The sequence below is a fragment of the Bubalus kerabau genome, chromosome 21 (assembly GCF_029407905.1).
Source record: "Bubalus kerabau isolate K-KA32 ecotype Philippines breed swamp buffalo chromosome 21, PCC_UOA_SB_1v2, whole genome shotgun sequence".
In the NCBI taxonomy this organism is placed as follows: domain Eukaryota; kingdom Metazoa; phylum Chordata; class Mammalia; order Artiodactyla; family Bovidae; genus Bubalus; species Bubalus kerabau.
This window is the reverse complement of record NC_073644.1, coordinates 29564462-29636550: the sequence shown is the minus strand read 5'-3', so window position 1 is coordinate 29636550 and position 72089 is coordinate 29564462. Positions and strand designations below refer to the sequence as shown.

The window sequence follows — 72089 nt, the reverse complement described above, 5'->3', positions numbered from 1 at the left end:
AAAAGCAAAGGAGAAAAAGAAAGATATAAACATCTGAATGCAGAGTTCCAAAGAATAGCAAGAAGCGATATGAAAGCCTTCTTCAGTGATCAATGCAAAAAATAGAGGAAAACAATAGAATAGGAAAGACTAGGGATCTCTTCAAGAAAATCAGAGATACCAAAGGAACATTTCATGCAAAGATGGGCTCAATAAAGGACAGAAATGGTATGGACCTAACAGAAGCAGAAGATATTAAGAAGAGATGGCAAGAATACACAGAAGAACTGTACAAAAAAGATCTTCACGACCCAGATAATCATGATGGTGTGATCACTGACCTAGAGCCAGACGTCCTGGAATGTGAAGTCAAGTGGGCCTTAGAAAGCATCACTACGAACAAAGCTAGTGGAGGTGATGGAATTCCAGTTGAGCTATTCCAAATCCTGACGGATGATGCTGTGAAAGTGCTGCACTCAATATGCCAGCAAATTTGGAAAACTCAGCAGTGGCCACAGGACTGGAAAAGGTCAGTTTTCATTCCAATCCCAAAGAAAGGCAATGCCAAAGAATGCTCAAACTACCACACAATTGCACTCATCTCACACGCTACTAAAGTAATGCTCAAAATTCTCCAAGCCAGCCTTCAGCAATATGTGAACCGTGAACTTCCTGATGTTCAAGCTGGCTTTAGAAAAGGCAGAGGAACTAGAGATCAAATTGCCAACATCCGCTGGATCATGGAAAAAGCAAGAGAGTTCCAGAAAAACATCTATTTCTGCTTTCTTGACTATGCTAAACCTTTGACTGTGTGTATCACAATAAACTGTGGAAAATTCTTCAAGAGATGGGAATACCAGACCACCTGATCTGCCTCTTGAGAAATTTGTATGCAGGTCAGGAAGCAACAGTTAGAACTGGACATGGAACAACAGACTGGTTCCAAATAGGAAAAGGAGTTCGTCAAGGCTGTATATTGTCACCCTGTTTATTTAACTTCTATGCAGAGTACATCATGAGAAACGCTGGACTGGAAGAAACACAAGCTGGAATCAAGATTGCCGGGAGAAATATCAATAACCTCAGATATGCAGATGACACCACCCTTATGGCAGAAAGTGAAGAGGAACTCAAAGGCCTCTTGATGAAAGTGAAAGAAGAGAGTGAAAAAGTTGGCTTAAAGCTCAACATTCAGAAAACAAAGATCATGGCATCCGGTCCCATCACTTCATGGGAAATAGATGGGGAAACAGTGGAAACAGTGTCAGACTTTATTTTTCTGGGCTCCAAAATCACTGCAGATGGTGACTGCAGCCATGAAATTAAAAGATGCTTACTCCTTGGAAGGAAAGTTATGACCAACCTAGATAGCATATTGAAAAGCAGAGACATTACTTTGCCAACAAAGGTTCATCTAGTCAAGGCTATGGTTTTTCCTGTGGTCATGTATGGATGTGAGAGTTGGACTGTGAAGAAGGCTGAGTGCCGAAGAATTGATGCTTTTGAACTGTGGTGTTGGAGAAGACTCTTGAGAGTCCCTTGGACTGCAAGGAGATCCAATCAGTCTATTCTGAAGAAGATCAGCCCTGGGATTTCTTTGGAAGGAATGATGCTAAAGCTGAAACTCCAGTACTTTGGCCACCTCATGCGAAGAGTTGACTCATTGGAAAAGACTCTGATGTTGGGAGGGATTGGGGGCAAGAGGAGAAGGGGATGGCAGAGGATGAGATGGCTGGATAGCATTACTGACTCAATGGAAGTGAGTCTGAGTGAACTCCAGGAGTTGGTGACGGACAGGGAGGCCTGGCGTGCTGTGATTCATGGGGTCGCAAAGAGTCGGACACAAATGAGCAACTGATCTGATCTGATCTGATGGGACCAGATGCCATAATCTTAGTTTTCTGAATGTTGAGCTTTAAGCCAGCTTTTTCACTCTCTTCTTTCACTTTCATCAAGAGGCTCTTTAGTTCTTCTTTGCTTTCTGCCATAAGGGTGATGTCACCTGCATATCTACGATTATTGATATTTCTCTCCTGGCAATCTTGGTTCTAGTTTGTGCTTCATCCATCCCAGTGTTTCTCATGATGTATTCTACATATAAGTTAAATAAGCAGGGTGACAATATACAGCCCTGATGTACTCCTTTTCTGATTTGGAACCAGTCTGTTGTTACATGTCCAGTTTTAAATGTTTCTTCCTGACCTGCATACAGATTTCTCAGGAGGCAGGTCAGGTGGTATGGTATTCCCATCTCTTTCTGAATTTTCCACAGTTTCTTGTGACCCATACAGTCAAAGGCTTTGGTATAGTCAAGAAAGCAGAAATAGATGTTTTCCTGGAACTCACTTGCTTTTTCAATGATCCAACGGATGTTGGCAACTTGATCTCTGGTTCCTCTGTCTTTTATAAATCCAGCTTGAACATCTGGAAGTTCACAGTTCACATACTATTGAAGACTGCTTAAAGGATTTTGAGCGTTACTTTGCTAGCATGTGAAATGAGTGCAATTGTGCGGTAGTTTGAGCATTCTTTGGCATTGCCTTTCTTTGGGATGGGAATGAAAACTGACCTTTTCCAGTCCTGTGGCCACTGCTGAGTTTTTCAAGTTTGCTGTCATATTGAGTGCAGCACTTTCACAGAATCATCTTTTTAGGATTTGAAATAGCTCAACTGGAATTCCATCACCTCCACTAGCTTTGTGCATAGTGATGTTTCTAAGGCCCACTTGACTTCGCATTCCAGGATGTCTGGCTCTAGGAGAGTGATCACACCATTGTGATTATCTGGTACGTGAAGATCTTTTTTTGTAGTACTTCTTTGCATTCATGCCACCTCTTAATATCTTCTGCTTCTGTTAGGCCCATACCACTTCTGTCCTTTATTGTGCCCAACTTTGCATGAAATATTCCCTTGGTATCTCTAATTTTCTTGAAGAGATCTCTAGTCTTTCCCATTCTATTGTTTTCCTCTATTTCTTTGCACTGATCACTGAGGAAGGCTTTCATATCTCTATTTGCTATTCTTTGGAACTGTGCATTCAACCGTGTATATCTTTCCTTTTCTCTTTTGCTTTTCACTTCTCTTCTTTTCACAGCTATTTGTAAGGCCTCCTCAGACAGCCATTTTGCATTTTTGCGTTTCTTTTTCTTGGGGATGGTCTTGATCTCCTGTACAATGTCATGAACCTCCATCCATAGTTCTTCAGGCACCCTGTCTATCAGATCTAATCCCTTGACTCTATTTCTCACTTCCACTTTATACTCGTAAGGAATTTAATTTAGCTAGATCTGAATAGTCTAGTGGTTTTCCCTACTTTCTTCAATTTAGGTCTGAATTTGACATTAAGGAGTTCATGATCTCAGCCACAGTCTGCTCCCGGTCTTGTTTTTGCTGACTGTATAGAGCTTCTCCAACTTTGGCTGCAAAGAATATAATCAATCTGATTTCAGTGTTGGCCATCTGGTGATGTCCCTGTGTAGAGTTCTCTTGTGTTGCTGGAAGAGGGTGTTTGCTATGACCAGTGTATTCTCTTGGCAAAACTCTATTAGCCTTTGCCCTGCTTCATTCTGTACTCCAAGGTCAAATTTGCCTGTTACTCCAGGTATTTCTTGACTTCCTACTTTTGCATTCCAGTCCCATATGATGAAAAGGACATCTTTTTGGTGTGTTAGTTCTAGAAGGTCTTGTAGGTCTTCATAGGATCGTTCAACTTCAGCTTCTTCAGCAGTACTGGTCCAGCCATAGACTTGGATTACTCTGATATTGAACGGTTTGCCTTGGAAACGAACAGAGATCATTCTGTCGTTTTTGAGATTGCATCCAAGTACTGCATTTTGGACTCTTTTGTTGACTTCAATGACTACTCCATTTCTTCTAAGGGATTCTCACCCACATTAGTGGATATAATGGTCATCTGATTTAAATTCACCCATTCCAGTCCATTTTAGTTCACTGATTCCTAAAATGGGGTGCCATCTCTTGTTTAACCACTTTCAAATTGCTTTGATTCATGGACCAAACATTCCAGGTTCCTATGCAATATTGTTCTTTACAACATTGGACTTTACTTCCATCACCAGTCACATACACAACTGGGTGTTCTTGCTTTGGCTCCGTCTCTTCATTCTTTCTTGAGTTATTTCTCAACTGATCTCCAGTAGTATACTGGGCACCTACTGACCTGGGGGGTTCAGTGTCCTATCTTTTTGCCTTTTCATGCTGTTCGTGGGGTTCTCAAGGCAAGAATACTGAAGTAGTTTGCCATTTCCTTCTCTTCTGGAGAATTTTCTCACTTACTCATGGTTTAACTGCTCACTTAAATTTTCTCTAAATTGCTCCATAAAATATGGAAAGCAACACCTATTTCATAGCTCATATTGATTAAATAAGGTACTCATAATGTAAAATAGTCTTCCTTTTCATTATTATAATGTACTGTCCTCCTTTACATACTCACTGTTTAAGTATATAATCTTTTGAAGAATTCTGGAATATTTTCTCCTTTATAATTTGACTTTTAAAATGCATATGTTGCTATAAGGTTTGATGCATAAAGCAATCTATAATGTAATATAATACCCACTTATTTCCATTGAAATATAATTTTTCAAATGACTGCAAAATTAACCACACTTTTACATTTTCAGTACTTTACAATGTTGGTAGAATATGAAAATCAAATGCTTTAAAATATTTTTCTCCTTGGAGTCTCCAGATATACAAATTTTCAAATCATTTCTGTCTTTGAAATCTATTTTTCTACAAATGATTTAACATATCCAACTCTGAACAGTTTTCCTGTCTTTGGGAATTCTTATTTGCCTCAAGTCTGCATCACTCCACATCTTCTCTGTCACACAAAACAAACATGTAACCAGTAAAAATTCTGTATACTCTATGTAAATGCAATTTCAAGACTAGTTTTCCAGATCTAGAGTGACCACATAACTCATTTTGCCTGGAATATTCCCCATTTATATCTGTTGTCCAGGGGTTATTACTAATAGTCTAACTACTATTGAATCTCCCAGTTAGAATAATATAATTATAAGGTTACCTTCCCCATTTCTCCTTCTTACTAATTTTCTGGTGGCAAACTTACTGTTTCACTAAAGTGAAATTGCTCGTTTATTCTGTGTTCTTTACACAGATTTAAGCAGCTTCCTCTTGCTACATGAAATAAATCTGAAGTAATAGATTTTAATTATATGTTTCAATACATTAAGAAATAGTTAAGTTCTTCAAATATTTTATAAGATAGGTCAGCAGGTTTTATTAGTTTCCATTATCCAGGTTAAAAAATGAGTGACCGATTAACTGAGTGACTGTTGCCCTAGTTCAAGACAGAAAATAGAAAAACTAAAATCTCATTTTCTGATTTTTGGTTCATTGCTCTTTCTACTAAAGATCAAGCAGCAAATATAACGTTTGTATATAATTGACTCAATGAATAGGCATTATGCAGACTTACAGGGAAAGCTACTCTTAAAGAGAAAAGAAAAAAGAGTTCTCACCTAGTTGCATCAATTATATTTGGTAAAATGAGCAGAAATATCAGTACTTTTCTTTATTTTTAGAGTTTTTTTATATGTTAACATTAGAAGATTGACAAAGATTTAACCACATGAGCCACTCTAAAAGAAGATTGCATTCTCCCATGATAAGGGTAATGAACATACTTTATGATGCAATAGAATATTTGATTAAGCAAAGGTAGTTTTTCCACCAAATTAATTCATCAATAACACTTATTTACTCACATGCTGCCTCCTGTGTGGTAGTACCAGTCTTGGCTATGTCTACAGCTACTTGCTCCAAGGTTCTGCCTTCCTATATCCCAAGGCATATTTCTTTAATTTTCATGCAACTTAATTTGTTACTATTATGATCTGTCTGAAAATGTTCACCTTCTCATCTCCTCATGTTTCCTTTCCTCTTATCTTTCATTCTTTACAATTGGTTTTTCGCCAAAGAAGGTAGAAGGTTTCACTTCCACACTTTGCTGGTGATAGGAAGGTTCTGCTCCTATGAACTAATTGGATTATATGACTCTTGAAAGTTACTCCTGCATGCTTTATTGGGGATGGGCACATATTATAAGAAAGATGAAAAATACAGAAGTAAAGTATATAATTGACAGATAAAATGTAGAATGCATAGTTAACCTTAGTTGTTGATAAATAACAAAAATTTTTTTAGTGCAAATTCTGAATATTACATGGGGCATATTTATGTAAAAAATAATTTTTTTGTTTATCTTGACTTCAAATTTAACCTAGTGCTCTGTATTTTTTTTTAATTTTATTTTATTTTTAAATTTTACATAATTGTATTAGTTTTGCCAAATATCAAAATGAATCCGCCACAGGTATACATGTGTTCCCCATCCTGAGTCTGGCAACCCCCAAAATGAGGAAGGTGGTTAGAGGGCTCATATCGTTACCCTGATTTCTGGAAAAGAATACAACATAAAAATTAGAATAGTGGAGATAGCCAATTATCCTTTTTGTACCTTTTCTTCTTTCTGCTGTTTACTTTTTCTCTTCCTCCTTTTCCTTCCACTTTCCATCTCTCTTAAGGAGCACTAATAGTGGTAATATTAGTCGTAGTAATAGTGATGGGAGTACTGGTGGCAGTAATGGTACTAGCAGTACTAATAATATTACTCTTTGTATAATGCTTTCACATGCATCGTCTTACTTGATCTTTAGTGACTTAAGTATTTTCCCATGTAGATACTGAGAATGGGGAAGAAGGAAAAAAATCACAGAGATCCATTTAATATATTTCTCTCCTTAGACATATTCTTACTGTGAAAGTAGTACCTTTCTAAGTAGGGCAGGTAAAATGAAATTGAAACATAATCCAGATTAATTCAAAGCCCAAAGCTTCTGACTACTGAGTAAAGTTGTACTGGGGCTTCACTTTTAGGTGAGTTGCTATATTGACTTTGTTCATTGAATGAAAGGATTTTAATTAAATGTATTTACCTTGGCAAAATCTAGAGGAAATTAAGCAGACTATTCTGACAACTCTGTATTAATGAACTGAAGGAGAAAAGTGAGGCAAAAGTTATAATGTTACAGTACTTTTCCACTTGTTGGTCTTTTAATTTTAGTGATACAGGTTATAGTATATGTTGAATAGTGAAGTGGGTTGCCATTTTCTTACCCAGGGATCTTCCCAACCCAGGGAATGAATCCATATTTCCTGTGTCTCCTGCATTGCAGGCAGATTCTTTACAGCTGAGCCATTGGGGAAGCCCAATAGAGTAGTAGTTTTAAACATTTGGTCTTAAGTAATATTTCTAGAACATAAAAGTGATTGAGAACCATCATGTGAAACATCTTATTGGATACTGTGCCATAGTGACTTTTTTAAATGTGATATAGCATTTTGTTTTTGTAATAATTTGTATTGTCTAGTAATCTATCATCCTATAGTTAATTTTTTATGCAAAATTTATGTTCAGCATTGTAATAGATGGCTAACAAAAATTTCATTTTTATCTTCCAATATACCTCAAAGGAAGATATCACCCTTAATTTATGAAGAAAGGTTGATCTTATAGTGTATTAGTAAGTGGCTGAAAGTCACTCATCTGTATAGTTGTAAAGCAAGTATTTGGACATACATTTTTTTTTACCATTGAGTATAATGACATACAATAAGCTTTCCATCTTTAAAGGGTACAATTAACTTTTGACAAATGTATATACCCATGGGAAAAAATCACTGCAATCAAGATAATGTACATATTCATCATCCTTGAACATTTCCTTTTGCCCCTTTTAATCTACTCCTCCACCCTTTCTAGTCACTCTTCTTGTCCCCAGGAAATTGCTGATTTGTTTCATGTTACTAGAGATTAATTTGCATTTGCTAGAATTTCATAAAAATGGAATCATACAAAATATGCAATATCTTTTTCTGGCTTCTTTCACTCAGAAGAATTATTTTAAGATATATCCATTATATTTTAAGACATAATTGTTCTTATCGATGATTTTTGCTTCATATTGCTAAGCTGTATTGCACCATATCAATATACCACAAATGTTTACCCAGAATCAGTTACTATGTATTTGTATTATTTCCGGTTTGATGGCTATTACAAATAAACGGCTAAGAACATTTGAGTATGTCTTTTAATTGGGACTTCCCTAGTGGCTCAGATGGTAAAGCGTCTACCTACGATGCGGGAGACACGGGTTCATTCCCTGGGTCGGGAAGATCTCCTGGAGAAGGAAATGGCAACTCACTCCAGTATTCTTGCCTGGAGAATCCCATGGACGGAGGAGCCTGGTAGCTACAGTCCGTGGGGTCACAAAGAGTCGGACGCGACTGAGCGACCTCACTTTCACTTTGTGTTTAGATCTCAGGTGGCTCAGACGGTAGAGCGTCTGCCTACAATGCAGGAGACCCAGGTTCAATCCCTGGGTCGGGAAGATCCCCTGGAAAAGGAAATGGCAACCACTCCAGTACTCTTGCATAGAGAATCCTATGGATGGAGGAGCCTGGTGGGCTACAGTCCATGGGGTTGCAAAGAGTCGGACATGACTGAGCGACTTTACTTTTTAATGATCACTATTTTCAGTTTTCTTGGACGAGTACATAAGAATGAAGTGACTAGATCATAGATTACTGTTATCACTCAGTTGTGTCCGACTCTCCAGCCCTATGGACTGTAGCCCACCAGGCTCCTCTGTCCATGGGATTCTCTAGGCAAGAATACTAGAGTGAGTTGCCATGCCCTCCTTCAGGGGATCTTTCCAACCCAGTGATGGAACTCACATCTCTAACATCTCCTGCATTGGCCGGTAGATTCTTTACCACTGGCACCACCTGGGTATGAATTGTATAGTTACTATTTTATTTTATTTATTTTCTTCATTCATGAGCTACAGCTCTTTTTTGAGCTTTATTAGTGGTTTCTTTAGGATTTATGGTACACATTTTTAACATATCACAATATATCTTCACCTTATACCATACTGTTTCATGTATAGTAAACAAAACATAACAGTGTATTTCTTCTCAGACTTTGTGCTGTTATTTTTCTACATTTTATTTCTATCTGTACTATAAACTCCAAAATATATTGCTATTACTTTTGCTTTAAACAATTGACTCTTTTTAAATACTTTTAAAAACAAGAAAAGTTCTTTATATTTGCCATTTCCAGTTCTGTTTTTCCTATTGTGTAAGCCCAGGTTTCCACCTGCAATCATTTCCTTTTTACCTGAAGAATTTCTCTTAAAGTACAGGTCTACTGATAATACTCAATTATTTCAATTATGTGTATTTCAAAAAAGTCTTTATTTTTGATAGGTGTTTTTGGGAGACAAATATATCAAGATTGTAAATTATTTTGCTTAAAATTTAAAAATCTTTTCATCTATGTTCTAGCTTGTGTTGTTTCTAATAACAACAACAAAAAAACTAGTTTCACCTTTATCCTTGTTCATTCGTATGCCATATTTCTCATTTTTCTTGGAGTTTAATACTTTCTCTTTCTCTCTGGAGGTAAGTAGTTTTATTTTGATGTGCTCTGATGTATTCTTTGTGCTGGGGTCATTTTAAATTTCTGAATCTTTGAACTAATAGTTGTCATCAAGTTCAGGAAAAAACGTCAATCCTTACTTCTTCAAGTAATTTTTTCATTTCTCCTTCAGGTACTTCAATCTAATCTATATTTAACTCTTGAATTTGTCCCATAGTTCACTAAAGTGCTGTTCTTTTTTTTTAATCTCTGTTTTATTTTGAGTAAACTCTATTACTGTAGCTCCAAGTTCGCTACACATGTTTCTGCAGGGTTTAATTTAGTACTAATTATATCCAGGGCTCTTTCATTTTAAATATTATATTCGCATTTTTAGAAGTTAAATTTGACTCTTCTTTATACCTTCCATGTCTCTAATTTATGGGATTCCCAGGTGGTGTTAGTGGTAAAGAAAGTGAAGTGAAAGTCGGTCAGTCGTGTCAGACTCTTTGCAACCCCACAGACTATACAGTCCATGGAATTCTCCAGGTCAGAATATTAGAGTGGGTAGCCTTTCTCTTCTCCAAGGGATCTTCCCAACCCAGGGATCAAACCCAGGTCTTCTGTGTTGCAGGAGGATTCTTTACCAGCTAAGCCAAAAGGGAAGCTCAAGAATACTGGAGTAGGTATCCTATCCCTTCTCCAGAAGATCTTCCCGACCCAGGAATTGAACCGGGGTCTCCTGCAATGCAGGGGGATTCCTTACCAACTGAGCTATCAGGAAAGCCCCAATGGTAAAGAACCCACCTGCTAATGCAGGAGTTGTAAGAGATGGGAGTTTGATCCCTGGGACAGGAAGATTTCCTGGAGAAGGAAGTGGCAACCCACTCCAGTATTTTTGCCTGAAGAATCCCATGGACAGAGGAGCCTGGCAGACTATAGTCCACAGGGTCACAGAATCGGACACAACTAACTGAAATGACTTAGCACAGCACACATTTCTCTACTTTATACAGTCAATTTTTTCATTACATTCTCAAACATACAGAAGATAGACATATTCACTATTTTAATATATTTTGTACTGATTATATCATCTTAACCATTGTTGATTCAGTTTAGATGAATATTTCCCCTTATTATGGATAGCATTTTCCTATTTCTTTGCATGCTTGGTAATATTTGTTTGACTGAATAACACTGTGAATGTTAGATATGAGAACTTTTTGTATTATTAAAAATATCATTAAAATGTTCTAGGAAAAAGTTAAGTTACTTGAAGTCTGCTCCTTTCAGATTTTGCCTATAAGTTTTGTTATGTAGAATCAAAGAAATATTTAGACCTTCGTTGATATACTAGAGTTGGACTGTGAAGAAAGCTGAGCGCCAAAGAATTGATGCTTTTGAACTGTGGAGTTGGAGAAGATTCTTGAGAGTCCCTTGGACTGCAAGGAGATCCAACCAATCCATTCTGAAGGAGATCAGCCCTGGGATTTCTTTGGAAGGAATGATGCTAAAGCTGAAACTCTAGTACTTTGGCCACCTCATGCAAAGAGTTGACTCATTGGAAAAGACCCTGATGCTGGGAGGGATTGGGGGCAGGAGGAGAAGGGGACGACAGAGGATGAGATGGCTGGATGGCATCACTGACTCGATGGACGTGAGTCTGAGTGAACTCCGGGAGTTGGTGATGGACAGGGAGGCCTGGCATGCTGCGATTCATGGGGTCGCAAAGAGTCGGACACAACTGAGTGACTGAATTGAACTGAACTGAACTGATATACTAAATGATGGTTCATAAATGATCAAACTTTCTACTCTGTTTGGAACAGGCAATATCTCCTGTACTTTTGATGTCCCAATGTCAATGGCATCCCACTCCAGTACTCTTGCCTGAAAAATCCCATGGACGGAGGAGCCTAGTAGGCTGCAGTCCATGGGGTCGCTAAGAGTCGGACACGACTGAAGTGACTTAGCAGCAGTACTTTTCATTTAATTCTTTCTTTCTTTTCCTGAGTATTTTCCTTATATGTATAAGTTGGTCTATACTCAACTGAATACCTCAGGTGGATCCTCTGAAGATCTCTGGGTTTCTCTTCCTCTATTACAGTCCTCTCTTTGTAGTTACTCTCTGCTGCAAATTCTATTCACTTTGATTTCCTCTGAATCTTAACTCAGAAAGACATTGTCCTTTGATTGGGTATTCCAAGGACCACAGCCTGGAAAATTCCTCCGGTATAAGACATAGGTCTCACCCCATTTGTTTTTCATATTTTAAAGATTACTCTCCTTTGTTGTATGATGTAAATATCCTGAGAGCCTTTTATATATAGAGAGAGAGAGAAAGAGAGAATTGCCTTGTTTTTTAGTTTCTTCATGCAAAGAAGTAAATGAATCCTTATTACTCCATGTTGTATAGAAGTTGAATTCTTTGAGAGGCCAACTTTAAGTCTTCATATTAGAATAAATTGAGCAATTTATTTGAGAAGATGTAGCATTGTTGTGGGGCTTCCCAGATGGCACTAGTGGTAAAGAATCCACGTGCAATGCAGGAGACCAGGGTTCCATCCCTGGGTCCATAAGATCTCCTGGAGAAGGGAGTGGTTACCCAGTCCAGCATTCTTGCCTGGAGAATCCCATGAAGAGAGGAACCTGGTGGGCTATAGTCTATAGTGTCCCAAAGAGTCGGACAAATCTGAAGTTACTTAGCATGCACAGCATTGTTGTGTGAAAAGGAAACAATTCAAGATAAAGCATATACTTATTGTGGGCATATATTTTGTGTTTTAATTTTAGTAAAATATCTTGTACTTTATTTTTATATTTAAGAGAGTTTTCTGGATTCTAACTTGTTTTCCTCAACAAAGAATAAATCGAGATAAATCTTTTCCTACATTGACCCTGTATTTTATATTTATAGTGACTCTGTGCCATGGCAAATTATAACTTCCTTTATAATTTTCCAAATCTTTATCAGTGCTATAATAGCACAAATAGCACCTTAGTGAAAGGAAAATGTGTCACCATGCTTATGAAAATAGTTTAGAAAATGTAGTTTTATATTATTTTTATATTAGCTATTATAATTTATGACATACTTTGAGTCTAAGACTTCAGTTTCAACAGTAAACAGATATTTAATAAATGATTAATTATACTAAACTCTCCCGTGTCTTTTAAAGGTGAGAGGAAAAATTGAAACAATCATTTGCATAATTCAAGTTAAAAACAAATAAGCAAAGACAATAAAACTATTATTTGAAATCCTTTCAAATACAACAAGGGTGCAAATTGTTAATGCAATTCCCCACACAAATCGATTCAGAAATAAACTGTGGTTTCAAATATCTTGGATATTGTCCACATATACTTTACTTGCATCTCCACACATTCAAAGGGTTTAAGGGAATTAAGACAAGTATCTGCATAATTCAGAAAAGAATTATAAACCATGTTAACAATTCTTTATCAAGAGTTACACATGGAACTTATCAAGTAAAAAGCCCACTGCAGACTAAAGTGGGATTACAGAGTAATTACTGTAGTTTTCATAATTAGGAAAGTGATTTTTTTTTAATTACTTAAGCTTCCCTTTATAGGGAAACTAATGTACTTAAAACTAACAGAGGGCAATTTCTTTATTGAGCTTAACTTAGCTATAGTATATAATCAAAATATCGTTTTTGGATTCTCCAGTGGGTTGCCATTTCCTTCTCCAATGCATGAAAGTGAAAAGTGAAAGTGAAGTCGCTCGTCGTGTCCAACTCTTAGCAACCCCATGGACTGCAGCCTACCAGGCTCCTCCATCCATGGTATTTTCCAGGAGTACTGGAGTGGGGTGCCATTGCCTTCTCCATTAGCCTCAAAAGTACTCCTTAATTAGCACTTTCCACTCACTTCTGAATTGATGCTTTTGAACCGTGGTGTTGGAGAAGACTCTTGAGAGTCCCTTGGACTGCAAGGAGATCCAACCAGTCCATTCTAAAGGAGATCAGCCCTGGGTGTTCTTTGGAAGGAATGATGCTAAAGCTGAAACTCCAGTACTTTGGCCACCTCGTGCGAAGAATTGACTCATTGAAAAAGACTCTGATGCTGGGAGGGATTGGGGGCAGGAGGAAAAGGGGACGACAGAGGATGAGATGGCTGGATGGCATCACTGACCCGATGGACATGAGTTTGAGTGAACTCCGGGAGTTGGTGATGGACAGGGAGGCCTGGCGTGCTGCAATTCATGGGGTCGCAAAGAGTCAGACACGACTGAGCGACTGAACTGAACTGAACTGAACTCACTTCTGTGTTGACACATAGTTACTAATGAAAGTATGTTTGCTTTGCAGTCCAAATGTGCATGTGCTAAGTCACTTCAGTTGTGTCTGCCTCTTTGTAGTGCACCAGGCTCCCGTTGCCAGGCCCTCCTCTGGGGCCTCTTCCCAACCCAGGGATCAAACCCAAGTCTCTTATGTATTCTGCTTTGGCAAGCGACTTCAGTTGGCAAGCACTGGACTGCTAGGTAATCCAAACAGTAGGCCATAAAGATGGAGCCTTAGAACTAACTGAAGCATGCCCTACCCAGTTCTCAGTGAAAAAACCATCACTGGTAATTGTGAAATAATTTAATGGTAATTGTGACATAAGTTTTAAAACTTTTACTGATGGTGAATTGGCATCAAATCCTGATGGTTAATTACACTCTGAGTGTGATATATCTATTTTGAAAAGTATGAAGGAAATAGTAATTATAAAAATAATGGAATTGTATGGCTGGAGCTAAACTCCATTGATATATGCTGGCTTAAGAAAAGTAAAACAAAGATAACAAAAAGCTAAGTGTTTAGCAGGCAGTGGAAGCCAGGTATGAAATCTCTAGGACCTTCTTGGTAGCATAACCTCCAGGGGAGGAGCAGAGTAAGCTACTACCAGTGCCAGTCTGGATGTCTCAAGACTATATTACAGTTCAGAATATACTATGACAGAGTTGGGAGAGAAAATGTTTAATATTGTCTGTTCTTTGTAAGCACAAATTTTCATATGTGTGCCACATCAGCAAAAATTTTATTCGTTAAGGTCTTGCCAGAATCCCATTTGGAGCAACATACAGTCGATTGAATCTTGTACCTCACACCATGATGAAAGAAGCATATGCATCTTTGGGTTCCAGAGTTGATATATGCCACACCTGGAAATACTGCACTCATCAGTAAGACTACCAGCTTTAAATAGGCCTTAGAGAAGACACTGGTTAGAGACTGTGTTCGGCTGTTGCTTAGCAACCTCTTCAGGAACTCCTGGGTAAAATCTGATCAACTGAGACCTGGGCTGGAGGACTCCCCTTACTCTGGTTTACTGAACCCCCTCCTTTCCCTGCTTCCAAGATCTATAAATAATACACATTGTGACTCAGCTTCCTTTGTGTGGATGTATTGAAACCGCACCTTCATTCAAATCAACCCCATGGGTTTATTTTCCTAAAGTGGGAGCTTAAATGCTGAGGGAGCTACCTGTGGACTCTAAGCAAGTGCCTTCTGCCCCCTCATTCATTCTGCAGGTCATTATCTGAATATTCTTAAGTCAATATACCAGCTCCAGCGTCTCAGAACAATTAGCTTACTATGTGGATTCAAGCAAAAAAGTGGACACTAGCTGCCCTATAACACATGGGTGGCCTTAAAATTAAGTTGTGAAGAAAAATCCTCTCCAACAGTAGTAACTGATAGCCATTTTGTGTGGCAAGAGATAGGCAGTGAGGAATGCCTGATCAGAAGCTGAGTAGGAAACAAATTGGAAAAATAAAGACAAGAAGGTCTCCGGTAGAGAAACACAGAAGGACATATGGAAATGGGAGAAGAGTGTGAAGATCTTCGTACCAGCCTACCAGAAGTTAATGCCAGCCTACCAGAAGTAATTTTTCATGGAAGGGTCACTAAAACAGGCGAACAATTCAATCATTTGAAGTCACTCAGCCTCTGTCATTGGTCACCCTATTGTTGTGTAAATGGACATATGAACAGAGGGATCACAGTGCCAGAGATGGAGATTTTGCATGGACCTGTAGCCATGGAGTCTTACTTACCAAGGCTGATGTAGCTACCATGGACAGCAAAGGTCCACCAACAAAGACCAGTGAAGGTCCCTGTAAAGAAATGGAGCTGGGTAGCACAAGTCATGAATTACAGTGGATGCAGAAATACTTCATCCGGTTTATCTTTCAAGAAGGGATTTATCACCCTGAATGCATGGGATCCTATCAAAAACTTCAGGAATTATTTCATTTGCAGGAAACAACTTTCTTCATTACCCCACAGTTAAAAACACCAAATCCTCTATCTCTTCACACTCTGAGGGACCAGATATGATAGATGTGGTTATAAAGATTCAGCTATTTCTACCTAAAATGGGGCAATTCTAGTAGTCCATTTTAGCTCCAGAGTTCCCCAAGATCATGGCCAAAATTATTGTTGGGTTTGCATTATAGGTTCTACATGTACTCCTGCTTTTTTCCCATTCTTTTCACAAATGTTGACCCCAAAGGCACTCCTTAATAAACCTTAAAAACTAAACTCCATCTAAGAATCTGCTTTCAGGATACCAATATACTGCAATGATATAATGGAAAGATCAAATAATCTGAAGACCTATAGAACTGCATTTGCAATTCACCAGCTCCATATGGTGAACAAGTTATTTAACACTTCTACCCTGGTTTCCACATATAACCCTCTCTACCATACAGTTTTTCCTGAAACAAAACAGCAGCTTTATTCTCTGCACTGTGGTCTTCCCTGGTGGCTCAGGCCTCCTGCAATATGGGAGACCCAGGTTTGATCCCTGGATTGGGAAGATCCCCTGGAGAAGGGAATGGCAACACACTCCAGTGTTCTTCCCTGGGAAATCCCATGAACAGAGGAGCCTGGCAGGGTATTGTAGTATAGCAGGAATTATCTGGGTTATATCAAATTTTGGATTAAATCTCAAGTATTGCACTTATGTTCAAATATATGTATGTATCAGATCAGATCAGATCAGTCGCTCAGTCGTGTCCGACTCTATGTGACCTCATGAATTGCACGCAGCACGCCAGGCCTCCCTGTCCATCACCAACTCCCGGAGTTCACTCAAACTCACGTCCATCGAGTCAGTGATGCCATCCAGCCATCTCATCCTCTGTTGTCCCCTTCTCCTCCTGCCCCCAATCCCTCCCAGCATCAGGGTCTTTTCCAATGAGTCAACTCTTTGCATGAGGTGGCCAAAGTACTGGAGTTTCAGCTTTAGCATCATTCCCTCCAAAGAAATCCCAGGGCTGATCTCCTTTAGAATGGACTGGTTGGATCTCCTTGCAGTCCAATGGACTCTCAAGAGTCTTCTCCAACACCACAGTTCAAAAGCATCAATTCTTCGGCGCACAGCCTTCCTCACAGTCCAACTCTTACATCCATACATGACCACAGGAAAAACCATAGCCTTGACTAGACGAAACTTTGCTGGCAAAGTAATGTCTCTGCTTTTGAATATGCTATCTAGGTTGGTCATAACTTTCCTTCCATGGCTGTCTTTTAATTTCATGGCTGCAGTCACCATATGCAGTGATTTTGGAGCCCAGAAAAATAAAGTCTGACACTGTTTCCACTGTTTCCCCATCTATTTCCCATGAAGTGGTGGGACCGGATGCCATGATCTTCATTTTCTGAATGTTGAGCTTTAAGCCAACTTTTTCACTCTCTTCTTTCACTTTCATCAAGAGGCTTTTGAGTTCCTCTTCACTTTCTGCCATAAGGGTGGTGTCATCTGCATATCTGAGGTTATTGATATTTCTCCCAGCAATCTTGATTCCAGCTTGTGTTTCTTCCAGTCCAGCGTTTCTCATGGCATACTCTGCATAGAAGTTAAATAAACAGGGTGACAATATACAGCCTTGACAAACTCTTTTTCCTATTTGGAACCAGTCTGTTGTTCCATGTCCAGTTCTAACTGTTGCTTCCTGACCTGCATACAAATTTCTCAAGAGGCAGAACAGGTGGTCTGGTATTCCCATCTCTTGAAGAATTTTCCACAGTTTATTGTGATCCACACAGTCAAAGGCTTTGGCATAGTCAATAAAGGAGAAATAGATGTTTTTCTGGAACTCTCTTGCTTTTTCCATGATCCAGCGGATGTTGGCAATTTGATCTCTAGTTCCTCTGCCTTTTCTAAAACCAGCTTGAACATCAGGAAGTTCATGGTTCACATATTGCTGAAGGCTGGCTTGGAGAATTTTGAGCATTACTTTACTAGCGTGTGAGATGAGTGCAATTGTGCAGTAGTTTGAGCATTCTTTTGGCATTGCCTTTCTTTGGGATTGGAATGAAAACTGACCTTTTCCAGTCCTGTGGCCACTGCTGAGTTTTCCAAATTTGCTGGCATATTGAGTGCAGCACTTTCACAGCATCATCCGTCAGGATTTGGAATAGCTCAACTGGAATTCCATCACCTCCACTAGCTTTGTTCATAGTGATGCTTTCTAAGGCCCACTTGACTTCACATTCCAGGATGTCTGGCTCTAGGTCAGTGATCACACCATCGTGATTATCTGGTTCGTGAAGATCTTTTTTGTACAGTTCTTCTGTGTATTCTTGCCATCTCTTCTTAATATTGTCTGCTTTATCTGTGAGGTCCATATCATTTCTGTCCTTTATCGAGCTCATCTTTGCATGAAATTTTCCTTTGGTATCTCTGATTTTCTTGAAGAGATCCCTAGTCTTTCCCATTCTGTTGTTTTCCATTTCTTTGCATTGATCGCTGAAGAAGGCTTTCTTATCTCTTCTTGCTATTCTTTGGAACTCTACATTCATATGTTTATATATTTCCTTTTCTCCTTTGCTTTTCACTTCTCTTCTTTTCACAGCTATTTGTAAGACCTCCCCAGACAGCCATTTTGCTTTTTTGCATTTCTTTTCTATGGGAATGGTCTTGATCCCTGTCTCCTGTACAATGTCACGAACCTCAGTCCATAGTTCATCAGGCACTCTATCTATCAGATCTAGGCCCTTAAATCTATTTCTCACTTCCACTGTATAATCATAAGGGCTTTGATTTAGGTCATACCTGAATGGTCTAGTGGTTTTCCCTACTTTCTTCAATTTAAGTCTGAATTTGGCAATAAGGAGTTCATGGTCTGAGCCACAGTCAGCTCCTGGTCTTGTTTTTGCTGACTGTATAGAGCTTCTCCATCTTTGGCTGCAAAGAATATAATCAATCTGATTTTGGTGTTGACCATCTGGTGATGTCCATGTATAGAGTCTTCTCTTGTGTTGTTGGAAGAGGGCGTTTGTTATGACCAGTGCATTTTCTTGGCAAAACTCTATTAGTCTTTGCCCTGCTTCATTCCGTATTCCAAGGCCAAATTTGCCTGTTACTCCAGGTGTTTCTTGACTTCCTACTTTTGCATTCCAGTCCCCTATAATGAAAAGGGCATCTTTTTTGGGTGTTAGTTCTAAAAGGTCTTGTAGGTCTTCATACAACCATTCAACTTCAGCTTCTTCAGCATTACTGGTTGGGGCATAGACTTGGATTACTGTGATATTGAATGGTTTGCCTTGGAAACGAACAGAGATCATTCTGTCATTTTTGAGATTGCATCCAAGTACTGCATTTCGGACTCTTTTGTTGACCATGATGGCCACTCCATTTCTTCTGAGGGATTCCTGCCCGCAGTAGTAGATATAATGGGCATCTGAGTTAAATTCACCCATTCCAGTCCATTTCAGTTCGCTGATCCCTAGAATGTCAACATTCACTCTTGCCATCTCTTGTTTGACCACTTTCAATTTGTCTTGATTCATGGACCTGACATTCCAGGTTCCTATGCAATATTGCTCTTTACAGCATCGGACCTTGCTTCTATCACCAGTCACATCCACAGGTGGGTATTGTTTTTGCTTTGGCTCCATCTCTTCATTCTTTCTGGAGTTATTTCTCCACTGATCTCCAGTAGCATATTGGGCACCTACTGACCTGGGGAGTTTCTCTTTCAGTATCCTATCATATTGCCTTTTCATACTGTTCATGTATGTGTGTGTGTGTATATATATAGATATAGATATAGATAATATGCAAAGATATTTAAACAAGATTGTATATATACTTACAATCTTGTTTAAATACACTTTAAATACATTTGCACATACACAATATGTGAGCATTTAACTGTTTATACTTCTCAGGAGATACACTGTTGTAATATTTTTAAAGATTTCATCTAAACTGGCTATGCCTTGAGCCTTCTTTCTTCATGACAGTGTGGTAAAAATCCAGTGCAGAGGAAATTTTTCTCTATCGTGTCAGTAAATTGATTTACACATAAGCTAAAATAGAAAAGAAAAAAAAATGACTAGACGTATTTACAATTCAAATACTGTCATCCAAATGCATATTAAAATAAATGACTTTGGGCAGTGTTAATGAACCAAAAGTAATTCAGTTACACAAGTTAAAATATTCATGTCAGTTATTGATGAGTCTACATTTTGCTAAGTTGTTTCATTACCAGTAACCAGACAAAGGCTAATATCTTTTAGCTAGACTGAATTGGCTTTCATTATCCTCAAAGTACCTAGACATGCAGATAACTTTCAGTTTCAGTTCAGTTCAGTTCAATCGCTCAGTCGTGTCCGATTCTTTGCGACTTTGTGGACTGCATCATGCCAGGCCTCCCTGTCCATCATCAACTCCCAGAGCTTACTCAAACTCATGTCCATTGAGTTGGTGATGCCATCCAACCATCTCATCTTCTGTAGTCCTCTTCTCCTCCCAACTTCAATCTTTCCCAGCATCAGGGTCTTTTCCAATGAGTCAGTTCTTTTCATCAGGTGGCCAAAGTATTGGAGTTTCAGCTTCAGCATCAGTCCTTCCAATGAATATTCAGGACTGATTTTCTTTAGGATGGACTGGTTGCATCTCCTTGCAGTCCAAGGGCCTCTCAAGAGTCTTCTCCAACAACACAGTTCAAAAGCATCAATTCTTCAGTGCTTAGCTTTCTTTATAGTTCAGCTCTCACACCCACACATGACTACTGGAAAAACCATAGCTTTGACTAGATGGACCTTTGTTGGCAAAGTAATGTCTCTGCTTTTTAATATGCTGTCTAAGTTGGTCATAACTTTCCTTCCAAGCAGTAAGCGTCTTTTGATTTCATGGCTGCAGTCACCACCTTCAATGATTTTGAAGCCCCCCAAAATAGAATCTTTTACTGTTTCCATTGTTTCCCCATCTATTTGCCATGAAATGATGGGACCAGATGCCATAATCTTAGTTTTCTGAATGTTGAGTTTTAAGCCAACTTAAAGGAGAGGAGAGAAAAGTGAACTTTCAATTTACTTTCCAAATATTTAATTTCTACTTCCAGACAAAGTTGCAAACTCATTGATGACAAAGGCAGATTTTTATATTTTCTTGATTATAATGCTGTACACTATAAAATTATATTTTCCAAAAATCTTTACTTGTATTTTACTTATAACTGGTCACAATTAGTTGAGCTGTAAGTCTTCAACTTGTAAAACATGCCCCAATGTGGTTAATCAGATTTTAGTTTATAGAAGCAATAAATAAATTAAGTAAAAAATTCCTGGGGGCTTCCCAGGTGGTGCAGTTTGTAAAGAACCTGCCTGCCAATGCCAGTGCAGGAGACTTAAGAGACACGGTTTCGATCCCTGGGTCAGGAAGATCTACTGGAGAAGGAAATGGCAACCTACTCCAGTATTCTTGCCTGGGAAATCTCACAGACAGAGGAGCATGGCCGGCTAAAGTCCATAGGATCGCAGAGTTGGACATGACTGAAGTGACTTAGCACGCACCAAGTTAAAAAATTCCCAGTTGAGAATAGTAAAATCAATTGACCCTCTCCTGAGTAAACCTGTAATTCAAAAATTCGGCTGGTGAGATTATTCAATAATAAAATTGAGATCCCAAATACACACTTAGAAACGAGTATGAAAATTAGATTCTCAGGCAGTATAATGAACAGAATGCAATGTGTCAACACCCTCCTGCAACAATGGAAGAGACATAAAATCTCCCAAATATTGAAAAAAAAAAGTGAGAAATTCTGATTTAAAAACACCAGGTAGAGAGGATGTTTGCAAAATTTCAGGTTTATAGATTACTGAGTTATTACTAAGTAATCCTCAAGAGCAAAAATAAATAGAATGTGTCCCAAAATAAATTATAGTAATACTTGAATGCATTTGTTTAAAAAAAAGATAAGTTAAGCCTTTGAGTTACATTTTAGTTAAAAAATTCAATTCTGATTTTTCTTAGAAAATGTATTCAAGTGAAAATAGTAACCGTTTATTGAATGAAACACAACAGTGCAAAAGAAAATTCATCCTTTTAAAATAAAAATGATTCTGAGTGCATTACTGACAAATATAATTATTTTAAAAGTTCTAGTTTCAAAACTGAGATTTTAACCATCCCATTATAACTGTTAGCATTGTGTATTTTTTCGTTGATTAGAATCTATCTTCAGATATTATCCATTCACATTTTGATTATTAAAGCACAAGTTTTTGCCTATAGGTTCTCATGTTCGTTTTGTCCCCTAAATGGCCTATATTGAATAATTTGGCTGTTAAAACACTGCTGTAGTCCCATCACTGTATGTATCATAATTCAGTATGTTACAAGGAATAAACAAACCAATGAAATGAAGGCAATATGGCCACTGCCTAGAAGGTAATGTTAGCATCTTAGCATAAAGAGTTTATTTCCACATTTAAAAAAATACATTTTCACCTATTATAGACAGCAATGTCTGAAAGTGGAAAAATTTGAAAAGAACAATTTGAAAAGAACTTCTATTGCATTGGAAGTTATATATCATCTCAGTAACTATAAGAGGGCTGATAGAGGAGAAAAGGAAGGTACATTCTTTTGTAAAATGAAGGCACAAGTGCAATGATATAAGACACACACATCAAAGTATTCAGCAGGTAAAGACACAGTGACTTCAAAGGCTGGCTATATAACAAAGAGCAGTTAAGTTATTAATATGAGATTTTATCTTCACATCTAACACACGAGTGATCTTATGAAATATCCACTGAAGATTAAATGGGAATAGTGTTGGATCATACAACCACTGTGAAAAGAAGAGAAGTGAAAACCAAAGGAGAAAAGGAAAGATGTACCCATTTGAATGCAGAGTTCCAAAGAATATCAAGGAGAAATAAGAAATCTTTCCTCAGTGATCAGTGCAAAGAAATAGAGGAAAACAACAAATGGGAAACTCAAGATGTCTTCAAGAAAATTAGAGATACCAAAGGAACATTTCATGCCAAGATGGGCTCATTAAAGGACAGAAATGGTATGGACCTAACAGAAGCAGAAGATAGTAAGAAGAGGTGGCAAAAATACGCTGAAGAACTGTACAAAAAAGATCTTCATGACCCAGATAACCACGATGGTGTGATCACTCACCTAGAGCCAGACATCCTGGAATATGAAGTCAAGTGGGCCTTACGAAGCATCACTACAAACAAAGCTAGTGGAGGTGATGGAATTCCAGTTGAGCTATTTCAAATCCTGAAAGATGATGCTGTGAAAGTGCTGCACTCAAATTGTCATCAAATTTGGAAAACTCAGCCATGGCCACGGGACAGGAAAAAGCAGTTTTCATTCCAATCCCAAAGAAAGGCAATGCCAAAGAATGCTCAAACTGCCTCACAACTGCACTCATCTCACACATTAGCAAAGTAATGCTCAAAATTCTCCAAGCCAGGCTTCACCAATATGTGAACCATGAATTTCCAGATGTTCAAGCTGAATTTAGAAAAGGCAGAGGAACCAGAGATCAAATTGCCAACATCCTCTGGATCATGGAAAAAGCAAGAGAGTTCCAGAAAAACATCTATTTCTGCTTTCTGGACTATGCCAAAGCCTTTGACTGTGTGCATCACAATAAACTGTGGAAAATTCTGAAAGAGATGGGAATACTAGACCACCTGACCTGCCTCTTGAGAAATTTGTATGCAGGTCAGGAAGCAACAGTTAGAACTGGACATGGAACAATAGACTGGTTCCAAATAGGAAAAGGAGTACTTCAGGCTGTATATTGTCACCCTGCTTATTTAACTTACATGCAGAATACATCATGAGAAATGCTGGGCTGGATGATGCACAAGCTGGAACCAGGAGAAATATCAATAACCTCAGATATGCTGATGACACCACCCTTATGGCAGAAAGTGAAGAGGAACTAAAGAGTCTCTTGATGAAAGTAAAAGAGGAGAGTGAAAAAGTTTTAGCTTAAAGCTCAACATTCAGAAAACTAAGACCATGCATCTGGTCCCATCATTTCATGTCAAATAGATGGGGAAACAGTGGAAACAGTGGCTGACTTTTTATTTTGGGGGGCTCCAAAATCACTGAAGATGGTGACTTCAGCCATGTAATTAAAAGACGCTTATTCCTTGGAAGGAAAGTTATGAACAACCTAGACAGCATATTAAAAAGCAGAGACATTACTTTACCAACAAAGGTCCATCTAGTCAAGGCTATGGTTTTTCCAGTGGTCATGTATGGATGTGAGAGTTGGACTATAAAGAAAGCTGAGGGCCAAACAATTGATGCTTTTGAACTGTGGTGTTGGAGAAGACTCTTGAGAGTCCCTTGGACTGCAAGGAGATCCAACCATCCCTCCTAAAAGAGATCAGTCTTGAGTATTCATTGGAAGGACCGATGCTGAAGCTGAAATTCCAATACTTTGACCACCTGACGTGAAGAACTGACTCACTGGAAAAGACCCTGATGCTGGGAAAGATTGTAGGCAGGAGGAGAAGGGGATGACAGAGGATGAGATGGTTGGATGACATCACCGACTCAATGGACATGAGTTTAAGCAAACTCTGGGAGTTGGTGATGGACAAGGAAGCCTGGCGTGCTGTGGTCCATGGGGTTGCAAAGAGTCAGACATGACTGAGTGACTGAACTGACTGATACAACCACTAAGAGGAGAGATCCGTCCAGCTGAAGGCACATACTTCTCTTTGGGAAATAGCTCCCTAAGTCAGCTTTTAAAACGAGATGGGATGCTCAAACTTAAGTGGTCTGTGGAAGGTATATATTTTGACTTTTTAAAAAATTTACACTTAAGAAAACAGATGCAGTATGTTCATGTATATGTATGGAATCTAGACAAATGATATTGATGAAATATTTGCAGGGAAGGAATGGAGATGCAGAGTTAAAAAATGGATTTGTGGACACAGTGAGGGAGAGAATGATTGGGATGAATAGAGAAAGTAGCATCAACATATGTATACTATCGAGTAAGATTGATAGCTGGTGTAGCACAGGGAGCCCAGACTGGTGCTCTCTGATGACTTGGAGGGATGGGATGGGAGAAGGTGAGGGAAACTAGGGAGAGAGAAGATGTATAATTATAATGTGTGTATAATATGGCTAATTTGTGTTGTTGTAGGGCAAAAATCAATACAACATTATAAAATTTTTTAAATTTTAAATACAAAAAAAATTTTTAAGTGAATAAGCACTAAAAGATAGCTTCCAAACAATAAAGGAAAAACATTTGCTAGTTAAAAGGGCTAGGATGAAAGAAATTTAAAGGAAGCAGAGACAAAAAACAGAATAAATAAAAAATAGAATATAAGATAGGGAAAGAATTCAAATAAATGTATAAAGTCACCTAAGTTGCCAATTAAAAGACAGATATTCTAATATTGACTCTTAAATGGTATAGCTTATAATTTTACAAAATTAAAAAATGTAAAACCATAAAAATGTTGAAAATAAATGTTATTAATAGAATAAATACATTAGGAGAGAAATGATCTAAAGTTTGCTGATGGTGACATTGTATAAAATATACATTAGGGGAAAATGGTAATGGCGTAGGAAAAGAATCCTTAAATTCACCAGGATTATATAAAACTCTATAACCTGCTTGACGATAATAACCTATTCTCAAATTTATATGGGAAATAACTGACAGTGTTACATCTATAGATAGACAAATCAAGCATTCCTCTAACATTCTTCTTCCACTAATTGACAGTAAAGTGAACAAATAATGACACAGAATAATAATTTTGAAAGATCTGATAAACTCAATTGACAGATTGGTTTAAAAAACTTGTGTCTTATATATAATAGCTAATTCTAGAAATTATAGAGTTAATATCTTTCTCAAGCATACAAGGAACATTTATGATAAAGTAGAATAATTTCTAGTTCTTAAAGTGAGTCTAAAAATCATTCCAAAAATCAGTCATATAGGCCAGGAGTTTTATTCCACTCAAGGAGACAGTGGACGACAGAGAAGCCTGGCGTGCTACAGTCCATGAGATCCCAAAGACTTGGACATGACTTAGCAAATGAGCAACAAGTATTTTTAAATGGAATAAAAAAGAGATAACTGAAATCACAAATCTGTATAAAGATAGGGCTAACTTGTGGTTTCTCTGATATGGAACTGTGTTATTCCTAGGAACTCCAGAAGTCTGCTACCAACTGTTGTCCAAAGCAGGGATAAAATGTACTAGCTCATGATTTTAAATGTGTTGTATAAAGTCAAAAACTCCCTTAAAGGCACTCTGTGCTAATCTGTCTATGTTATTTACTGAAAATATATAAACTGATCACTCGAATCTGGTTTAAACAGTTTCCTAGTTTGGTTTTATGACCAGTGGGGCCCAAAAGACCTTCTATAATTTGTACCTTGACTTCCTTGCGAAAAAGGTATGTTTTCATGTATCTTGTTGGTTAACGATTTTAAGATAAAGCATCCTGGGCAACTGAGAAAGGACCCTGGGAGTTGTGTCTGGAATTTGTTGCACCTCTGTGTTTACCTGCTATACTGTTACATTCATTAAAAGCCTATGTGACTGTGCTCAGTGAAGTCTCATGGGCTCGTCAATGATCCATTCACTCTTATTACAGCAGTTGGTACTATGAGCACAATGATTTAAAGCAGGATTTGGGGACTCTACCAGCTCAAGTCCCACAGATGAGATTAAATAAAGGGGAAAAGATCAGGATTATTCAGAGGGGAAAAAAAAAAAAGGAAACAAAAATAAAAGGGAGAAAGAAAACCTTCAGGCAATTAAACTAGGTGGAAATGTTCAGATGATTCATTAAAGCTTGCCAGAAAAAGAAGGTGATAGATGGAGTATCTGTTAACATATTGTGTGCTTAGTCACTCTGTCATGTCTGACTCTTTGCGACCCCATGGACTGCAGCCTGCAGGGTACTCTGTCCACGGGAATTCTCCAGGCAAGAACACTGGAGTGGGTTGCCTTGCCCTCATCCAGGGGTTCTTCCCAAGTTCAGTTCAGTTCAGTTCAGTTGCTCAGTCATGTCTGACTCTTTGCAACCCCATGAATTGCAGCACTCCAGGCTTCCCTGTCCATCACCTACTCCCGGAGTTCACTCAAACTCACATCCATCGAATCGGTGATGCCATCCAGCCATCTCGTCCTCTGTCGTCCCCTTCTCCTCCTGCCCCCAATCCCTCCTAGCATCAGGGTCTTTTCCAATGAGTCAGCTCTTCGCATGAGGTGGCCAAAGTACTGGAGTTTCAGCTTTAGCATCATTCCTTCAAAAGAACACCCAGGACCAATCTCCTTTAGAATGGACTGGTTAGATCTCCTTGCAGTCCAAGGGACTCTCAAGAGTCTTCTCCAACACCACAGTTCAAAAGCATCAATTCTTCGGCACTCTGCTTGCTTCACAGTCCAAATCTCACATCCATACATGACTACTGGAAAAATCATAGCCTTGACTAAATGGACCTTTGTTGGCAAAGTAATGTCTCTGCTTTTCAATATGCTATCTAGGTTGGTCATAACTTTCCTTCCAAGGAGTAAGCATCTTTTAATTGCATGGCTGCAATCACCATCTGCGGTGATTTTTGGAGCCCCCAAAAATAAAGTCTGACACTGTTTCCACTGTTTCTCCATCTATTTGCCATGAAGTGAATGGACCAGATGCCATGATCTTAGCTTTCTGAATGTTGAGCTTTAAGCCAACTTTTTCACTCTCCTCTTTCACTTTCATCAAGAGGCTCCTTCGTTCCTCTTCACTTTCTGCCATAAGGGTGGTGTCATCTGCATATCTGAGGTTATTGTTATTTCTCCCGGAAATCTTGATTCCAGCTTGTGCTTCTTCCAGCCCAGCATTTCTCATGATGTACTCTGCATGTAAGTTAAATAAGCAGGGTGACAATATATAGCCTTGACGTACTCCTTTTCCTATTTGGAACCAGTCTGTTGTTCCATGTCCAGTTCTTATTTTTTTTTATTTTTTTTATTGATCAAAGATAATTTATTAAAAAAAATTTTAATATTTTATTTTTTTATTTTTATTTTTTTAATTTTATTTTATTTTTAAACTTTACATAATTGTATTAGTTTTGCTGTTGCTTCCTGACCTGCATACAAATTTCTCAAGAGGCAGGTCAGGTGGTCTAGTATTCCCATCTCTTGAAGAATTTTACACAGTTTATTGTGATCCACACAGGCAAAGTTTTGAAATAGTCCATAAAGCAGAAATAGATGTTTTTCTGGAGCTCTCTTGCTTTTTCCATGATCCAGCGGATGTTGGCAATTTGATCTCTTGTTCCTCTGCCTTTTCTAAAACCAGCTTGACCAACTGAAGGTTCACAGTTTACATACTGCTGAAGCCTGGCTTGGAGAATTTTGAGCATTACTTTACTAGCCCAAACCAGGGATCAAACCCAGGTCTCCTGCATTGTGGGCAGATTCTTTACCATCTGAGCCACCAGGGAAAGCCAAGAATACTGGAGTGGATAGCCTATCCTTTCTGCAGGGGATCTTCCCAACCCAGGAATTGAATTGAGGTCTCCTGCATTGCAGGCAGATTCTTTACCAGCTGCCAGGATGCTCTGCCTTCCACTAATAAAAACCAGTTGTAGGGCACCACATCATCTTTCTTAAAGTTGACACCATAGTGATTAAGAGAAGAAACTGGCTGCTGTGTTGCTGCAGAAGTGGCAGCTCCAGAACTGGAGTCCCCACAGAAAGGACGGCAGCAGGTCCGTGCCAATTGTCTGTGCTACCCACAGGCAAACACTGGGCCAGCAGGACTTCCTGGTGATACAGTGGATAAAACTCTGAGCTTCTACTACAGAGGGCCCAGGGTTTGATCCCTGGTAGGGGAACTAAGATCCCACACGCCACAAGGAGTGCATATGTGCTCAGTCATGTAGGATTCTCCGTGATCCTATGGACTGTAGCCCACCAGGCTCCTCTGTCCATGGGATTCTTCAGGCAGGAATACTGGAGTGGTTTGCCATTTCATTTTTAAAGGGTCACTATAAGTCAATAGGGCCTTCCCAAGTCGCCCTATTGTGGTAGAGAATCCACCTGCCAGTGCAGGAGACATTAAGAAGCAAAGGTCAACTAAAAATGTAATATATTCAGAAAAACAAATCAATAAAGCAGTATTGAAAATAAAAGGAAACTTGCACATGCAATTAAATCTTAATAAAATAATGTTACTAAAATATAGCTAGGCTGCACAATTTGCAGATTTATTAAATTTTAAAGAACAAAGACTGCCCATTTTGTAAAAATGTTTTTTTTTAGATGTAAAAATATGAGGTAGGCCATGCAAATTATTTTTTATGGCTTTCATGGGCTGCACAAAAAGGAGGCAAGAAGAAAAGAGACAAAGAGCAATGTTACATTTGAATGTATAGACTGAGATACTAAATACAATTTTAAAACTGAATTCATCTTCATCAAGTTAATATATTACTAAGTTTACTGAAGGAGAACAATAATATTCTAGCATTAGAAAATACTATCAATATAAGTTCTCTTTTGTCAGATTGTTGATGAAAAATCTTGAGAAGTAACTGACTTTTGATAGAATTAATAGTTAATTCATCTTTTAAATTCTCGTCAAACTACACATGCAAAGAAATTCCTTTAACCTGATGAATTTTATATACTAAAACTTCACTTTAAACATCCCAGAGATGAGTCACACTTTTAAAAAATTTCAATAAAAGACTGAACAGAAACAAAGATGACCTCTATATTCCAATTATTTCACAGTGAACTGAAAATTCTTGTGGCTAGCCAATTAAATAAGACAGAAAAACAGAAATAGAGGCAAAAATATTTTAAAGGAAAACAAACTCATACTTATTTGCTGACTCTGGTTGTCTATAGGATAACCTAAGACAATCTGTAAATCATTAGAAGCAATAAGAACGTGCAGCAAATTGTATTCAGATCACAATCTGCAATAACTGAAAATATATATCAATATTTAAAAATACCCCATTTACAATATCATCATAAACTAATACATTAAGGCAGGAAATTGCTGCGCTATATATATATGTATGTGTGTGTGTATATATATATATATGTAAGTTCTTTATGAAATAAAAGATTATGAATTATTGAAAAGCATAAAAGAAGCTCTGAATAAATAAAAGTGCATAATAAGTTCATCAGTGAAAAATTTTATATCTTAAGTTAATTCTGTCCCAAAAATATCAATCAGTGCAATACAAATAAAATGAAAATCTCAAAAAAATTTTTTTTTCTAGATCTTAAACAAACTGATCCTAACTTTAATGAGGATACAACAAAAATATCTAAAATATTTCTAGGGCAAAATTAAAAATAATAACAGAAGCCTTCTTACCAATGTCACAACTTATGATAACTGTGATTCATCTTTGTGTCATATCCTTTTGCCTTTTCATACTGTTCATGGGATTCTCAAAGCAAGAATGCTGAAGTGGTTTGCCAGTCTCTTCTCCAGAGTTTTGTCAGAACTCTCCATCATAACCCGTCCATCTTGGGTGATCCTACCCGGCGTGATTCATAGTGATTCAAGATCAGAAATGGACAATACATAGAATGGAGAACTTAGACCCAGAAAAACATGTTCTCTTGGTAGAGGGACATTACAAATCATCAGGCTAAAGTAGAACTGTAAGTAAGTGATGTTACAATAATAGTCTTTGCATAAAGGAAAAAAAATTGGTTCTTTTCTTACAACCAGTTAATCCTAAAGGAGATCAACCCTGAAATTCATTGGAAGGATTGACGCTGAAGCTGAAGCTCCAATACTTCGGCCACCTGATGCAAAAAGCAGACTCATTAGAAAAGACTCTGATTCTGGGACAGACTGAAGGCAGGAGGAGAAGGGGTGACAGAGGTGAGATGGTTGGACGGCATCACTGACTCAGTGGACATGATTTTGTGCAAACTCTGGGAGATGGTGAAGGACAGGGAGGCCTGGCATGCTGCAGTCCTTGGGGTCGCAGAGTCGGACACGATTGAGTGAATGAACAATATATCTTACATTATATGAAGTATTTCCAGATGGAATAAACAACTCAATAGGAACACTGAAATTTTAAAATATTACAAGAAAGTTGTAGGAGAACATGTCTGATATAAAATAGTGAATTAATTTTTAAATCGAATACATAAGCACATCTTATAAAATAAAGGTTGATGAATGTGACTCTATCAAAACTGTGAACCGCTACATGACTAACATTCCCAGAAACCAAGTTAAAAGATAAGCTAGGATTGACTAGAAAACAATATATGCTACTTTGTAACAGATAAATAATTATTATCCAATAGCATTTCTTAATTCACTAAGAAAGAACACATACATCCTAGTAGGAAAAATTATAAGATGCAATAATGAGCAATTCACTGAAGAGTAACCTGAGTCCAATATAACAGAATTATCCAAAATATTTTCAACAATAGGAGAAGCACAAGCTTAAAAAGAAAATAAAATTTCTTAGTCATATGGGCAAAAAAATTTTAAAGTTTGATATCATATACTAAAAAGGGTCTTGGGGAAACTGTCATAGGTTACCTAAGGGAGTATGTGTGTGGGTGCTCAGATGCCTCGGTCTGTGTACGACTCTTTGTGACCTCATGGACTGTAGCCTGCCAGATTTCTCTGTCCATGGGATTTTCCTGGCAAGAATACTGGAGTGGTTTGCCATGCCCTCCTCCAGGAGATCTTCCTGACTCAGGGATCAAATCTGCCTCTCCTGCATTGCTGGTGGATTTCTCACCACTGAGCCACCAGGGAAGCCTATATGGGAGTATAAAATGTTACAATAATTTAAGAGAAAAATTGGCAAAAATTGATTAGGATTAATTCCTTTTAAACCAATCATTCTAGTCTACCTATTTTAAAAAATTGGTGCACAGGTACACAAAAATATACATATGATAATTTGCATTTTAACTCCTTTTGTAGCGAGAAATAATTGCAGATAACTTTGTATGTCCATCAACAGACTAACAGATAAATGGAAAGTGTTATTAAAAGTACAATGAGATACTATATATAGAAGAAAAGGAATTAACTACATTAGCATATACTGATTTGTTGTTGTTGTTCAGTTGCTGAGTCATGTCTGACTCTTTGTGACTCCCTGGACTGCAGCAGGCTGCATGCTAGGTTCCCCTGTCCTCCACTGCCTCCCAGAGTTTGCTCAAGCTCATGTCCATTGAGTTGGTGATGTTATCTAACCATCTCATTTTCATATTGATATAATAGAGAGAAAAACAACTATGAAGAAAAGAAATTGCAGTAGTATGATCAACAATTAAATAAAACTCATATAAAGTACTATTACATGTTGCTCTCTCACATACAATCAAAAGACTGGAAATGTAAGCAATGTGTATTAATCACTGCTTTAGTACAGGGAAGGCACAAAGGGGTAGAATTTGGATGAGGGACAAAAGTGGCTTTAGCTTTATTTATGATTTTATTTCATTAAAATAGACCTAGAACAAATATGATAAAGTGTGGCAAATAGAAGTACAAAGAAGAAATATAAATCATTCTACCACCGAGAGAGCATTAACCACCAATAGAACTGAAATTTAGTGATTATTTCAGAGTTTTATTATTGCTGTTGTTTCTGCGTTTTTAATGAGGAAAAATGGTAAAATCATCTTAAAACTCCTGAGATTATAGTTTGGATGAGGTTATAAGTAAAGTAAGGGTTGACACTGAAAAATATTTAAAGTATACTTTATTATTGTGGTTCTCAATTTCTTTTTCTATCAAAACCACCAGATCACTTACCTTTTCATATGCAACTTATTTCCATGGGCCAACAAGGTTTTATAGACTAGAGCATAGTGATGAATGGTGATCACCGAGTGACACCATTTTATTTTTTCTCTACCACTGATCCGAAATACTGGTGTTTTCACAACATAGCTGACAAGAGCCTTTCATATTTTTAGAATTTATTTTTTTTAAGAATTGTAAAGCAAAATCGATTTTTTTTAGCTTCTTTGTTTAAGGGTATTTGTTTAATTCAGTTTGAGTCTCAGTGTTTTAATGATGAATTGGTATCTTTCACCTTGGTTGAAAACTCTAACACACCTAAGTATTGACTACTTCAACCATGTGGTAGTGAATGAGACCTAATTGCAACCTGCTGGTAGCAAGTAAATTCAATGACTGATTTTTCGATAAAGGAATACACCATTTTAAACATCTGAATCTACAAATCCACAGTTATGAAATAACAGCAGGCATTATCTGGCACCAAGCAGAGATTATGAAAGACAAGTGAAGAAAGTTTGTTCTGTTTTCACACTCAGAAATGTGCTTAGCTATTACCACTTACAAAAAGAAAGGGGAATCAATTGGCTTTTGGTGGAACATAAAATTTTTAACCTACAGCATTTAAAAAAAAAGTTTCAAGGCTGAGGTCATGTGAGTGTACTATACCCTTTCCTTTGACTATTTTCTAGGTATAAGTTATAAATAATGAGCCTGTTGGTGAAGCAAATACTTTTATATATGATCCTAATCTTTCTTTGAAATGAGAGAATCATCTGAAAATGAAGGCACTTCTGCTTCCTGAGATCATTTTGACATATATTTTATTGTCTTGATTTTGGGGTTTTCTGAAATACACACTCTATTCTTGCTTCTTGGAAGTCAACCAGAATGATTTTTGCCTCTACTCAGGCATTTTGATTTTCAAGGAGCTTTCACTGAGTAGTCCTAATTTCACAACTGGTAAAAGTTACTTCTTCAGTCATTTAAGGTTAGATACCATTTTACTGGGCTTCCCTGGTAGCTCAGATGGTAAAGAATCCACCAGTAATGCAGGAGACACCAGTTCAATTCCTGGGTTAGGAAGATCCCCTGGAAAAGGGATAGGTTACTCACTCCAGTATTCTTGGGCTTCCTTGGAGGCTCAGATGGTAAAGAATCTGCCTGTAATGTGGGAGACCCAGGTTCAATCCCTGCATTAGGAAGATTCCCTGGAGAAGGGCATGACAACCCACTCCAGTTTTCTTTTTCTTTTTTAAATTAATTTATTTTAATTGGAGGCTAATTACTTTACAGTATTGTAGTGGTTTTGCCATACATTGACATGAATCAGCCATGGGTGTACATGTGTTCCCCATACTGAACCACCTTCCTCCCCATCCCATCTCTCAGGGTCATCCCAGTGAACCAGCCCTGAGTGCCCTGTCTCATGCATCGAACATGGACTGGCAATCTATTTCATATATGATAATATACATGTTTCAGTGCTATTCTCTCAAATCATCCCACCCTTGCTTTCTCCCTCAAAGCCCAAAAGTCTGTTCTTTACATCTGTGTCTCTTTTGCTGTCTCGCATACAGGGTCATCATTACCATCTTTCTAAATTCCATATATATACATTAATATACTGTATTGGTGTTTTTCTTTCTGGTTTACTTCACTTGTATAATAGGCTCCAGTTTCATCCACCTCTTTTTAATAGCTGAGTAATATTCCATTGTGTGTATATACCACAGCTTTCTTTTCCATTCATCTGCCGATGGACATCTAGGTTGCTTCCATGTCCTGGCTATTGTAAACAATGCTGTGATGAATATTGGGGTACACATGTCTCTTTCAATTCTGGTTTCCTCGGTGTGTATGTCCAACAGTGCGATTGCTGGGTCGTATGGCAGTTCTATTTCTTGCCTGGAGAATCCACATGAACATGGGAGCCTGGAGGGCTACAGTCCATGGAGTTTCAAAGAGTCAGACAAGACTGAGGGACTAAACACACAGCACAGTGCCGTTTTATTGGATATCCCCATGTCTATGCAGCTGCAAGTAAAAATGTGAAGCAAAATATAAGTATGAACATAAGTAGGTGATAATCAAGCACTTAACCATTTTACATGGCTGCATTTAGGGTCTATATTATAGACTTACGAAATACAATATGTAGAAAGTAATTGACAAAAATTGTTGCATTAGCAGTTATCCAGGGAACTTATTAGAAGTATATTTATTTTTGAAAAATAAAAAGTAATCATATGTAGAAACTGCATTCGTTCATCATTTAGCAAATATTTGAGAACATAGGATATCATCAAATTTGTTGTACTTTGCCAAATCAAAAAGCATAAAGGAAGGCTTCCTGGTGGCTCAGTGGTAGAGAATCTGCCTGCCAATGCAGGGGACACAGGTTCAATCCCTGGTCTGGGATAATCCCACATGCCTCAGGGCAGCTAAGCCCGTGCCCCACAACTCCTAAGCCTACATTCTAGAGCCCATGAGCTGCAACTACTTTAAGGCCGAGTGCCTAAAGTCCGTGCTCCACAACAAGAGAAACCACTGTAATGAGAAGCCCGTGCACTGCAACTAGAGAGTAGGCCCCAGTCTCTGCAGCTAGAAGAGAAAGGCTACCGGCAGCAACAAAGACCCTGTGCAGCCATAAATAAATCTTATTAGAAGTATAAAAGATGTGTTTCTTGACCTTGAAGCCTAAGAAAGTGAAAGTGAAGTGGCTCAGTCATGTCTGACTCTTTGTGACCCCATGGACCTCTGCTCATGTGATTTTCCAGGCAAGAATACTGGAGTAGGTTGCCATTTCCTTCTCCAGGGGACCTTCCAGACCCAGGGATTGAACCTGGGTCTCCCGCATTGTGGGCAGACTCTTGCCTGAGCCACTAGGGAAGCCCTTTGACGTCTAAAGGTTTTTCGTTTGTTTGTTTTTATTTTTTTTATTTTTATTTTTTAATTTTATTTTATTTTTAAATTTTACATAATTGTATTAGTTTTGCCAAATATCAAAATGAGTCCACCACAGGTATACATGTGTTCCCCATCCTGAACCCTCCTCCCTCCTCTCTCCCCATACCCTCCCTCTGGGTCATCCCAGTGCACCAGCCCCAAGCATCCAGTATGGTGCATCGATCCTGGATTGGCAACTCGTTTGTTTTTTAAATACTACCTTCTACAGAGTCAATGAGAAGGAATAAAGTATAATGAAAAATGAAAAGTAAATGGCATGGCACAAGTAAGTACAATATGAATTCAGTTAGGGACAAAATTATTGGACAAGAACCTTGGAGAATTGTATCTTAAACTTGACTTTGTAGTAAAAGTAAGATTTGTAGTAGCCAAGAGAAGGTGCTCATAAAGACCAATATGTGGAAGTGTGTGTGTGTGTGCACGTGCACACACACACACACACACACGCACATGCATATGTGCTAGGGATGTTTATGAAGAATCCTGAATGTTTGCTTTTGCGGTTTAAGTTAGACTATGTGTAGAGATGGAGGGGTGATTGGGACACAGGAGGGGGAGAAGTGGAGGCAGTAATATTTAAGTACATAAAAAAGTGTTATTGTAAAGCAATAATATTTAAGTACATAAAAAAGTGTTATTGTGAGACAATAAAGAGAAAGTTTTTTTAGCAACTGGCAAACTAAAGACTTTCAGTTAAAGAAAAAAATTAATACTGACCAAGCTAAAAAAAAATAGATATAGAATTAGGAGGTCATCTGGTTGCAACCTCTAATCTTGGTTCTTTAAGGAAAGTTGAACAAATTTATTTCCCATTAATGGGGATGTATTCCTTGGCCAATTAGTATGGCAAACTCTTAAAAGGTGTTTTCTAGGAAAAATAAATGTCTTTTAAGGAAAATCTTATGCCGTAATACAGATACAAGGAAACTATATAACAGGACAACAGCCAAGTTCAAATAAACTCAGACATTCTAATTTTTTGTTTCATTCAGTTGAGCAGCCCAACTTTCATGAAAATATTCAAGAATAATCTTTGAAAATAATCTGTCAGGGCTATAAACTAGTAACAGTTAAGAACATTAAACTCAGTGTTTCCCTATTTTGCTTAATTTCTTTTACCTTCTTCTTTTATGTAATTATTCAAAGTTTGTGTTATTTTGGGGTCATTCAGCCCTGCAGGCAACAATTCAGCTCAATTATTTTGCTTTCTGCTGTTGAAATTACCTCTTTTCAGCAATGATGCTTTTTGAGATGTGAAACTCCCAGATGCTGCAATGATGAACATCATTTAAATACCTGAATAAACAAATTTATCCGAGGGCTATCAATTTTTCTTTTTGAAGCTCTCTGAAACATTTCTTAACATATCAACCTTTGTTAACAACTTCATCATGTTTCTAATTAACTGCTGTGTCTCCTTCTAGGCTAAAAACTATGCTAAGTATTTCCATGGTTAGGAAGGAAGTAGAGGGAATTCTTTTTCAACTTCCTTTTCTAAAGATTAAGAGAAAAAGTCTGAAATAAGCACACATGCTCCATTCTTCTCATGTTTGGCAGTGTACTCTTCATCAATTTGCAGAAGTTACTCCTTGGTACCCAGCTCAATGCCTAGCATATAGCAGACCTTCAGCAACTTTGTTTCTTTGCCCTATGAATCTTCTTGTATAGTCCTCTCTAGAAACTAGCCCCCCTCTCCTTCACGCCTTGGATCCTCGTCTTAAGCATGTTTCTCGTTTCTGTTACGTTTCATACTGTAACATCCCCTCTGTATTCAAGCTCCTTGTTCCAGACAACATGATAATGTGCCTGAATCATCTTGCTGTGACCTCTGCCTCCTTCATTACCCTCCCTCTTTGTGACGTGTCCTCCAACTGGGAGCGCACCTTTCACATACAAACCAAACAATCCAGAGGCCACACCACCACGAATTAACCCTATCAGATTCTCTTCCACTCTGGATTATCATCTACCTTCCCCAATCACTCAGGGCCAAATTTCAGACAAGAGACAGCCCTTATGCCCCAGAGCCCACTGAAATTATTCAAACTTAGCCAGTCCTAAGCCTTCTTACCTGCCCTTGTCTATTCCTTCTCACAAAACCACATCAAGGCTCTTGTTGATGTTTCTCCCTCTCTTTATGTCTTGTGATGGGTCCATTTGATCCTTCATCAAAGGAGTGTTCCCTCTCCTTAGGAACCATGAATAACAAACTATCTTTTCAGTGATAACCATCCCCTGATCTGTTGGCCTTTCTGTACCTCAAAATTTCCATTAACACACTCTAGTTTAAAACAGTCCCGGCATTTACTTTTTATTTATTTCTTTATCTACTTTCTGCTCAATATCTGCTCAGTTTCATTGAAACCTTCCCATAGTAGAGTATGTTTCTGTCTGTGCCTTGGATCTTGACCAAATCTCCAAATTTACCCTGAGTTCAGGGATTAGACATAAGGGTGAGTTAGCCCACTCTATCCTGAACTTTTCACGATTAAATCTGGTGAAATCCTAGTGCCTTCTGAATTTGGATGGTCTAGAGGCAACTCAAGCTCAATATATACTTCAGTTCAGTTCAGTTCAGTTGCTCAGTCTTATCTGACTCTTTGCGACCCCATGAATCGCAACACGCCTCCCTGTCCATCACCAACTCCCGGAGTTCACTCAAACTCACGTTCATCAAGTCAGTGATGCCATCCAGCCATCTCAACTTCTGTCGTCCCCTTCTCCTCCTGCCCCCAATCCCTCAATATATACTTAGAGTTATTCAAAATCTCACTTGAACCTCTCCTCTGTCAGTAATTTATATCTCAGCTCTTAGACTAGGGTAGCAAGAACTATCTGAATATGTTCATTCCACCAATCTGCCATTATCCTAGTTCTAGTACTATCATATTTTGTTTGGACTATGGCAGTGAACCTCTCATTTGTTGTTTTGCCCTTATCATCACATTATTTTTCACATTGACTACTATGTTTCTGAAATTTGAATGCAAACATGACCTTCAAGATAAAGCCCACAGCCTGTCACTTGACCTTTAATGTCCTTGATGGTCTAATTATTGCCTCTCAGCTTCACCTGCCGTATTTCCCTGTCTTCATTTTCTTCCACTAATAATGCTGAATTGCTTATAATTTCCTACCAAGGTGATGGAGTTTTATGCTTCATGCCTCTGTGATTGTCTTCCATCTGCCAACCACCTTCTCCAAAGTGTGGCCTTAGCTGAATCCAGCTCATTCTTTAAGACTTAATTCAAATATCATCTCTTCTAGAAAGACCACCTCTGAATCTCCCTCATCTGGTGCCGTGCTTTTATAGTAACTACTGCCTTGAAATGCTGTGTGCAGTTTACACACACTCTTGAATATATTTATTAAAGATTCTCAGCTGTATTGTATGTTTCAAGTGAATAATAATCATCTAGCTGAATATGCCTGGTGGAGTACCAGTAGACTCTGTACCTCAATTCCCTGGTCTCTTGGTACAAAGATTAATCAACATGGAGAGATTTAGTAAAAATATCTCCAATAAAAGACTCATTCTGAATGGCCTATCAGATTCATATTAATAAAAGCAGAAGCTAGTTAAATGTGCAATGAGAATTAGGGTTCAAACAATTGGGAAGGTAATATTGATAAAAAAATACTTGCAATAGAAATAGTTTCCAGGTTCCCTTTTACATTTATGTTCATCATATAAGTTTTACTTACTTCTATGCCATTCTAAAAATAAGTCTTTGTTCTTGGATTCACCTTTTGCCTTTAGGGTAGCATTTGTTTGTCTTAATGATTAGTTTGTGGACCAATGAATGGTATTTGGCAGTTACTACATTTAGAATGAAACTTAAGTCTCACATTTATCTCTTCCAAGCTGGCTCTTGCTCACTGTTGGACCCCCACATTTTACTCTGTTCCTCCAGATTCACAGATATCAATATCAAGAAATTGCAGTTTATTTGTAAATTATCTTTTATCTATAAATTATCATTGATTATTTTAGTATATTACATATATTTGATGTTACTTTTATAAACTTATGTATAAATTTACATATATTTTTATTATAACATTATATATACTCATAAATATTTAATGAGAAAATATATAAATTCTTTTTTCACTGCTTTTCTTTGTTCCATAAAGTAAGAAGGAATTACATCAACTGAGATTAGGCAGAGTAAGAGGTTATGAAGATTTAGAAAGCGCACTAATAAGGAAAATATACGGAGTTGCCAAGCATAGCTGAGGACCCAGTATATATTTATATATATATATATATGTATGTTTGTTGAGAGAAAGAAATGCATACACACACATGCACAAGTACATATATTTAGTATTATAAATCAATTTAAAAGCAAAGATAAATTTTATATAACAATATAAAATTCATGGAGAGCAATTTTAAAGATGAGTCACTTTTGGAACCTCTTTTTTAAATAAAAAGAATAGACATTTTGAAAGTAGGTAATGACTGTTCTTTTTTAGATGCGCTATTTTATCTCTTACTAAAATAAATTCACAGACTATAGTTCCTGAAACACCCTCTAAAAAAGTTTAATTTACAAATAGTTTTCTGGCACAGTGTTTCTTAGTAATGATTGGTTTCACATGGCCAGTTGTTTCTCCGTTGCATCCTAGAGTTCCTTAAAACCCTCAAGTGGATACCATCTGGTCCTGGTGATTAATTTACATTTGCTTTATGAACTTTGTGAAAGCACCCTGACTGTGGACCACTATTTGATCTTGTATATCCAATGTGCTCATTTCCTAGAACAAAGCCGATTTGGGAATCTCCCTAATAGTAATATCTTCCTAACTAAAGTATATGGCAAAGATTTACTTCTGTCTATCATGAAAGTGTTAGCTGCTCAGTCGTGTCCAACTTTATGTGACCCCATGGACTGTAGCCTGCCAAGCTCCTCTGTCCATGGGATTCTCCAGGCAAGAATCCTGGAGTGGGTAGCCATTCCCTTCACTAGGGGATCTTCCCTACAGGGATCGAACCTGGGTCTCCTGCATTGCAGGCAGATTCTTTACCATCTGAGCCACCAGGGAAGCCCTCTGTCTCTCATACCTCACATTTTTATCCTGTAGTATATTATTTGTCACAGAGTTGCCCAAAGATCCCAGTGATGATACACCAGCTGGATTTCTTCACTAGATAACAAAGAAATACTTTTTATTGGCTTGGAGTCTTTCATGAAATATCCTTTGTCAAACCTTCTTATTTATAGTTTACATCAATGAACTTCTCTTTTTTTTCTCATTCTATCTGTGCACTCCTAACACATATTTGCCAAGCAGTCTATTTTTTGCAAATACTTGGTATTTTTGATAAATACCACACATTTTTGATGTTCATAAAAATTTGTATATCACTATTAACTAGACACTTTGTACATATTGATTCTGAAAAAGACCTCATACTTTCTTTTCTTGACATGTGAACATCTATTTTTTTCCTCTTTACTCAGGTGTTGAACTGAGTTTTTGTAAAAACTATTGCTTAAAAAATTAAAGGCTATTATTATTAATAAGAAATCTTATTCTTTTCTGTAAGTACATGAAATTCCTGATCTTATCAATTGTTTGCTTAGCTGCACACTCTGTTGAAACAATGAGATAGAAATGGTTTGGGCTTCCTTGTATAAGGAAGTACCCTGCTAAGTCACTTCAGTTGTGTCCACCTCTTTGTGACCCTATGGACTATAGCCTGCCAGGCTCCTCTGTCCATAGGATTCTCCAGGCGTGAATACTGGAGTAGGTTTCTATGCCCTCCTCCAGGGGATCTTTTTAACCCAGGGATCAAACCCATGTCTCTGAAGTCTCCTGCATTGGCAGGAGGGTTCTTTACTAGTGCCACCTAGGAAGCCCATAAGTGAAAGTCGCTCAGTCCTGTCTCATTCTGCTACCCCATGGACTAAACAGTCCATGGAATTCTCCAGGCCAGAATACTGGAGTCGATAGGTGTTCCCTTCTCCAAGGAATCTTCCCAACTCAGGGATAGAGTTCAGGTCTCCCAATTTGCAGGTAGATTTTTTACCAGCTGAGCTATAAGGGAAGCCCATGGGACTAACTAAAAAGAAGCTTCTATACAGAGTCTCATATCATTTTTGAAATTCCACTGATTAATGAAAGTGAAGAGGAACTAAAAGGCCTCTTGATGAAAGTGAAAGTGAAGAGTGAAAAAGTTGGCTTAAAGCTCAACATTCAGAAAACGAAGATCATGGCATCCAGTCCCATCACTTCATGGGAAATAGATGGGGAAACAGTGGAAACAGTGTCAGACTTTATTTTGGGGGGGCTCCAAAATCACTGCAGATGGTGACTGCAGCCATGAAATTAAAAGACGCTTACTCCCTGGAAGGAAAGTTATGTCCAACCTAGATAGCATATTCAAAAGCAGAGACATTACTTTGCCAACAGAAGTTTGTCTAGTCAAGGCTATGGTTTTTCCAGTGGTCATGTATGGATGTGAGAGACTGTGAAGAAGGCTGAGCGCCGAAAAATTAATGCTTTTGAACAGTGGTGTTGGAGAAGACTCTTGAGAGTCCCTTGGACTGCAAGGAGATCCAACCAGTCCATTCTAAAGGAAATCAGCCTGGGATTTCTTTGGAAGGAATGATGCTAAAGCTGAAACTCCGGTAATTTGGTCACCTCATGCGAAGAGTTGACTCATTGGAAAAGACTCTGATGCTGGGAGGGATTGGGGGCAGGAGGAGAAGGGGACGACAGAGGATGAGATGGCTGGATGGCATCACTGACTCAATGGATGTGAGTCTGGGTGAGCTCTGGGAGTTGGTGATGGACAGGGAGGCCTGGCGTGCTGCGATTCATGGGGTCGCAAAGAGTTGGACATGACTGAGCGACTGAACTGAACTGGACTGAGAAAGACTAAATTCAGATTAAATATTTCTATTAATTTACGCATATAGGACTAATTCAATAAATTATCTTTCTCTGAAGATCTCAAAACATTTAACAGCTTTATCACTAGAAATCTCATAGTCTGAGCTGTGAGGTGGGAAAAGAAAAGGAGTGAGAGAGGTGGGACTGATCAGTATCACTTACCCCATGATTGCTAATTTCTGCTGCTGTCCTTATTCTGCTTGCAGATAGACATTTCAATATTTTCCACATGACACCACAAAGTATTTCAATACAGCAATATCCCACTAAAGCTCTTCACCTGTGCAAAATCCAAAAGTCATTTTACTTACAGCCATGGCTAGTCAGACATTTACAAACATCACAAAAAATAAAACTTTGATAATTGAGCAATTTTAATTCAGTATTCATCAGTGTAGGAATTATTGCTTTCTGTGCATCAACAACCAAATCTAATAAGTAAATGAAATTGGGAGCCATTAATGAACACAAAGGAAGTGTTAGCTGTGGAAGGAATAGTGAAAACTATGATTTGCCATAGTATTCATGTCAGCCAGGTAAATAACTGCTTATCATATTCTCCCTAAGGGATCAATTAAAACTGAATCTCAAATGATGAAATGTATTTTCAGCAATGGAAACAGACTCCTTTTGCCATTGCTCCTATTTTGTTTACATATCAGTTCAGTTCAGTTCAGTTGCTTGGTTGCGTCTGACTCTTTGTGACCCCATGGACAGGAGAATGCCATGCTTCCCTGTCTATCACCAACTCCCTAAGCTTACTCAAACTCATGTCCCATTGAGTCAGTGATGCCATCCAACCATCTCATCCTCTGTCATCCCCTTCTCCTCCCACTTTCAATCTTTCCTAGCATCAGGGTCTTTTCCAATGAGTCAGTTCTTTTCATCAGATAGCCAAAGAATTGGAGTTTCAGCTTCAGTATCAATCCTTCCAGTGAATATTCAGGACTGATTTCCTTTAGGATGGACTGGTTGGATCACATTGCAGTCCAAGGGACTCTAAAGAGTCTTCTTGAACATCACAATTCAAAAGTATCAATTCTTCAGTGCTCAACTTTTTTTATAGTCTAACTGTTACATCCATACATGATTTCTGGAAAAACCATAGCTTTGACTAGACAGAACTTTGTTGACAAAATAATGTCTCTGTTTTTAGTATGCTGTCTAGGTTGGCCATAGCTTTTCTTCCAAGGAGCAAGTGCCTTTTAATTTCATGGCTACAGTCACCATCTGCAGTGATTTTGGAGCCTCCAAAAATAAAGTCTTTCACTGTTTCCATTGTTTCCCCCTCTATTTGCCATGAAGTGATGAGAGTGGATGCCATGATCTTAGTTTTCTGAGCATTGAGTTTTAAGCCAACTTTTTCACTCTCCTCTTTCACTTTCATCAAGAGGCTTTTTAGTTCCTCTTCACTTTCTGCCATAAGGGTGGTGTCATCTGCACATCCAAGATTATTGATATTTCTCCCAGCAATCTTGATTCCAGATTGTGCTTCATCCAGCCCAGCATTTCATATGATGTACTCTTCATATAAGTTAAATAAGCAAGGTGACAATATACAGCCTGTTTGCCTATATTCATCAATATGTTTGCATATATTCATCATTAATTAGCATAATCATATTTTTCAATGTATTGTAATTAAGTAAAACATATTATTCCAAATTAAGAAAAAAATACCAATTACATGCATACACACACATGTATATTCACAACACACATGTATATTTCAGATGACTTTAATAGAACTACAGGTGAATTTTAACCTTGGATTTGTTGCTCACATGATGTGCAGCTTTAGGTAAATTATTTAAATGCTTGAATTTTAGAACTTGGAAAGTAGTTAAGATAATTTACCTGAGATTGATGCTACTAATTGATGTTACTAAATTGCATTTACATGTTGGGGATTATGCTTGAAAGAGATAAAGATTGATTTGGTGTAATGACACTTGGCCATCTAGGAAAACAGTCATGGACCTCATTTCTTCCCGCAGACTTGATAACCAACTCTGCACCAATTCTTTTCCTCCTTGTCTCCTGCTTTTATGTTTTGAAGTTTACACTCTTGTTTCTGTTCAATCACTATTTACTGTGGCCTACTGCAACCCCAAATTCACCTCTTCTTCCTGATTAAAATTTTACTCTCACCTTCCTCTTCTCATCTTTCTCATCTATGGAGAAGTTCTCACCTACACCTGTTTGGGGATTGTGGCTTCTCTGATCTGTTTCCAATATTAACACCTCTTTTTGAAAACATAAATTCTTTCTTAGTGACTTCTGCATTCACATAGAAAATCTGTTATAACCCACGTAACAGTTATACATATTGGACTTTGTTGCCAGAAAGCACCATTTTTCTGCCTAATTCTTAGCAGTTATTGACTTTGTTACCTACCTTATTTTACACTATATATTTTACACAATATATTTTACACTTATTTTACACAATATATTTTACACAATATATTTTAGAATATATTTTCTCAGATTGAGACTTTTGACCACTTGAGATTTTCCTCTCTACCTTTAGGGTTCTATAAATAGTTGCTTTAATAGTGCTACAAATAGTACATGAGACATTTCTTCCTGAACACTTCTTTAGACTCAGCTTCTGTCAAAGAGGATGTATTAGTCATCTGCATGTATGCTTTAACAACCATCACTGTGCTTTGATCTTGATGCACACTCAGTAAACTTAAAAAATTCAACTGAATAAGGAACTATTGAGAATTATAGAAGGAATTTCTATTTCCAGTGATAAATGCATATGTCTTTCACCCATCCGTCCCCATGGCCATTGAAGTGATAGGAATAATGTTTTGAACAATTAATGTATGACAGCCCTGGAAAATAGGAGAATTCCTTTAGCTGATTAGAAATGTGGGGGAATTTCTATTTTCAAAGAGTGATTTCAAAACAATACTGGGAACAGATCAAAGAAGCCACAGTCCCAAAACAGGTTGTAGGTGAGAACTTCTCCATAAATGAATGTCCTTCCTCCTTAGCTAACCTGAAGAAACTCTAACCTCAGAGTCATCTGGTAGGAAGAGTAATAGTGGCTTATGGGACAATCAACAAGTGAAGAGCAAGTATAGAGCAAGCATATATATATATATTATTGCTCTTTACTTTTTAAATTTTTTGATTGATATATGATTGCAGTTGTAATACATATATGTGTTTAGTGTACCAGAAGAAAATTAAAAAAAAAACACACATTTTAAATATCAAAGAAATAATAATTAATTTATATTAAATTTTTAAAAAAGAAAACAATAAGTTTTCATTCTGGATTTGAATTGAGAGAAAAGAACAAGAACATCCCATCTTCAGTAGGGGCTTCCCTAGTAGTTCAGTTGGTAAAGAATCTTCCTGAAATGCAGGGGATCAGGGTCAGGAAGATCCTTTGATCCTCGGGTCAGGAAGATCCCCTGGAGGAGGAAATGGCCACCCACTCCAGTACTCTTGCCTGGAGAATCCCACGGATAGAGGAGCCTCATAGGCTACAGTCCTTGGGATCACAAAGAGTTGGATACAACTGTGCAACTAACTTTCAATCTTTAATGTGTAGATTTTATTTTCATTGCTATTTTTTTTCATAGTGAATATGTATTTGACAGACACAGTTTCCTTTTCTGACTTCCCTGCTAATTAAGTAATATGATTCAATGATCAACTGTGTTGGTCTCAATCAATACAATCTCTATGAGTCCCCAATTTTCAAACCTCTGTGAAGCTAGCAGTCATGGTTTAAACCTGGCTAGCAGAGTACATTGGGAAGCTTGCTGGTAAATTCTGACAAATGGGACAGATGTTCCAGCACAGCCCTGTTTGCCCTTCATCCTGCCCTGAAAATAGATATGATGGCTGGAGCTACAGCAGCAATTTACATACAAGAGGAAATAAACATGAGTGTAAAAGAGTACAACTGTCTGTGACATTATTGTGCAGCTGAATGGCTGGATGGAGCTTCTCTGATGGCTCAGAGAGTAAAGAATCTGCCTGCGATGCAGGAGACCTGGGTTCAATCTCTGGGTTGGGAAGATCCCTTGGAGGAGGGCATGGCAACCCAGTCCCAGTATTCTTGCCTGGAGAATACCCATAGACAGAGGAGCCTGGTGGGCTACAGTCCATGGGGTCACAAAGAGTCGGACACAACTGAGCGACTAAGCATACATGGTTTGTTTGTGCATCCCTTTCCTCAAGAATATTGGTTAGGTGACAAAATGAAATCCCCACTTGTTTAAATGAATGTTTTTCTAGTTATCTGCTAGTTGTATTTTAAATTAATAACTTAAGAAAAAAGTTAACATTTCTAATTCCTCAGTTTTAAAAGTTTAATTGAATATAAATTATAAAAGTGCCTACAGAGATAAACATTTTAATATGAATATGAAGTAGTAAAACTAAACTTAACTTACAAACCAAGAGGGTTGATAATTTTCATGTTAAATTCCTACAAGCTTTTTATTGTTAAAAAAATCTCAAAATTGACATTAATGACAAGATTGTGTCAGATTTCTATCAAGCCCATTCAAATGAAATCATTTCATAGCCCTCCACTGAGTCACTAAAATATTCTCAAATTTAAAAGAATGTCAGCTTTTTATCCAGTTAGCCCTAGAAGGAGAGTCTGTGATATGGATATCCTGGACTTTTTTTTTTTTTTTTTTTTATCCTGGACCTTTGAAACTGACAGAAATGCCTAACTAACCTGGCACTGTTATAATGCAAAACACACCCTGTTTTGGTGACTTGGGGTCTGTCTATTCCTGTTTCTGACAAATACTGGCACTATCAAGAAATAAAGGCTGTCAGTCCTCTTCGATGGGTAATTTTATAAGGGGCTAATTTTTCCACACTGCCTAATGAAATTTTGCTAGCAAATAAGTGCCTGAAACATATGGAGATAACGATCATTAGATCCAAAGGAACTGTTATCTTTGGAACTGTCAGAGTTGAAATTTTAAAGGGATAAAACTTAATATTTATATGTATATATATTTAAATAAATTGCTTTTGTCTAGTCAAACACATGTGTTAAGGCTAAAGAGAGAATCTGTGATAATATCTACAACTGTTTGATAATTCATTAGCCAGCATCATGTTTACATGTTTTGCTTGCTTTTTTTGTTTACATCTTTCTTGCTCCATCCTGGTCACCTGAGTTTATTATTGGTATCATTTAATAGTAGTACTGTATTACACAGACCTAAATGAAGGTCTTTCTTTGTGTCTATAAAATAATTCAGCCTCACAATTATTATCTTTAGAATATAATTATTTTATGTACACACTCTATCTCTCCAAATTGATTGTAGGCACTCAAAAGAGAGACTGCATGTTAACTTTATTTTAAAGTAAGAACATGGAATTGTTCTGCCAGAAATAATTCAATATATTTATTATTAATGCTGATAATTATGGCATTTAATGATAGAGTAAAAATAGTATGCCTGCATTTTAATGATACTTATGAATTGCATACATGATTCACTTTTTGGTTGAGGGTTTGCTTCAATCAATATATTCTGTTATCACAGAATGGGAAATATCAGGTAGAAACTGGCTCATGCCAGAGTGCCTAAGTAAGTAAATTAACACTTATATACTCTCACCAAAGCAAGCCTAAGTAAAAAATAGCCTAAGTGGGGAGAGTATTGGTGGTGGTGTTTTTAACAATGATCACAAGAGAGTCTCTGATTGGTCGAAAGAATGTTGCTGTTGTATCCCTAAGTTTTGTCTAACTCTTTTGAGACCCCACAGACTGGAGTTCACCAGGCTCCTCAGTCCATAGCATTTTTCAGGCAAAAATGCTGGAGTGGTTACCATTTCTTTCTCCAAGGGATCTTCCCAACCCAGGGATCGAAACCAAGTCTCCTGCATTGGCAGGCACGTTCTTTACTGAGGAAAGACTGTAAGGCTAAATAAATAGACAAATAGATAAATAGATAAACTTGCCTTGAAGTCTAAAGTTGTTTTTTTTTTTTTTTTCAAAAGACCAGGATATATACAACATACAAACAGTTGCATGTTGTATACATTCTTATCTATTAAACAAGACTTTCCAATCATACCTGAGTTTAATGTGAGAGAAATCCCAAGTGTCCATAGGTATAGACTTCAGCCCAGCCTTTCACACTTAGACTAGCACTTGCATCTCCTGGTTCCTTTCTTTCTTTACCATTTTGTCTCGGACAGCTGATTTTATCCTTCTTGTTTATAAAGGAGGGCTATAAAAACAATGTAATTAAACTAGACCATGTACACAGGAAACAACACAGTCCCTTATGTTTTGTCTCTCAAGAGACACAGGAAGAGAGACTAATTATTTTCCCACATTTATTTAATGAAATGTTAGATAACATTTCCTGTTGGATTTATAGATCAGATTTGGTCTTAGAATCAACATGATATCAAGAGTTAATGTCAGAGTGGGGAACAGTATTTATAGGAATTAAAATTCAATGAAATTTCAGCAAAGGCTCAACAATATAACCATAGTTCTTTTCTTCTCTGTCACACAGATCATAAGGCTACCCCTTGGTTAATGTTTTACCTTACCTATAATCTCTAGACTCAAGAATGCAAAGGCATTTTGGTGACAAACCATTTATTTACAAGCGAATTATTGTTTCCTTTATTCATAGTGAACTCATCCTACTTTTGCTTACTCAGAGTAAGCAAAATCAAATTTTATACCATGTGAGCTTTATTAAAATTTTAAAAATAAGATCTTTTGAGACTTAAAATGAATTCTTCCAGTAGGACTATTCTGATTTAATCATAAATGTAGTGGTAAAAGGAAGAAAAAATATAGTCAAGGTTTTGGAATTACCTATTATGTTCTACTCCAAATATGGAAATCTGACTTTTCTTTTTTGAAACTAGGCAAGTACATTTAATTATGTGATTGTGCCTTGCCCCTGTAAATAATGAGTAGGAAAATTCACTTAACCTGGTAAAATGTGAAAACATTGATTATTTTCTAACAAACCCGGTACCCAGTAATCATACTCAGTATGTATTAAGCTCCATTTCATATTTTTTCTTTAATGGGAGGTGAGAAATTCATTCCTAGTTCAAATTTTTGTAGCAGACAAACATGGATTTGGATTATAGATTCAAATGGTATCTCTTCTTCAAAACCACCCAAATACATTTGCAGGGAAATAAAGCCAACATTGATAGCATATTTGGCCAAAGTGATGTCAAGAAAATCTGACAAAAATATTAGAAAAATAAAAGTTCATAATAAAAACAGTGAATTTAAAAATATTTCCTGAAAACATTATGTAGTAAAAGAAGGAGCATAGTAGCCAGAAGCAAGAGCACAGGGGAGAAAATATCACTGTAATCCCTTGCTAATTCTCACAGATCTGAACTCTCTGTGGAAACTGAGATATGAAGCTCACTGGCCCTAGGCATATTTATAAAACATCAAAAGTGAAAAAGGTTACACCAAGTTTCAAGAAAGCTTGATCTTTATGTTAAAAAAAAAAAATGAGAAAACCTAATCTTTTGCTAGCTCAGTGTAAGATGAGAGTTTTTCTAGTCAAATCATGAATGTTAAGAAAATACTTTCCAAAACAGAAATAGCATTTTTTGAAAGTCTCAATCAGTTCAGTCGCTCAGTCGTGTCCAACTCTTTGTGACCCCATGGACGCCAGGCCTCCCTGTCCATCACCAACTCCCGGAGTTTACTCAAACTCATGTCCATTGAGTCGGTGATGCCATCCAACCATCTCATCCTCTGTCATCCCCTTCTCCTCCCACATTCAATCTTTCTCAGCATCACGGTCTTTTCCATTGAGTCTGTTCTTCTCATCAAGTGGCCAAAGTATTGGAGTTTCAGCTTCAGCATCAGTCCTTCCAATGAATATTCAGGACTGATTTCCTTTAGGGTTGACTGGCTGGATCTCCTTGCAGTCCAAGGGACTCCCAAGAATCTTCTCCAGCACCACATTTAAAAAGCAACAATTCTTTGGCCCTCAGCTTTCTTTATAGTCCAACTCTCACATCCATACATGACAACTGGAAAAATCATAGCCTTGACTAGATAGACCTTTGTTGGCAAGGTATATATAACAAAACAATAGTATTTAGAATATCAAAGAACACATAAAGCTACACTACTAAAATGGCAGAGTTTTAATGATAACATATAACAGCTTTTTTATACAATAACATATCAGTTCAGTTCAGTTGCTCAGTCCTGTCCGACTCTTTGCGACCCCATGAATCGCAGCATGCCAGGCCTCCCTGTCCATCACCAACTCACGAAGTTCACCCAGACTCACATCCATCAAGTCAGTGATGCCATCCAGCAATCTCATCCTCTGTCGTCCCCTTCTCCTCCTGCCCCCAATCCCTCCCAGCATCAGGGTCTTTTCCAATGAGTCAACTCTTCGCGTGAGGTGGCCAAAGTACTGGAGTTTCAGCTTTAGCATCAGTCCTTCCAAAGAAATCCCAGGGCTGATCTCCTTCAGATTGGACTGGTTGGATCTCCTTGCAGTCCAAGGGACTCTCAAGAGTCTTCTCCAACACCACAGTTCAAAAGCATCAATTCTTCGGCGCTCAGCCTTCTTCACAGTCCAACTCTCACATCCATACATGACCACAGGAAAAACCATAGCCTTGACTAGACGAACCTTTGTTGGCAAAGTAATGTCTCTGCTTTTCAATATGCTATCTAGGTTGGTCATAACTTTCCTTCCAAGGAGTAAGCGTCTTTTAATTTCATGGCTGCAGTCACCATCTGCAATGATTTTGGAGCCCCAAAAAATAAAGTCTGACACTGTTTCCACTGTTTCTCCATCTATTTCCCATGAGTGATGGGACTGAATGCCATGATCTTCATTTTCTGAATGTTGAGCTTTAAGCCAACTTTATCACTCTCCATTTTCACTTTCATCAAGAGGCTTTTTAGTTCTTCTTCCCTTTCTGCCATAAGGGTGGTGTCATCTGCATGTCTGAGGTGATTGATATTTCTCCCGGCAATCTTGATTCCAGCTTGTGCTTCTTCCAGTCCAGCGTTTCTTGATGTACTCTGCATATAAGTTCAATAAGCAGGGTGACAATATACAGCCTTGACATACTTCTTTTCCTATTTGTAACCAGTCTGTTGTTCCATGTCCAGTTCTAACTGTTGCTTCCTGATCTGCATACAAATTTCTCAAGAGGCAGATCATGTGGTCTGGTATTCCCATCTCCTTCAGAATTCTCCACAGTTTATTGTGATCCACACAGTTAAAGGCTTTGGCATAGTCAGTAAAGCAGAAATAGATGCTTTTCTGGAACTCTCTTGCTTTTTCCATGATCCAGCGGATGTTGGCAATTTGATCTCTGGTTCCTCTGCCTTTTCTAAAACCAGCTTGAACATCAAGAATTTCACGGTTCACATATTGCTGAAGAATTTTGAGTATTACTTTAGTAACGTGTGAGATGAGTGCAATTGTGTGGTAGTTTGAGCATTCTTTGGCATTGCCTTTCTTTGGGATTGGAATGAAAACTGATTTTTTCCAGTCCTGTGGCCACTGTTGAGTTTTCCAAATTTGCTGGCATATTGAGTGCAGCACTTTCACAGCATCATCTGTCAGGATTTGGAATAGCTCAACTGGAATTTCATCACCTCCACTAGCTTTGTTCGTAGTGATGCTTTCTAAGGCCCACTTGACTTCACATTCCAGGATGTCTGGCTCTAGGTCAGTGATCACACCATCGTGATTAACTAGGTCATGAAGATCTTTTTTGTACAGTTCTTCTATGTATTCTTGCCACCTCTTCTTAATATCTTCTGCTTCTGTTAGGTCCATACCATTTCTGTCCTTTATCGAGCTCATCTTTGCATGAAATGTTCCCTTGGTATCTCTAATTTTCTTGAAGAGATCCCTAGTCTTTCCCATTCTGTTATTTTCCTCTATTTCTTTGCATTGAAGGCTTTCTTATCTCTTCTTGCTATTCTTTGGAACTCTGCATTCAGATGCTTATATCTTTCCTTTTCTCCTTTGCTTTTTGCTTCTCTTCTTTTCACAGCTATTTGTAAGGCCTCCCCAGACAGCATTTTGCTTTTTTGCATTTCTTTTCCACGGGGATGGTCTTGATCCCTGTCTCCTGTACCATGTCACGAACCTCACTTCATAGTTCATCAGGCACTCTGTCAGATCTATGCCCTTAAATCTATCTCTCACTTCCACTGTATAATCATAAGGGATTTGAAATAGGTCATATCTGAATGGTCTAGTGGTTTTCCCTACTTTCTTCAATTTAAGTCTGAACATATAATAGCAACTAAAAAAAATTTAAAGATTATATTTGATGATTTAGGTTATAAAACAATATCCTAGTGAACAAAATAAGTTATGTAAAAGATTTAACCTTTTATAGTTTTAAAGGATATTTTCCCTATAAGGATGAATTGTAAAATAATATATTTAGGAGAGATTGAAAACAAAGTCATATAATAAATTTTGATCATTGAAGAAAATATATGACTATTAAAATCCTAATAATAACCATCTTCCCATAGATCTTAATGATAATTTTATACACAATATTATACTTCTGGATTTGGATGGTCATTGGTAAGACATTAAACGATGAAATTTCTACTGAAACTAATTCATCATTGTCTTTCTAATGAACAAAAGCAAAGTCATTTAGAAGATAAAAAGATGCATCATAGAGAGAGAATCATCATGAGTATTTGTTTTTGTTTTGAATTTTTACTTCTATCATGTTAAAGAACAAATAGTAGCAGTTTTTTTTGTTGTTGTTCCATTATTGTGTCTGATTCTTTGCAATCCCATGGACTGCAGCATGCCAGGCCTCCCTGTCCTTCACCATCTCCCAGAGCTTGCTCAAAATCATGTCCATTGAGTCGGTGATGCCATCCAACCATCTCATCCTCTGTTGTCCCCTTCTCATCCTGCCTTCAATCCTTTCCGGCATCAAGGTCTTTTGAAGGGCTGAAATTTAGTCACCTACCACTTTAAATGAAGTATCCCCTTAGATTTTATGGCAATACTTCTCAAATTGAATGCATGTAAGGATCACCTGACTTACTAGATGAAAGTTAAATTTTTAGGTAATGCCCCTGAGATATTGATCATTATAAATCATCTAGAGACCTAGAATCTACAACTTTAACAAGTTCTCCAGGAGTTTGGGTTATAGTTGCATATTGGCTATATGTTTAAGAAATAGTATCCTAGAGACTCAAGTAAAAGCCCACTTCCCATATTTTTCCTCCCTGGTAGTAGAGAGAAGTCTTATACCCTTTTGAAATACAGAGAAAAGACTACTGCATTGTTGACTTACAGAAAGTCATGGTGGGGGACCGTCCAGCCACTAAAATCTTTTCTCTTCTTGGCCCATAGTAAGGACAGCTGTGACATGATTGCCCAGGGGCCACATTTGCAGATAGGTGAGCACGCGATCAAGCTCTCACCAGTAGAAAATCATTAAAAGTTGTATGTCATTTCTACTCTGTGCATTTAAGAATGGTGTCATGCTGAGACTTCCCTGTGTGGCCCAGTGTTTAAGAATCTGCCTTGCAAAGGAGAACATGGGTTTGACTCCTGGTGAGGGAACTAAGATCGCACATGCCATGGGGCAACTAGCCTTCATGCAGCAACAGCTGAGCCCATACGCCACAATTAGAGACGCCTGTGCATTGCAACAGGAGAAGGAAATGGTAACCCACTCCAGTATTCTTGCCTAGAGAATCCTGTGGACAGAGGAGCCTGGTGGGCTGCTGTCCATAGGGTCACACAGAGTCAGACATGACTGAAGCAACTTAGCATGCATGCATGCATTGGAGAAGGAAATGGCAACCCACTCCAGTATTCTTGCCTGGAGAATCCCAGGGACAGAGGAGCCTGGTGGGCTGCCGCCTAAATGGGGTTGCACAAAGTCAGACACGACTGAAGCAGCTTAGCAGCAGCAGTGGCAGTACATTGCAACAAAATATCCCACATGCCACAACAAAGACCTCACGTGAAGCAACTAAGACCTGACACAACCAGGTAAATAATAAATATGTAAGTAAACATTTCTCCCCTCCTTCATGGGACTTGCAGGGTGATGATCAGAGAGAATTTAAAAGCCATGTTGCAAAGTAGGAAGAGCTGCCTATCCCCAAATGACTGTCACTTGTTGATGTAGATCACCATTCCTGAACTAAGTGGGAGGGAAATCAACTCTATGTTTTAAAACCTCTGAAATAATGTTGACTCACTAATTAGTGATACTAGCTACTCTACAAAGTATAAAGAAAAATCTTATCTTTATAATACTTTTATTATAATTAATGTTGTTTGTTGCTGTTGTTCACTCTCTCATGTATGATTCTTTGCAACCCCATGAACTGCAGCAATCCAGGCTTCCCTATCCTTGAACTATTTCCCAGAGTATGCTCAGACTCATGTCCATTGAGTCGGTTATGCCATCCGACCATCTCATCCTGTCACCCTCTTCTCTTCCTGCCGTCTGTCTTTCCAGCATCAGGGTCTTTTCCAGTGCGTCAGTTTTTTGCATCAAGTGGCCAAAGTATTGGAGCTTCAGCTTCAGCATCAGTCCTTCCAATGAATATTCAGGACTAATTTCCTTTAGGATTGACTGGTTTGATCTCCTTGTCATCCAAGGGACTCTCAAGAGTCTTCTCCAACACGACAGTTCAGAAGCATCAATTCTTCAGCGCTCAGCTTTCTTTATTGTCCAACTCTCAAATCCATTACATGACTACTGGAAAAATCATAGCTTTGACTAGATGGACCTTTGTCGGTGAAGTGATGTCTACTTTTTAAATAGGTTTATCATAGCTTTCTCTCCAAGGGCCAAGCATCTTTTAATTTCCTGGCTGCAGTTACTGTCCTCAGTGATTCTGAAGCCCAACAAAATAAAATCTGTCACTGTTTCCACTTTTTCCCCATCTACTTGAATTCTAACTCTAGACCAAGCACTAAGCTATTGCTGTAAACATCACCTCATTTCATCATTCAAACCACCTCATAATGTGACACATTTTACCAGTAAGGCAGCTGAAGGCATAAAAAGGTCACAGAACTGATTTCAGGCTATTCATCCAGCAAATGTTAAGTTGGAATCTGCTAGAGTCAGGGTTCCAACCCAAATGTGTGTATTGAGATTTTTGCTCTAAACTCTATAAATTCAGGGAAAAAAATATTTGCATTAATTTCCACAGAAAACTTAGGAATTTATTGTATCCATAGACCTAATGATGACACTTTCCAGCATCATATTTAAACTGATAATCTTATAATCCCTAAAAAATGTCTCTTTCAGTGACAAGGAGATTAATATTTCAGGGGCTGAAAAAGAACTTTAACAACAAAACAATGTGAAATAAAGATCCGAGATAAGATATCCCCAAGAGGACTGGTCAACCATAGAATTAAATTAGGGATGGCATGGGGATCAGGCTTCTTAGACTCTGACAAAACAGACTATCCCACAACAAGATCAAGCCACAGTAGGAAAATTAGTTTCTTCTGCTTAGGGCAAGGAAATAAACTGGGATCTGGTCTCAGTAAAACAGCAAGCATTTTTTTTTTAATTCCCTCTTGTTTCTTAATTATATCCTTTTTATGATTCCATTTGTACCTGGCTATAATTTGTTCTTAGGAATGAATGTTGAAAATTATGACAAGAAAATAATTATCCACTCCTTATTAGGCAAGGCTGATAAAACATAAGAAATCCAGTGCCCAGTCCTGTTATTCACAGTAGAATCCTACAGGGGAGAACTGACAAGCCTGTTGTAGCTTGAAGACATTATGCTGCAGACTACAAGAATTCAGGGCAGCAAAAAATTGCTAATTTTTCCTTGTAAGATCAACTTTTTAAACACTTACCTGCACTTGAAATTCTGGTGTCCTGGGTATATACTGAGCAATTTCCTTCACCTCTTTTTTCAAGTGATAGAACAAATTGGAGTAAAAAAAAAAAAAAAAAGCTTCAGTAGTCTTATAGGTCAATGAATTGATGGCCCTTCAAACAAATACATTTAAAATACCTATTAATTATTAGTTTAGAAGAGCAGTTGAGTAGTCTAGGGAGGACTTCAGGAAGAAATAGTTTTAGCTCACATACTGTTTAACATAGAAGAAGTTCTATACTTCACAGGACTCTTGCCTTAGAAGGCATTTCATGGCTCATTCTATACAAAAATAAGGGTACTTTTGACTATCATGACTGAAGGGCATTGCTGGAATCGGTTGAAGGAGCCATGAATGAGTGACATTTTGCAATGTAAAGGGTAGTTTTTCTACACAGTAAGGAGCAACATCTGTCCCACAGATTTAATGCATTACTGGATCTTTATGGGTCAAGTACATGCTTATGACTTTCTGAACTTATTTTTGCATGATTTTAGAAGGCGTTAAATTCTGTAGTCATATAGCTGGAAATTTAGGGAAATTTTCAGCACTGTTCTCTTTTGAACATTACTAAGAATTGTTATCATTTAGAAAAATTAAATTACCAATGGTGGTGCTTGATTCACCATTTAAGGATATCTATCAATGTAAATGTGTGGATGTTGAATTCATAATAATATTTAAATATATAAGGATAATTATATACACACATATGTATATATATGTGTGTGTTTAATTAGTTCTCATTTCAAAATGCCAAATAAAGGGAAAATGTTAGCAATATTTAGTTGAAATTTGAAGTTGAGTTTTATAGCTTTGCCTACTAATCTACTGTCATGAAGTACTCTGCCAATTTTTCTTTTTTTAATTAAACAATGGAATGATCAAAATTAAGTGTACACTTGCCAAAAAAAAAACAAATGCCATTGTATTTGACAAAATTATACTTTCAAGATTTAAAGTAGTGTCTGAGAGCTATAATCCTGTCCCTGAAATGCTTATAAATATTCTAATCAGAATAATAAAGCACTCACTCCTTAAAAAATAGGAAATTGATGACAAAAATATCAAAAGCTAAAAAATATTGGAGAAATACATTTATCCACTTCAGAAGGTCATTAGTTCAAGAAAAGAGAAAAATCCAAATCAAATTATTTTCTTCTATTGAATTAAGCAGTGAAGATGATTGAAGAAGAATCTATAAGCTAGTGAAAGTTGAACAAAAAATCCATCTCTGTAATGAATAACAGATAAGCATCTTTTCTTTAGAGGTGAATGGAAGTACCCTGCTTAAAAATAAAGTTCTGTTGCTTGGAGATGTATGGTTTATCACTAATTAAAAAGCCAAAGAGGAAATGTGAGTTTCAGAATTGCTAACTTGGCAGCTGTGCTCTCAGGTCTGCTGCAGGGGGTGACATTCACTGATGTCAGTTGGCCCCTCTACTGTCTGGACCCATCATTGTATTCATAGTGAGGCCGCACTTTCTGTAGGCTGTTCCAGTGAGTGCAGCGGTGATACCAGCACAAGTCTATTCTAATAGGGCACTGCTGCTGCTGCTGCTAAGTCGCTTCAGTCGAGTCCGACTCTGTGAGACCCCATAGACGGCAGCCCACCAGGCTCCCCCATCCCTGGGATTCTCCAGGCAAGAACACTGGAGTGGGTTGCCATTTCCCTCTCCAATGCATGAAAGTGAAAAGTGAAAGTGAAGTTGCTCAGTCATGACTGACTCTTCACGACCCCATGGACTGCAGCCTACCAGGCTCCTCCATCCATGGGATTTTCCAGGCAAGAGTACTGGAGTGGGGTGCCATTGCCTTCTCCAATGCATGAAAGTGAAAAGTCAAAGTGAAGTCGCTAGGTTCCTCTAAAAGGTGACTTTAACTTGAGGATCTCCCATCTGCCTCTTCCAATTTCTTCTTAAAACTGCTCTGTAGTCCAAGGTTCGTTATTTCCAATCCTCCTTTTCCTCTCTCCTTTCACAGGTGTCAGACCTGTGTTGCAATCTGAAGACACTCTTTATCTTCTGTTTCCTTCCCTTTGTTCTTCACAGGCATTTCCTCAAATAAATTTGTAAATGTCTAATCCTGCCTTAGTTTTCTGAATGTTGAGCTTTAAGCCAACTTTTTCACTCTCCACTTTCACTTTCATCAAGAAGCTTTTACTTTCTCTTCACTTTCTGCCATAAGGGTGATATCATCTGCATATCTGAGGTTATTGATATTTCTCCTGGCAATCTTGATTCCAGCTTGTGCTTCTTCCAGCTCAGCATTTCTCATGATGTACTCTGCATATAAGTTCAATAAGCAGGGTGACAATATACAGCCTTGACGTACTCCTTTTCCTATTTGGAACCAGTCTGTTGTTCCATGTCCAGTTCTAACTGTTGCTTCCTGATCTGCATACAGGTTTCTAAAGAGGAAGGTCAGGTGGTCAGGTATTCTCATCACTTTCAGAAGTTTCCACAGTTTATTGTGATCCACACAGTCAAAGGCTTTGGCATAGTCAATAAAGCAGAAATAGATGTTTTTCTGGAACTCTCTTGCTTTTCCATGATCCAGTGGATGCTGGCAATTTGATCTCTGGTTCCTCTGCTTGAACATCTGGAGGTTCACTGTTCATGTATTGCTGAAGCCTGGCTTGGAGAATTTTGAGCATTACTTTACTAGCGTGTGAGATGAGTGCAATTGTGCAGTAGTTTGAGCATTCTTTGGCATTGCCTTTCTTTGGAGTTGGAATGAAAACTGACCTTTCCAGTCCTGTGGCCACTGCTGAGTTTTCCAAATTTGCTGACATATCGAGAGCAGCACTTTCACAACATCATCTTTCAGGATGGGAAATAGATGGGGAGACAGTGGAAACAGTGGCAGACTTTATTTTGGGGGGCTCCAAAATCACTGCAGATGGTGATTGCAGCCAAGAAATTAAAAGACGCTTACTCCTTGGAAGGAAAGTTATGACCAACCTAGATAGCATATTGAAAAGCAGAAATATTACTTTGCCAACAAAGGTCCTTCTAGTCAAGTCTATGGTTTTTCCAGTGGTCATGTATGGATGTGAGGGTTGGACTATGAAGAAAGCTGAGCACTGAACAATTGATGCTTTTGGTTTTTTTTGTATGTTTATTTGTTTTTGAATCAGATGTTAGCTTTATTTTTAATTTTTTGAGGTAATTCCATAATATCTTCCTTAGGGGTTGCACCAACATATATTTCTACAATACCCCAGAGCTCCCTTTTCTACAGTCTCAATCACATGTATTTTCTTTTTTTAACAGCCATATTAATAAGGAATCTTAGATATTAGCCTTCAATTTTCCTCCTTCAGTGGTTTGTGGTGATGTTCTCATATACTTTAACCTTACTTTTATTAAAACACACACCATATATATTATCAGTTTTATTTTTACCTGTGGCGGATTCATTTTGATATTTGGCAAAACTAATACAATTATGTAAAGTTTAAAAATAAAATAAAATTTTTTAAAAAAAGAGTTTTCAAACATAGATAATTGAGGCATTTCCTATTCATTCCCATATTTACCATTTTCAATGTTCTTCTATTAAGGAGCTAAAGATTCCCATGTGTTATTACTTTACTTCTGCCTGAATGACTTTCATTAAATGTTACTTCTAAGGCTAGCATAATGACCACAAATTTGCTCAGGTTTGTGATCTAAAAAAGGTTTTTTTGGTCTCCATTTTTTTTTATTTTTTTATTATTATTATTTTTTTTACTTTACAATATTGTATTGGTTTTGCCATACATCAACATACATCCTCCACTGGTGTACACGTGTTCCCCATCCTGAACCTCCCTCCCACCTCCCTCCCCATGCTTTTGAACTGTGATTTTGGAGAAGACTCTCGAGAGTCCCTTGGACTGCAAGGAGATCCAACCAGTCCATTCTGAAGGAGGTCAGCCCTGGGATTTCTTTGGAAGGAATGATGCTGAAGCTGAAACTCCAGTACTTTGGCCACCTCATGCGAAGAGTTGACTCATTGGAAAAGACTCTGATGCTGGGAGGGATTGGGGGCAGGAGGAGAAGGGGACGACAGAGGATGAGATGGCTGGATGGCATCACCGACTCAACGGACATGTGTTTGAGTGAACTCCAGCAGTTGGTGTTGGACAGGGAGGCCTGGCGTGCTGCGATTCATGGGGTCGTAAAGAGTCGGACATGACTTAACAACTGAACTGAACTGAACTGAATCCTGCCTTGGTGTCTGCCTCTTGAAGAACCTGAGCTGACACCCTAACAACGAGTACTTTATACTTGTGACAATTTTTATAACCTTTATATGTCAGTTTACATAAAAATTTTCCTCTCTACAACATCATTGCTTATGAAAAAGATGGAGTCCTGGGTATAGTAAGTCAGTAACATGGATTTAAAGTCTCATTTTAAAAGTTGAATCAAGTATTTTAGCATGTATTTCAGTATTCATCAGTTATACTTAACCACTGAGAATTTAAGTTAAAGATTTCATAAACCAAAGAATGTTGCTGTTAGTGACACTCATATAATTAATGTGACCCAATGAATGATTAATTTCACAAACTTATTGAAAAGACAATAAGGAAGAAATGAACAACTGATCTTAAACTTATTCTAAAAGGATTTTGTTCACTAATTGATTCTGTTGTAGAATGCTTTTAATCAAGTAAAAATTGAATAGCAAAGTTAAAATATTATGAAATGATGTGACATATATTTAATATGCATTTTAAAAGATAAATGAGGTCCTTCTTATGCAATAAAGTAAAAGAATATTAGTAAATTAATTATCAATCATAAACAATTTAAAAAATTCTTACTTGCCAAGAACTTTCAGTTTCTATCTTTGTAGCAGTTAAATATGGATAAGCTCAAGCACACAGAAATGAAACTACACTGCTCTCATTTGTGTTCTATTTAAAAAGATATAATGCTTAAATTTAAAAATCTGTATGAACATGCAATCCTAGATTGGATGATTAATCCATTTGAAATGGATATGAAACATGCTAGCCAGTAATTCAGGAAGAATTAATTAAAAGATGATTTTGAAGCCAGCACATGATTTAATACATCTAATTATGATAAGTTTTGAACCCAATTAAAACTTACATAACTTACTTCTGGAAAGAAACTAAATTTATTATTAGAGCATTTCCAGCTATGTATTTCAATTAAAACAGGTGTTTGAATAGAGTAATACAGTTACTAGAAGGCAACAAAGCCAATTAAAAATAAATAACAGAAAAATTTCAGTATTAAACAGTGAAAGAACAAAATTCTTTTGTGTAGCAGAGACACATGAAATGCAGAGATCTCATTGAACTTTTTTAGTAAAGGTGATCTAACATATATTTCATATTTGCTTACTAACTTGAAAATTATACATTCACATGTTTGTTAGAAGCATCTTTGTCTTTCAGGCTACAAGGACATAGTCTCAAAACATCTACTGTCTATATCTATAGCATTTCATAGTGTTATCTTTTTCTTTCAAATATCCAATTTTCTTCTATATGATTGCTAAGGTCTTTTATACAGAAACTAATATTTGTCTCTACAAGAAATTTTTACATTAAAAATTGCTTTTTCTTCCTTTGAGTAATAGATCTACCTGCATTTTAGGTTTTCACATGGTCACATTCCCTCTCTCCTCTGTAGCTAGGTTTGTCCTTATGACTACGTTTGGTCAATAGCCTAAGAAAGAGTTAATGTCTATAGTTTTGAATCTTTCCTTAGCAATGGAGCCCCATATCCTAGGTGTCTTTTCCCCACTTGCTGGTGGTTAAGAAGCGGGTGGCACTGCTTGCTACAACCTCGAAAGGACATGTTGGCATTGGCCAAGCCATCTGCTCTTCCCTGGACTGCTCACCTCTAGACTGCATTATAGGTTAAATCTATTGTACATAAAGCTTCACATTTGAATCCCTTTGTTAGTCTATTTCTTAACAGTACAAACTGTGCATTTGTTGGGTTTGTTTTCTGTGATACTTGTGACTGCTCTGGTCTGTGTCATAAAACAGAGAAGTGCTTTGCCATAACTTACATCTAAGGACCAGTTTATTTGTGAGAATATTTTCTTCTTCATTGCCTCCAACCTCCACAGTCTGTAATTTGTCTTGGCATATTATTCCAATGCCCATTAATGTCATTTCCTTGTTTCTTTAATCAAATGCAAAACAAAAAAAAAGCCATAACCTGGTCTATTTTTACTTTGCGTAACACCAATATTTTTCTGTCTTCTTCTATCCTTCTTATATAGATGGTCTCTGAGGTTTTTTTTTTTTTAACTTTTCTTAAAGCAACACTTAATAATTATAATTAATATTCAATAATTATACCTGAGTATGAATTATAATTCATATGAATATGTATGTATATATTTCATATATATCTATATATTATAGCTATTTCATTATATGTTTATATTTCATCATGTCTGAGTAATTTGCATTATCAGTTATTTCTTTATTTGCCTTTATATTTTAGATAAGAAACATATATAAATTTTTCAAAATTCAGTGTTTATGTTATCCATGGATAGTAAATGGAGCATGTCTTATAACTAGAATTTTATAATAGTATGTGTATTATTATAAAACATGAGAATAGAGTCCAAAAGTCTTGAAATCATTGCTCTGGCATGAAATCTCCCACTGCTAGCCCAAGTGGCTTATCCAAAACTCTCTTGCAAGTATGCATATCACATTTCTCAGGAAAAACTATGGAAAATACAGTCCATCTGGGCCAGTAGATTGGTGTCTGATGGATTGGAATTCATCACTGGGGTTCACCTAGGCCTTCAATCATTCAGGTCTTAAGTAGCCACATCAGTAAGAAATGTTTCAAGAAAGACTACCTTGGGAGAAACTAGATTTCACTTAAGGCAAAGTAGTAGAAGCAGTATCATGACATGGATGACATGAAGGAATGTTTTCTAGAGAAAAAGACATACCATGGGGCAGAGCAGTGTTAGGGGAAGCATACTGACTGAAACCGCCCACCCTGGCCAGGCACCCTAGTGACCATTTGCATGAGTTGTTTTACGACAGGAGGTCCTGGTAAGGAACACGGAACTAATAAGCCATCACCAACCAGAAGAGTTCGGGAAAGGTCAAAAGGAGACACTATGTGTCCGACCACCTCCCAGAATCCTTCTCATGGGCATCCATCTTGGCTGAGTGATGCATGCACCACCAGGAAGGACTCTGAGTCAGAATTATTAGCTAAAGACAACCCAGAAACTAATCCCATCAACATAAAACCCGAGACTGCGAGCCACATGGCAGAGCAGTCCTCCTGGGTTCCCTTACCCTGCTGCTCTCTGCCCAGGCACCCGTTCCCAATAAAATCTCTTGCTTTGTCAGCACATGTATCTCCTCTGACAGTTCATTTCTGAGTGCTAGCCAAAAGCCCACTTTCAGGCCCTAGAAAGGGTCACCCTTCCTGCAACAGCAGAACAGAAAGATACAGCATGGAATCCGGAGTCCCATAAATAGTTACAAAGATTAAAAGCTGGAAAAACAAAGGAAGAGGGGAAATTTTTCAGCTGGAGAATAAAAATATAGGAGGGATTTTCATTTAGTTATCCATTAACATGGGTTTCCCTGATGGTTCAGCAGTAAAGAATCTGCCTAAAATACAGGAGACATAGGAAATGTGGGTTCCATCCCTGGGTCAGGAAGATCCCCTGGAGGAGGACATGGCAACCCACTCCAGTATTCTTACCTGGAGAATTCCATAGACAGATGACCGTGGCGGGCTACAGTCCATGGGGTCGCAAAAAGTTGAACATGATTGAGTGGCTAAGCATGCATGCATCCATGAATACATTTGACTTCCATCTCTTCCACAGTTTGAAGCAAGCATTAGAGGGAGATTATGAAGCAAAAATACATCATGATCTTAATGCATATTGTAGAATAGTGGTTAGAAATAGGAGCTGAGTTGACTTTGAGGTGATGAGTAGCTATGACTTACTAAGAGACTGTTATCTGATACACGATATCTTAGGGGCTTTCTATATATTTTCTCATTTACTGTCAACATTCATGGAATCATAAACTTTAAACTGTAAATTTTATTTTATGTAAATTATACCTCAATACACGTGATTATCAAGCAAAACAAAACAAAAGAAAAACAAAAACAAAACCCTCCATGTATACTGGCTTAGATAGAATTCTATTATTTGAATCAGCTGCTGCTAAGTCGCTGCAGTCGTGTCCGACTCTGTGCGACCCCATAGACAGAAGCCCACCAGGCTCCCCCATCCCTGGGATTCTCCAGGCAAGAACACTGGAGTGGGGTGCCATTGCCTTCTCCTTGAATCAACTAGAGTTACTCATTTTTCAGTGTGGTTAATTCTTCTGTTGAGAAAAACACATGAGTTTATTTATTAGGGGAAGGAATGACAGCAGGATAAACCATAATCTAGTTGCAAAGTACAGTGAAAACAAGAAATTATTTTGAACATTTGGGAAGAAGGACAGGTACTAAAAAGGATATGATATAGGTTAATTCTCTACACATTTTAGTTTACCTAAACCTTTCTCTGAATGGGCCATTCTGAATCAGGAACACTAATTTTGATTCTATTCCCTCTAGGCTTTATTTGCATATGTTTTTTATCTTATACCACATTTAAGTAAATCAGACTAATTACTATACACAAACACATATGAGAAGCAATATTTGGACAGTGATGATCATCTTAAAATGTGACTGTATGAGGTGATTGGAATTTCATTAAAATTAAAAATAGAAGTCCCTGAGGAAGAAAACTTACATGTATATATGAATAAAGTTAATTCTTTAATATTATATCAACTGGGCATGTCTTTATTGTAGCAGGGAAGTGATACAATAGTATTTTTGGACCTTTGAATAGTCTTTCAGTGGAATAAAAAGAGATAGTATTTGGTGCACAGATGGTTTAAATAGTGTTTGTACATTGTGTAGGCATTAAAGAACTATCATTAAAATATTATTATCACTACCTGAAAGATATTACTACAAACATAATTTCTCTCAATATACAAGATTAAAACGTCTTATTTTAAGCAAAGTGATATTTAGCAAATATCAGGAATGTACATTTAAATGGAGTGATGGAGTATTAAATAAACATTTACTGGATTCATTTTATGTTTCAAGTACTTACATTACTGGATATTTTACTTCTGCTTTTCAGGGGAAAAAAAGGGTAATCGGAAGTTCCTAAGGTACTTCAGATAAATTAGTTTGATCATTATATAATAATAATAATAAGCGTTCATTTTAGAGCCTCCAAAGTTTGAGTGAAAAAAAAAGTGTCCTTTAAGGAAAACAGTGCCTTAAGGATTTGTGCTCTAAAGGATGGAGAAGGGGAGAAGATTTTGCTACCCCCAAATATGCCTCTTCAGCACAAGGATTATTTTGAGCTGGTTATTTTTAAAGAATTGCAAATGCAGGAGAAAATGTGAAAACCAGTATCCTTTTTTAAGAGAAATTTATATTTATGAGGGAACTCTCCATTGTGTCTCCCTCTCTGTACCAGAAAGAGGATGACTAATGCTCTAGAAATGTATCAATGGAGAATGCAGGAGTTTAAATCTGCACAACTGCCATACCCTTGTTTAGTGTACTTTGTCTGATAACCTCCCATCACTGGCTTCTCCCATCCACAACATCTTTGTTTTTTTAGTTTGGAGATGATATTTAATGTGATGGTTTGGGTCATTTCCAGGAGTTATTCAGTTCTTTTGGATATCTCCTATGTATAGGGCAGGTATACATGTTATTAAACTTCTGTTTGTTTTTCTCCTATTAATCTGCTTTTTATTACAGTGCTGTCTCAACCAAGAACTTAGAAACATAGAGGGAAAATTATTTTTCCTCTTCTACAACTACAGCTGTCTGTTGCTTTATACAGAATTGGTGTAATAGTGTTAGAGTCCACTTCTAATTTAGTTTATTCTATTCACATCATCCTTGCCTTGTTCAGAATTTTAAATTATATTCACAAGTTGATTATAGTCATTATATAATTTTCATACTATTTAACTTAAATTAATTAGATAAAATTAATCAAATGCTTACTAGGTACCAAAAGCTCTTGTAAGTAAATACACTCATGACTAAGACAGAAACTTAAGCCATCCTCATAAACTACATTTACATATTTTTATTTGGTTTCATTTTTCCTGTTCATTACTTTACTACCTTATCTATATTTCTCTTCTGTGTTGTAAATACATGAAAACATGGCTCAATCCACTTTATTTACTACTTACATTTAGCACAAAGCACAGGCTTCCCAGGTGATACTAGTGGTAAAGAACCCACCCACCAATGCAAGACGCAGGAGACATGGGTTTGATCCCTGGGTTGGAAAGATCCCCTGGAGGAGGAAATGGCAGCCCACTCCAGTATTCTTGCCAGGGAAATCTCATGGACAGAGGAGCCTGGCAGGCTACAGTGTTCAATAGTGACTGAACACTCACAGTGCTTGTCACATAATAATTGTTCATCAAACACTTTTATTTTATTTTTTTAATTTTATTTTATTTTTAAACTTTACATAATTGTATTAGTTTTGCCAAATATCAAAATGAATCCGCCACAGGTATACATGTGTTCCCCATCCTGAACCCTCCTCCCTCCTCCCTCCCCATTCCATCCCTCTGGGTCGTCCCAGTGCACCAGCCCCAAGCATCCAGTATCGTGCATCGAACCTGGACTGGCAACTCGTTTCATACATGATATTTTACATGTTTCAATGCCATTCTCCCAAATCTTCCCACCCTCTCCCTCTCCCACAGAGTCCATAAGACTGTTCTATACATCAGTGTCTCTTTTGCTGTCTCGTACACAGGGTTATTGTTACCATCTTTCTAAATTCCATATATCTGCGTTAGTATACTGTATTGGTGTTTTTCTTTCTGGCTTACTTCACTCTGTATAATAGGCTCCAGTTTCATCCACCTCATTAGAACTGATTCAAATGTATCCTTTTTAATGGCTGAGTAATACTCCATTGTGTATATGTACCACTGCTTTCTTATCCATTCATCTGCTGATGGGCATCTAGGTTGCTTCCATGTCCTGGCTATTATAAACAGTGCTGCGATGAGCATTGGGGTACACGTGTCTCTTTCCCTTCTGGTTTCCTCAGTGTGTATGCCCAGCAGTGGGATTGCTGGATCATAAGGCAGTTCTATTTCCAGTTTTTTAAGGAATCTCCACACTGTTCTCCATAGTGGCTGTACTAGTTTGCATTCCCACCAACAGTGTAAGAGGGTTCCCTTTTCTCCACACCCTCTCCAGCATTTATTGCTTGTAGACTTTTGGATCGCAGCCATTCTGACTGGTGTGAAATGGTACCTCATAGTGGTTTTGATTTGCATTTCTCTGATAATGTGTGATGTTGAGCATCTTTTCATGTGTTTGTTAGCCATCTGTATGTCTTCTTTGGAGAAATGTCTATTTAGTTCTTTGGCCCATTTTTTGATTGGGTCATTTATTTTTCTGGAGTTGAGCTGTAGGAGTTGCTTGTATATTCTCGAGATTAGTTGTTTGTCAGTTGCTTCATTTGCTATTATTTTCTCCCATTCTGAAGGCTGTCTTTTCACCTTGCTAATAGTTTCCTTTGATGTGCAGAAGCTTTTAAGGTTAAATAGGTCCCATTTGTTTATTTTTGCTTTTATTTCCAATATTCGGGGAGGTGGGTCATAGAGGATCCTGCTGTGATGTATGTCAGAGAGTGTTTTGCCTATGTTCTCCTCTAGGAGTTTTATAGTTTCTGGTCTTATGTTTAGATCTTTAATCCATTTTGAGTTTATTTTTGTGTATGGTGTTAGAAAGTGTTCTAGTTTCATTCTTTTACAAGTGGTTGACCAGATTTCCCAGCACCACTTGTTAAAGAGATTGTCTTTAATCCATTGTATATTCTTGCCTCCTTTGTCAAAGATAAGGTGTCCATATGTGTGTGGATTTATCTCTGGGCTTTCTATTTTGTTCCATTGATCTATATTTCTGTCTTTGTGCCAGTACCATACTGTCTTGATAACTGTGGCTTTGTAGTAGAGCCTGACGTCAGGTAGGTTGATTCCTCCAGTTCCATTCTTCTTTCTCAAGATCGCTTTGGCTATTCACGGTTTTTTGTATTTCCATACAAATTGTGAAATTATTTGTTCTAGCTCTGTGAAGAATACGTTGGTAGCTTGATAGGGATTGCATTGAATCTATAAATTGCTTTGGGTAGTATACTCATTTTCACTATATTGATTCTTCCAATCCATGAACATGGTATATTTCTCCATCTGTTAGTGTCCTTTTTGATTTCTTTCACCAGTGTTTTATAGTTTTCTATATATAGGTCTTTAGTTTCTTTAGGTAGATATATTCCTAAGTATTTTATTCTTTCCGTTGCAATGGTCAAACACTTTTAAATAAATGAATGAACAAATACATTTTTCAAAAAATTAACAATATTGTTAAAAATTAATAAATAACTTAAAAATTCAAAAGGAAACCAACCCAATTTTTTTAATTTGTTTTTTTCCTTCAGCGATAAAGCAAAAACATAATACATGCTGCCTAAACTCAATGATCATAGAGGTTAGATAGACTTAGACCTGATATAGACAGATATAAAAGGGAATAATTGTTCCAAAACATCATAAGTCTCTGAAGAAGAGGATTTAAGGTGATGGCTACCTGATCCCTAATAAAAGAATATCAGACACACAAGGGAGGAAAAACCATTTCCTCTCTTCCTTCCTTTCTTCCTTCTTCCTTCCTTTCCTTCATTTTCAGAGGTTCAAAAATGATCTCCAAGCAGCCACTAACTTAACTTCCTTTTCCCTCTATTATAATTTAGGATCATGCAGGGTTTATTCCCCCACTCTGACTGGTATATGGTACTGACTTTTCAATAAGTTGGTGAATTTTGAATGAATGTCAGTATGAGAAATGCTCCAGATTATGAATGGTGCAACAAGTTGTTCAACAGAGGAATTAGTTCTCATCTTAGTCATATGCTCTTTATTTAAGCGAGGACCAAATACTTGTAGGTGTCTGCAGTGATATATTTAGCTACTGTTTATTGGATGTGTGGGATGGCATTGAGCACCATAAATATTCAAAGTCACCTATTACAAAACCCCAAATACTCTTCCTGCCTTAGTGATAGGAGTAGAATGTTGGGAAAAATAGGAGGGAGGAAATAATATTAAAAAGTGTGGCAGTCTCAAAATACTGATATTATTTGATCAAATAGGCTATAGTACATATATGTGACAGCTATTTTTAACACACAAAAGAGCAATTGTAATAATATACCATAAAATCAAGGACCAGACACATTATTATTTTTTGTCTTCCCAATGATAACTGTTTTACAGATAGAAATAATAAGATATACAATCACAGGGAACATGATTTCATCCAGTATTTATGTGTTCTGTGGCCTTAGAGGACTTATATAATCCCCTTGAGCCTCAATTTCTGCCTACTCTCCATCTTTCACAGTGTTTTTTAGGTTATACAAATTGTTAGCCATAAGCAAAGTTGTTTCTGGCACATGGAAGTATTCTAAAAATATAAAAAGTCATAAAACTCAAAGAAGTTTAAAATTTTGCATGTTCTGTGCCCAATATATATATATATATTTTTTTTTTAATTTATACCAGCTAAGAAAACAACAAAATAAAATACCCGACATGTCCCAATATTAGAGTATCTTATCAGAAACATTTTAAAGAAAAGCTAAAATATTAAAATATTGAACTTCATCTGATCCCAGAAAGACAGGGATGGTTAAGAAATACCTCACTCTTTTGTGTTTCAGAAAATGCTTCCCGCAGAGAAACTCCCTATGCCATAAGACTTCCTAATAAGACTCACTGTCCACCCTTTCTCTTGACTCCCATCAAACCTGTAGTTGACTCCCTTATTTACCTGTGAAGAGGCAAAATAGAAACCTTTCCCATTTTGCCTGAATCTAAAAGCCAGATGTAGAACTTCCAAATCCTAGATTCTATCTCGTGAGTGATTAGCTGACATTACAACTGTTTATCCTTCTGAAACTAGCTAGACACAGGGATAAACATTTTCTGTTCAGCTAACTGACTGAGACATCTTCTGATTGCAAAACAACCCCACCAGTAAATCACCCCACCCATCGTGTCTAGTCCTCCCTATAGAAGTCTAAGGCAAAACCACATAGCTGAGACACTGACTTTCTGGCCTCCCTAATGCAATAGCCTGAATGAAGTCAATTCCCTTACATGCTTGTTTTTTTTTCCCCCAAAAGAGATTCATCTATATACTAATCAAATATTTATCCAGTACCTAGTCTATGCTATGCAGAGGTTGAAGTTCTGAGATTTTAGTAGTAAAACTGAATTTTGTCCTGGTCTCAAGAAGCTTATATTCTGGTGTGAGGTGAATGAAAATAAGAAGAAAATTAGTAAACACATATTTATAGTTCAGAGAGTGATAAGTATTGTGAGAGAACCATACAGCATGGTAAGGAACAGTGCAGAACAAGAATGCTACACAAGGGTATTAATACAGAGAGGAGTCAGAGATGAGATGGCCTGAATGCCTGAAGAGGCTGACATCCTGTGGATATCTGGGGAAATTGCATTCAGGCCAAAGGAAAGGTAAATGACAAAGGAGGCCAGTGTGATTGGCACTGCAGACTTTAGAAAGAAAAGTGGGAAATAAGATAAAAGAATTGGGGGCCTAGATCTATTAGGACCTTGATGTAAAGGGGAAGACACTGGTGGGTTTGAACAGAGAAATAAAAAATTTCACTTAAATGTAAAGACTTGTTCCTACTTTCTAGACTATTATGAACAAGAAGAGGAGCTCGGATTCCTTTGTGATGATCAACATAGGGAGAAATGGGGAAGGGAAGCAAATGATTGTGACTTCCTTTGATTTTTGAGGTGAAGTTGATGAGTCTTGGTCAGATTCCAGATTTATTTCCAAGATAGAGCCCAGAGATTTCACAAAAAGAGAAAAAGAGGTGGGTCTGTGATAACTTGGGGGAGAAAGGGATGGCAACCCACTCCAGTATTCTTGCCTTGAGAATTCCATGGACAGAGGAGGCTGGTGGGCTACAGTCCATGGGGTCGCAAAGAGTTGGACACAACTGAACATCTAACAGACACACACACACACATGATAACTTAGTGGTTCAGACAGTAAAGAGTCTGCCTGCAATGTGGGAGACCCGGGTTCAGTCCCTGGGTTGGGAAGATCCCCTGGAGAAGGAAATGGCAACCATTCCAGTACTCTTGCCTGGAAAATCCCATAGATGGAGGAGCCTGACAGGCTACAGTCCATGGGATTGCAAAGAGTCAGACACAACTAAGTGACTTCACCTCACTTCACTTCATGATAACTTCAAGTCACACTTTTCTCCTATTTTCTATTTTTAGCATTTATAGAAATGGAAGTAACACAGAAGACAATACTAGGTGTGCAGGGGGCATAAATCAAGATTTCTTTGGGGGATATATTCAGTTTTGAGATATCTATTTGGCACTGTAGGGGTTCAAAATAGGCGTCCCCAATTTGTGCCACATTTGCAAGAGAATTATTTTAAGCTAAAGGCACTTTGGGGCTTCACAGGTGGTTCAATCCATATACATACATACACAAACATATAGTCTTTGGAATTTTCCAATAGATACAGAAAAAAAAATGGTAATGATGGAGAGAAGGAACTATTTAAGGAGAAAATTCTTTAAATTAATGCAATGTTGATAT

The 72089-nt window shown here is 37.6% G+C and overlaps 1 protein-coding gene, 1 long non-coding RNA gene and 1 other non-coding gene across 3 annotated transcripts; 1 reads left to right on the top strand and 2 right to left on the bottom strand.

Moving 5' to 3' along the window:
* Positions 1-8354: 8354 nt before the first annotated feature.
* On the top strand, positions 8355-8426 carry TRNAC-ACA (transfer RNA cysteine (anticodon ACA)). Its single transcript has one exon. It is a non-coding gene; the product is annotated as a tRNA-Cys (tRNA).
* A 10120-nt stretch (positions 8427-18546) lies between these two features.
* On the bottom strand, positions 18547-30317 carry LOC129635742 (craniofacial development protein 2-like; the record flags this gene model as incomplete). The annotated part of the gene is made up of 3 exons (XM_055558875.1): positions 30304-30317; positions 28340-28520; positions 18547-19458 (listed from the first exon to the last, which is right to left on the bottom strand). Coding segments are annotated over exons 1-3 (1107 nt in total), but the record flags the coding sequence as incomplete, so codon positions are not given.
* Positions 30318-42591: 12274 nt separating this feature from the next.
* Positions 42592-64206, bottom strand: LOC129635932 (uncharacterized). The gene is made up of 3 exons (XR_008706546.1): positions 64056-64206; positions 56308-56360; positions 42592-42710 (listed from the first exon to the last, which is right to left on the bottom strand). It is a non-coding gene; the product is annotated as an uncharacterized LOC129635932 (long non-coding RNA).
* Positions 64207-72089: the final 7883 nt, after the last annotated feature.